Source organism: Primulina eburnea, chromosome 15 (assembly GCF_022965805.1).
Source record: "Primulina eburnea isolate SZY01 chromosome 15, ASM2296580v1, whole genome shotgun sequence".
Taxonomy (NCBI): domain Eukaryota; kingdom Viridiplantae; phylum Streptophyta; class Magnoliopsida; order Lamiales; family Gesneriaceae; genus Primulina; species Primulina eburnea.
The window spans coordinates 21,169,837-21,241,925 of record NC_133115.1 but is presented as its reverse complement, the minus strand read 5'-3'; positions in this window follow the sequence as shown (position 1 = coordinate 21,241,925).

The window sequence follows — 72,089 nt, the reverse complement described above, 5'->3', positions numbered from 1 at the left end:
CCAATGCTTTCTCGGCTTGAAATGCATAAGTAAGTGGCAGCAACGTAGTCCACCGGTCGCATCATCATCACATCACGGTGGATAATAGGTCAGAGACCATCCATAAAGTGTCTCATCTTCTCAACAACGTCCCTAGTAATGAGGGGTAAAAGTGACAATCCCTCTCAAACTTCCTCACAAATTCAGCCACAGTCGTGTCCCCCTGATGGAGACTCATAAACTCCCACTTCAAACGCACTCGAACATCAGCAGTGAAGTACTTTTCATAGAATTTCTTTGAAGTGAACTCATGTAGGTGTAGCCAAGTAAATCCCATGCTCTACACCTTCCCACCAAAGAAAATCATAATCTCTAAACATGTAATAGGTACACCTAACTCTGTCAGCATCTTCCATATTCAAATAACGGAAGTGAATCTCGAGAGATCGAATCCAACCTTCAGCAGCAGAAGGGTCGGTAGTGCCAGAAAACTTCCTCGGACCGAGCCTTCGAAACTTATCATAAATTTCATGATGTTGTCTAGGAGCATGCTGAAACTGCTGCTCAAAAAAGCGTGACATGCCCTCTAGTGCGCGAATAGTAGCATCCCCATTAGGAGGCAGGGGTGCATTCTCTTGACGATCTTCAGTATTTTCGGCTTGATTATCAGTATTATGTGCACGTCTAGGATGCATTATATATAAGAGTTTTCCAAATTCTAAACGTAACCAACATGCATTTAAATCAAAGGTCTCTAATCATGCAGCATATAGATTTCATTTATCATTATGCTTTAAACATGAAGACCATTAAAGATGCATCTTAAACATTTAAATCATGATCTCATGCAGGTACTAAGCATAGAATCATATAAAGCATTTAATATTACAAATTTGAGGCTTGATGACTAAGCTTTCCGAAACTGTATTGGCACAACCCTTTAATGGCAAAATCATATAAATCATGCTATCATCCAGGAAAATTGCTCTGATACCGACTGAAACGTCCACCACACGTTTTTCTTTAAAATATACTAGGAATTTTTTTTCCTCCCTCACCATCTCGGCCGAATTATACATACACATATATACAATAATTTTGACTCCAATATAAAATAAAACATACCAACTAAACTTGAAAATTCAAAAGAAAGTAATTTTAAACATAAATTTATCACTTATTTGACAACCCTAAACTTAGCAATATTTCAAAATCATCATAACTCTAACATCCTCTCCAAAACCATTCAAAATCATATAAAAGTCGTGAAAATCTTAAACGTAAATCATAATCGTAATGCTGAAAATCGAGCGCTGCTCCTCAGGTTATGTTCACCTTCTGTCCAGCTAGATCAACCATCAAAACCACCATCATTAACATAATGCTCACATGCATACATCACACCTAGTGAGTCTAATGACTCAACAAACCATAATCTTGATAACAAGTAATACATATACAATCGCATGGAACATTTTGAAAATACTTTTACTTAAAATAACTTTTCATGAACATGCATAAACATAAACATTTTTCCTTTCATCATTTCATATCATATATCTTTTCATCATAAACATTTTCATTTTCATCATAAGCATATACGTTTTTTTTTATTGAATTCAGATCGTTAATTGTGACTTTCGTTTCATCATAAAGTCGATGGATCCATCTACGTATAACCACAGTACTCGGCGGCAGGGACAATAGCGACACCTTCAGCCGTCAACTGAGCCTTGGCCTATCATCATCAAATGTAAATACGATCGTCGGGCTCTCTCTGGGACCTTCTCCCATAGACGATCTCCCTCTAGGGCCTTCTCCCGTAAATGGGCTCCTTCTGGGGTCTTTTTTTTTCCCCTCACGATATCCCCAATCATATCATCATAACATCATAATAGTCACAATTACCTCACCTACTCCAACGTTTCATATTTTCATCACTTGTAAAAATAATGCATATAAATATCATTTTTCTTTTTAAACCAAGCATGCAACATGTCTTTTAGCATTAAAATTTTATCATAAAATTCCTTAAAAATTCAAAATAATCATCTTATTATATATTACTGTAATGTACTGTACTTCTACTACTCAAAATTTGCGAAAAAAATTAAAATTTCTTAAATACCAATAACTCCCAACTTGTATTCATAAGTAACTGTCCAACCAAAATTATTTGCAAAATAAAATATCTTGTTTAAACATTGTAATCAAATCATGAAATCAGAGTATTTTTAAACATTTCATAAAAACTTAAAAACTTGGGTGGTCCTCGGGTTTAGCCTCTCGCTCAGTCCAAGCTTGCTCCTCAGTCCCCACCATCAGTCTCCTCATAAACATCCTCACTTGCATCGATCAAGTCTAGTGAGTCTAAAGACTCAATACATAAAAATTGGAAGTAAAAAGTAATACATAATAAAATCCCATACAACTTTAAAATAGAACATACATACTTAAAACCTGAACTTACGCACATACATACTTAGACGTGCCATCAACATAAACTTTTCTTAAACATGCTTGCATACTTAAACATACTTGAACATACATAACTTCATCATTTTCCGTAGAGGCATGTTTCAAAACAAGTGACCCATAACATAACTCGTCTGATAAGACTAAATCACAGTACTGGGCTGACAGGGAAAAATCCACTGACATATACATGAGATCTTCGTTCATAATTTAACGGGCTGATTGGTCCCCGTTCATAATTTAGCGGTTTCCAATCTCGATCTAAACCCGTTCATAATTTAACGAGCGGATTGTCCCCCGTTCATAATTTAACGCTTTCCAATCCTCAACATAATTTGGTCACAAGATATTTAGCATACCTCAAAAACTTAAAATATTTTTTTGCACGTCAAACATACTTACTTGGCGTTGAGGGATTCGTTGGAATTCGATTGGGGGCCGTTGCTGCACATACTAACATGAATTCAAATGCTTAAATTTCATAACTTAGACGTAAATATCATGCTTACTTACTAGCTCATTCGATTCCTTAGGACGTTCTAAAATTCCCATGACTCGACCTTGTAAATCATTGTACTAAACCATGACATCAGACCTCAAGCATACTATAAAATTTTTTCCCAAAATAACAAACACACGGACCCCGTGCCCAGGTACGGCTCCGGGTCCGTGTCCGTGCGGTTAAATGTGTCGTGAAGAAACGAGAAGGCACATACCCAGTGCCCTGATCCGTGTGGGGGTCTGTGTGGGTACGCAAACTTGATACCGAGAAGAAAACAAAGGCACAGACCCCATGCTCTGGTCCGTGTGGGGGTCCGTGTCAGCTCGCAAAATGGACACTCAAGAAGAAACGAAGACACGGACCCCGTTCCAGGGTCTGTGTCCGTGTACCATCGTTGGTCGCAAACTCACGAAAAATCTGTACATGCCTAACTTATCATCCTAGACTCGATTGTACGGACCATGAACCAACACCCCGAGACCCATCCTAGCATTCCATAAAATTGAATCGAACTCGTACAAACGCCCCGAAGCAATGAAGTTCACCCTACGACACATACGACACAAACAATACGATAATTGACAACAAATTGTTTCCTATGACTTCTAATTAATTCAAATGCCTATCGACATGAAGCGAAAGCTCAATAATACTCCCAACATCCTTACCAATTCACCTATACGCAACAACGATCACCCTTTGATTCCCAACGAAGCATGCAACATTAAAACTTCTAGAACGCATCAATATCGTAATTTTCTGAAAACGCAGTTTGAGTAGTGCCACGAAAAAAACATAACTCACTTAATTTTTATCCAAATACTTCGGATTTACTGTCAAGTCAAAGGTATCAAAAAGTTCTACAATTTTCGCGTTGAAAGTTTTCTCAGAATCACGACCGAAAAATCGCATTATTTGAAAAGACAACAAAAACGTGATTTTGGATCTAAAATTATTTCAAAACTGAACCAAACCATTTCCTTCTCAAACGACGAACGTCATACATAAATTTTTAATCATAAAAATAACACGACACGTAATATGACGAGATCGATGCATAAATAACACAATATACGTGCCTTTGTTATTAAAATACCGAACCAGCGATACCGAAGCGGAGAAAGATGTGAGGTTGATCCGGGACGAATATGGCGCTAAAATCCTCGAAGAAAACACACGAAAATTTGCTAGAAGATGAAGGGAATGGGGCGGCGGCTCTTCCTTCTAAGAACCCTAGGTTTTCTCTCCTCTCAAAATTTTAAAATCTGAAAATAGAGTGTGTGTGTGTGTGTGTGTGAAGAAACGTGTGTGTGTGTATCTCTATATGTGTGTGTGTTTAGTAAATTGGGGGATTAATAATTCGTCACCAATTAAAAATTTAATCAGACATTAACTTAACAATTCCCCTAATTGAAGTAAAATACACACTAATTTTATAAAATTTACTAATTAGCAAAATAAGATACACAATGCTAACTTTAAAATTCTAAAGTCACTAGATAAACAATTAAGGCTTTTTAAAAAAAAAATACTAAAGCTTAGTAAATCCTTTAAAATGCCCCATCTACAACTTAAAATAAATTACCACATTTAAAATTGCCAAACTTGTCACCGGTCTCTATTTCTCGATCCCGCCTCGAATAAACGCCTGAAACATGAAACTCAAAAACATTTTAACGTGCATCATATAAACGTAAATGATTTAAAATAATGCATTTAAATAAATCGTGCACCACTAAGATTCATTTTAAAATTAAATAGATGAGTTAATAATTAAATAAATGCATGGGTTATACGTGTACTGAATTTGGGCACTACAGTTCCTCCCCCATTTATAAAAATTTCGTCCTCAAAATTAAATTTTACCAAACAGCTCCAGGTAGCGAATCCTCATGTCCGCTTCTGACTCCCAAGTGGCCTCTTCTACGGATTGATTTAGCCATCGGACTTTGACTAACTTGGTTACTTTGTTCCGAAGTCTCCGCTCCTGTCTGTCTAGGATTTGGATAGGTTTTCCTCATATGATAGGTCTGGAGCCAACTGCAACGGCTCGTAGCTCAGAACATGCGAAGGATTAGCTAGATACTTCCTTAACATCGAGACGTGGAACACATTGTGTACACCGGCCAGATTCGGCGGCAATGCTACTCGATGAGCTAGTGTCCCAACTCTGTCAAGAATCTCAAATGGTCTAATGAATCTTGGACTGAGCTTGCCTCTTTTCCCAAATCGCATAACACCCTTCATAGGTGCTATCTTCACGAAAACCTGATCACCTACGGCAAACTCAAGGTCTCTTCTTCTCTTATCAGCATAACTCTTTTGACGACTCTGGGCGGTCTTCATTCTGTCTCGAATCTTGACCACCACATCTGCAGTCTACTGAACTATCTCTGGACCGAGTTCCGCTCTTTAACCGACTTCATCCCAATGAATCGGCGATCTGCACTTCCTTCCATACAATGCCTCGTAGGGAGCCATACCTATAGATGCTTGGAAACTGTTGTTGTATGTAAACTCCACTATAGGTATCTTAGATTCCCAAGTCCCTTGGAAATCGATGATACAGGCTCGTAATAAATCCTCTAAAATCTGAATCACTCGCTCAGATTCTCCATCTGTTTGCAGTTGAAAAGCTGTACTGAATAGCAACTTCGTCCCCATGGCTGCATGTAGCTCTTCCGAAAGGACGATGTAAACCTTGGGTCCCTGTCAGACACAATTGAAACTAGGATCCCATGCAATCAAACTATCTCCTTGATATAGAGCTCCGCATACCGCATCACGGAGAAAGTCGTCTTCACTGGCAAGAAGTGTGCCGAGTTAGTTAGTCGATCCACTATAACCCAAATAGAGTTAAATCCTCTGACTGACCTCGGTAACCCAACTACAATGTCCATGGCGATATTCTCCCATTTCCACTCTGGGATGGGGAGTGGCTTAAGTATTCAAGCTGGCCTCTGATGCTCTGCCTTCACCTGCTGACAAGTGAGGCATTCAGACACAAATCTGCGGATGTCTCGCTTCATATCTGGCCACCAATACAAAATCTGCAAGTCTTTGTACATTTTGGTCCCTCCTGGTTGAATGGAATACAAAGATGCATGTGCCTCTGTCAGAATATCCTCTCTGATCGAATCAACACTAGGCGCCCACATTCTACCTCTGTATCTCACCAAACCATCCGACACTGTGTAGAGTACACTGCCCTTGGCTTCATCCTTCAGCCTCCATTTCTGCAACTGCTCATCTGAAGGCTGGCCTGCACGAATACGGTCTAGCAAGGAAGATTGGACTGTCAGATTAGACAGTCTTGGAGCTCTGCCCTTGCGATAAACTTCTAAATTAAACCTCTGGATCTCAGACTAAAGAGGTCTCTGTACTGACAACTGTGCTATGACTGCAACTTTTCTACTCAAAGCTTCTGCGACAACATTAGCTTTCTTCGGATTGTATCTAATTTCACAGTCGTAGTCTTTCACCAACTCTAACCACCGTCTATGTCTCATGTTCAGTTCCTTCTGCATGAAGAAATACTTTAGACTCTCGTGATCGGTAAATATCTTACACTTCTCGCCATACAAGTAATCTTTCCAAATCTTCAACGCAAAGACAACATCGGATAGCTCAAGATCATGAGTCGGGTAGTTCTTCTCATGCACCTTCAACTGCCTGGAAGCATAAGCTATAACCCGACCCTGCTGCATCAATAATGCACCTAACCCGAGCTTAGATGAATCGGTGTATAACACAAAATCTCCTTGCCCTGATGGCATGGCTAGCACTGGCGCAGAAAAAAGAGCTCGTTTCAAAGTATCGAAACTCTTCTGACATTCATCACTCCAAACAAATTTAGCATTCTTCTTGGTAAGTGAAGTGAGTGGCACTGCTATCGACGAAAACCCCTGAATAAACTTACGATAGTAACCGACTAAACCCAGAAAACTGCGGATCTCTGATGCATTCTTCAGTTCAACCCAATCTCTAACTGCTGCCACCTTGGCTGGGTCCACTTAAATCTCATTGCTAGATATTATGTGACCCAAAACGCCACCTTCTCCAACCAAAACTCGCACTTACTGATCTTTGCAAATAACTTGCGACTCTGCAAGATCTGCAAAACTGTCTTCAAGTGCTGACTGTGCTCCTCATGACTCTTTGAGTAAATAAGAATATCGTCGATGAACACTATGACAAATTGGTCTAAGTAGGGCTGAAATAATTGGTTCATCAAGTCCATGAAAATTGCTGGAGCGTTCGTCAGCCCGAATGGCATCACCAAGAACTTGTAATGTCCATACCTGGTCCTGAAGGCTGTTTTGCGAACGTCTGCGTCTTTCACTTTCAGCTGGTGATACCCTGATCGAAGATCTATCTTAGAGAACACTGTGGATCCCTGCAACTAATCAAACAAGTCTTCGATTCTAGGAAGTGGTTATTTATTCTTGATCGTTACCTTGTTCAATTCTCAGTAATCGATACACAGTCTCATGCTTCCATCCATCTTTTTCACAAAGAGCACTGGTGCGCCCCACGATGAGAAACTGGGGCGGATGATTTCCTTGTCGAGAAGCCCCGGAATCTGTTGCTTTAATTCTAACATCTCAGCTGGAGCTAATCGGTACGGTGCCTGGCATAAGATCGATTGCAAACTCCACCACTCTCTCTGATGGAAGACCTGTGACGTCGTCAGGAAAGACGTCTGGGAAGTCTCTGACTACTGGCACCTCTGATAGTGATGGAGTGGGTATGTCAGGTGTTGAAATGATGCTGGCCAAGAAAGCCTGACACCCCTTGGAAATGAGTCTCCGCGCCTGCGTGCAAGAAATCATGCAAGGAAAACTCCTCCATCTAGCTGGCTTGAAGAGATACTGCTCCATACCCAAAAGTGTAATGCCCGAATTTTGATATAATATGACAGTAGTTGTGATGGTTCTTGGCTTTACGTTATGGTATGAATGATAATGATGTTATAGAATGGAATAGATAATGGATGGGTAGAATCAAAGGTGGAATTTGAGCTAAATAGGTAATGGAAGTGCAGAAACGGTATGAAAAATATGGCACAAGTTGTGGTTTTTAGAATAATGTTTTGTATATTGATCCAATTGATGTGAGGCCACTTTCATTAGAAAGATAAGACATAAGGCTATAACTTTCCAGTTTTGAGTTTTATTCAAATCATTAGGGAAGATGAGCCAAAAGCGCCCCGAAGTGTGTCGTGCGTATCGTCGTTCCTAAAATGACACATGTTGGGAGAATGTGCATAACTATTTACTCCAAAGTCCAAATGATCTGAAATTTTAAGAGATGAAAGCCAAGACATATGACTACAACTTTGTAGTTTAACACTTTTCCTAATTCCGAAGGGAAGAGGCGTTTCTGAAGCAATCTTTGAGGTAGCTGTGCGCAGAAGCGCGCCCGGGCGGGAATTTATGTTCGCCCGGGCGAGCCTTGTTCGAAATTTTTGGTGTTCTGGCCGAGAGTTCCGCGCCCGGGCGGAAAAAGAGGTTCGCTAGGGCAGCCAGCAAGTTGAAAAAGCGTGTTTTGGTGTTTGGGAAGGCATAAAATCGAATGTGATCACTTTTCTACTCATTTTTCTTCTCCTTCTCTTCTCTCTATAGGTTAGAAGCTAGGGTTCTCTCCTTCCTTTCCATTTTCTACATTATTCTTCAATCTATTGGAGATTTGTTCAAGAAAAATATGAAATAAGTATAGATTTGTGATCCTCTCTTCAAGATCTTCAAGATGTGGTAAGTATTTCTCATTTGTATTCAAGTTTGGATATGGATTGAAGTTAGAATTGATATTTGAGTTGATATTTGAGATATTGAGATGTTGGAGATGTGGTGATTGTGTTGGTTTGAAAAGAAATGGAATTGAAGCCAAGAAAAGAGTAAAAGAGTTAATTCTTTAGTACGTATGTCATGTGTTTGATATATCAACATAAACATGTCATATCATAGCCTAGCGTGTCAAAACATATCATCATATACTTAGACATTTACTTTAATTGAATTCAGTTCATTAGTTGTGACTTTCGTATCTGCTCTATCGTATCAGCTCAATTCGATGGATCCATTTAATATAACCACGGTACCAGGCGGCGGGGACATCAGCGACAGCATTAGCCGTCCACTGAGCCTTGTCTTCAGCTCATTGTATACATATATCGTCAATCACAACCCAATCTCATCCTTCAGAAACATCGTCATTCTCATCACTTATCAAAATCATGCATATACAAAAATTTTCCTTAAAATCAAGCATGCAATGTATTTTTAAAATTTTCCAAAAATTTCATATACGTGATACATAAAAATTTAAAAACATGATAAATTTGAGATCAGGGCGCTGCCAGGACTAAATACTAGACCCGGGTGCAAAATGACCATTTCGCCCCTGGAAACCCAAAATGGCCATTTTACCATTCGACCTAAAAATTTCGACCAGAAGCTTACCAAATCCTTCAAAACATATTTAAAAAAATTACTTAGACGTAAACTCGAGCCCCTTTCAAAACTTAATCGATTTGTTTTAAAACTTGGACCGGGGTCCCTGTTTTAACCCGAAACTTACCCAAATTTTTCCCAACTCGAATCATATCTTAAAACTACCCAACCAGCCCTTGAACCACACATTCCAGCCCATTTATGACCCTCAGATAGTACGGAATTGTTGCTGAAATTTTATTGCACAACCAAGCCATAACCCAAGTCGCGGCTTTGGATGGAACCAACAACCCTGCACCTAACCAGCCACAAACCAGCCCATCTTAGACCACTCTAGGACCCTCCTGGACCTAACCATCTCAAGCAATCAACCCCCATGGATGCCACAATAAGAGCACACTCGAGACTTGCCGAGAACACTCCACCCGCGACCACTCTCTCTTGCTCACGATCGATCGGCTTCATGGCTGCTTCCACTAGTGGTCGAACATTCTTCGGCCATGTCTCAGTCCCACTAGGGTCTGTCCATGGCTTGTATCAGCCCTTACACCGCCGGCTCAGCCCATTACTTGATCTACACCCAAACGAGCCAACCCTTCGACCATACACCCCTCAGCCCTCAACTTACATGACAAACCCTCGCCTCCTGTCTCATGACACCACCTTACCATCGTTTACATCCCCTTAGCATCAAAAATTTGGCAGCCCCTTGCACAAATTCATGAAAGCGTCAGAATACAACACAAGGATGCATAATCAAGTCAAAACTTGTATAAGAATGCGAAATCAAGGTAGATCCCAAGATTTTCGTGCACATACATAAACTTCAGCATAATATTGGTGTGAATGATGGCAAAAAGAAGATAAATATGTGCCTTAATGTGTATATGCTCATGCACTTGAAGATACGCGAGTCGGACAAGCACAGGAGGAGCGGGGAAGAAGCTTACTTGAAAGCTATGGAGGATTCGAGCCTTATTGCTGAAAAATGACATGAGGCTGCTGTTGGGAGGGGGAGGGGATGGCTGCTAGGTTAGTTTAGGTTTAGGGTTTGCTTAATGGTGTTTTAAAATCAAGATTATATGCATTAATGGGCCCTTAATTAAAATTAAAAGAGTTAAAAGGAGTTTGAGCCCATTAAGCATTAAAATAAACCCATCAAGTCCAATAACACTCCAGATAAATATTTTGTTTAGGTACATTTTTTAAAATATTGTCTGAGTCCTTAAAAAGTCTCCCGGATCAATAAAATTTGCGTACCAGCTAAAATTATAACATGACGGGTAAAAATAGCCAACGAAGGCTCATTTTCAGAAATCATACTTAAAAACACCTCATATGAAATAACTAAAAATAATTATTTGATAAAAATATTTTTCCTGAATATCCTCGGTCTCCGTTCCTCGTTCGAGCGCGAAATGCAATTTGAAATCCTAATGCATGAAACTTTAAATAAACCATGAATTTTAAAAAAAAATTCATGAAATAAACATGCATTTAATGAATTAAAACAATTTAATAAAATAAAAAAATTAATAACTTACTTGCATGTGGTTTATGTGGACCTTCAAATTTTCAGGAAGTTACAGTTTTCTATGTTCAATGGACCAGTTTAAGGAGTCTCTTCATTGTGTATACTTAGGTCAATCTCACTATCACTTTTGTAGATGAGATTTGTGCTCTCAAATCTTTTACTTAACTCATAAATGTTCACATGTTCTTGAGTTGAACATAAAATAAATTCATCAAAGAACATAAACGATTTCTTCAACGTTCACAGAGACTTATTGTTGAAGACTTTATAAGATCTACCAACCGATGAATAACCAATGATTATTCCATCATCAGCTTTATAATCAAAGGAATATAAGTGAGTTTTTCCATTGTTCTAAATGAAACATTTGCAGCAAAAATTTTTTGAAATAAGAGATATCTGGTTCCATGTTATTCTAGATCTCACAAGGAGTTTTGATATGCCTTTTGTTAATCAAAGATCTTTTTTGAGTATAACAAGCTATATTGGCTGCTTCTGCCCAAAGCATTTGAGAAACATCTGAATGACCAATCATTGTTCTAACTGCCTATTTTAAAGTCTGGTTCTTTATCTCAACAACACAGTTTTTTAAGGAGAACGAGCAGCAGAGAACTCATGTTTGATTCTCTCATCATCTAGATAGGATCCAAGGGTTTTGTTTGTAAACTCGGTACCCCTGTCAGTCATTTTTCTATCTATCACAATAGACTTTTCATTTTGCAGCCGTTTTAAAACTTTGATCAAATTTAAGCGGTTTGACTTTAATTTGTATAAGATTACCCAAGTCTATCAATAGTAATCATCCACTATCACTAATGTATCCCTCATTCCCCCTATGCTCTTTAGTATAGGGCCAAATAGGTCCATGTTATTGGAATGTTGTTTTCTCGTGCCCAATACAAAATAGAATTTAAAAAAAAAATTGACGTTCAATACATTCTTGGGTGTCGTATGATTTAAAACCATTTTACTTACCTTTGCTATTTTACAAAGGATCTACCTATCCTGGTGTTTAGGTGGTAATAGTTTTTCTTGTAAATCTCTATGAACTTTTTTCAACAGAAACTTTGTTCTTCCCCTAGGTTTTACTTGAAAACTAGGACAAATTTGCGCCGAGATTGTCGTCAAAATTTTCAAAAAATTGTGGCGGTGTGGTGGTGGCTCGGCTGTGGTGCATGATAGTGCTGTGGAGTCACGGTCATGCCTTGTCAAGAGGAAGGGGGACAAAATTTCTTGTGAAGGGAGATAAAATCTTGACTTGATTTTCTTGTTATGTTTATTATGTGTTGTCAACTATTTGATAATATATTTAATAAAACATAATATTTCTTTCCCAAAAAGATTCTAATCCTAAAATCACAGGAGTAGATATATTTTTGATGAGAATAAAAGTTGTATTTAAACAAACTCCAGAATTACATATTGCCACATCAGACAATTTGTAATTAACTATAAGAGGTTGCTTATTAGCAGCAGTGATAAATTGAGTAGTCTTTTTATAATATTTAGACGGAACAATTCCTTCACTGATACAATTTACATCAGCTCCTGTATCTAATAATGCTTCAATAGTAATTTTAAATTTTTTGTTAATAATTAATGTTACTTTTGAGTACCATTTTTGAGAAATAATCTGATCAATTTTATTGATCCATACCATTTGATTTATTTCTTTATCATTATCATTTTTTGGTAAAATATCTTCTTCTTCTTCTTCCTCAGAAGTAGAATCTTTGTCCTAAGTATTATTATTAATACTAAGAGTATTTACTCTTTCTTTTAAATATTTTATCTCAGATTTTATCTGATCTATTTCTCCTTTTAATTCAGAAATAGTAGGCTCTCTTTCTTTTTGTTTAGCCTTTTCTAATATTTTATTATAAGAATATAATTCATGTTCTTGTACAGTATTTTGTACAAGTTTAGTCGGCTTGTGATTTGCCATATTTAAATAATGTTCTATAGCTTTTCTTTTTTCTATAGGGTCCTTTATTTGATCTATGAGATCTAAAATGAAAGTTTCTTCATTTGATATGACATTGATTTCTAATCCCATAAAATTTATGAGACATGTATCACAATCACAATCTGGATTGCAAAATTTTATTTTCTGATATTTCAGAATCATTATCTGTACTACTGTTAGAATATTCAGATAATTCATTATCAATAATATTGATATAAAAATCTTTTTCCTTTAGATTTTCTTCTGTATTAAGAAGAATATTTATCAATGATTCTTTTAAATCATTGTTTATATTGAGATTATTAATCTTTTTCTTGACATAACACTTATTAGCTTTATGTCCAATTTTTCCACACTTCCAGCATACTGGAACTTTAGTAGAGTCATTTTTTATAGGTTTTTTAAACTTTTTCTTAGAATATCTTTTAGATTTTTCTTTATCTTTTATATAATGGGTTTTCCTTTTAAAAGGAAATCTTTTCTTTTTCTTATCCCTTTTAGGATATTGTATTGGTTGAAAGCCTATTTGCTCACAAAAATCACCAATAATATTTCTATTTTCTTCTTTTTGCATATCAAGTTGTCTTTTTAACTTGATATCATTGCAAAGATTAATACCTTCTGCAGTTATTTCTGCAGATAAATCTCCGTAAGTAAGAATGTTCCAATCTATGGAATTTGTTGGAGATTTAGATTTTAATCTATTTTTTACTCTTTCAGCAAAAAGAACTGGAAGTCCAGAAATAAATTTTTCTTTCCAGAAATTTGCATTGCAATCATTTCTAGTTAAAACCTTGGTCATAAAAACATCTTTATACCATCTGAATTCAGATAGTGTTGGGCATCTCAAATTCATTAATTGTTCTTGAGATCTATCTAATTGGAGTTCATTAGCTCCAATAAAATTAGATAAAATTGTATAAATAAGTGTATTTACAGCATCTGACTCTTCTCTTCCATTAAGATCTACTATAGAAGAGTTTAGAATTTTATTCTTTGCTTCTTTAGAAAGATAAAAATCCCACCAACCTTGAAGTTGGCCTGTGAAACCAGTAATAATGGCTTGAGCAATTTGCCTATCATTATTACCTTTTATCTTTGCCGCAGAAGAATATATTAACATTTGTTTAATAATAGTTTTAATCTGATATTCAGATTTTCCATCTATATTCCATTCAGTAATGGCTTCCCCATTAAACTGAACGTAATCTTTTTTCTCTTCGATTTGAAGATCAACAGGTGTAGCCTTTTTATAAAAAGGTTTTACAATTGATACTTTATGCATTTTATTAATCTGCATTTCATCTTCTGACGAACTAGAAATATTATCTAGTTGTTCAGATTTGGTAATTACCGAAATAGAACCTTTTTCTTTAATATTAATTTTTTGTAATCGATCTATTAAACCTTCCATAAAATCATCATCTTTTTTAGAACTTAAAAGAAAATTTTCTTTTTTAAGATTAGGAGGAGGTTTTATCATCAAAGTTTTTGAACTTTCACCACTAGAATTTCCTTGTTTGGATTTTGATAAAATCTCTTCTATTCTAGTAGTCTGATTTCTTAAAGAATGTAGAGTAAGATTGGTAAAATTATTCTGTTGAATAATATGGTCAAAATTACCATGCCCTATTTCTGATTTTATAGGGGCAGCATATATTTCTTTATTACCCTTTTTAATTTGTAAAGTAGTAAAAGGAGGATGAATCTCAAAAGATTCTTCTCCAGTTTCATGAACATATAATTTATATGTTGATTCAAGAGTATTTATAAAAGACTCATCTTTAAAATTTGGAAATATCTTATTCCATGCTGGAAAATATAAATTTTCCATCCATTTGAAAAAATCTAAATTTAATTTAGTTTCTTCAATCCATTCTAAGTATCTTGAAACATATAATGTTTGTTGTTTTGAATTTAAACAACTTAAAAACCATTTTTTCTTATTAAGATTTTTAATCTTATCTAAACTCTTTTGGATAGAGTTATTATTAATAACCATAACATTATATCCCATATCAGAAAAAGTAGGAGAATTTGATTTTTTATTATTAACAGAATAACTTCGTTGAAATCTAGACGTACTAGATTCAGGAATATCTACTTTATATTCTGGATGAGATACATTATCATTAGTCTTTTGAAGACCAGATATACTAATTTTTTCAAAATCAGAAGTAGAATTTCTACTTTCTTCAGGAAGTTTAATTCGTAAATGTCTTTGAGATGAGAATTTTATTTCGACATCTCCATCAACATATTGAATTATACTTTCTAGTTTTCTAGATTCTTCTTTTAAAGAAGGGGCTATACTTTCCATTTTCCAGATTTCTGGCAGAGTAACTTGACTCCAATTGATTGTTTTCGGAATCATAATATTACTTTTAGTAATATCAGTTATGAAAAGAGTAGTTTCTCCTCTTTTTGAACTAATTTGATTAGTATTGATTCTAAAATTGGATATCGTTGAATTCATGACTTTGTAACAAATTCTATATAATAGAACAACATTTTCTGTTCCATCTATCATATCAAAACCTTCAGTTTTTATATTTAAGGTGAGGGCTTTCATGATATTTGGATCAGAAAGAGAAATTGGAAAATTAGGGAAACAACTAAAATGTATTGGTCCTTCGCATAATGAGGACTCTACAATTCCTAATAAGGAATCTTCAAATTTATTATGCCTTTGGTCTCTTACCAATATTAAAGCTGAAGTATTTAGGCCTAATCTGGTAAGAGGTTTTAAACCTACTTGTATCATTCCCAAATGCATAAATTTGTAATTTTGCTTGTGAATATTAACAAGGTTTTGAGATAATAAACTAAATGAGTCGTATCCTCCTTTTAGAGGAATTGCTTCTTCAATTGTTTTAATAATATAGTCAGATTTAAAATTAAATCCTTTAGATCTGTAGATCTTCATATTAGAAGATGCTGGTATTTTCCAGTTTTGAATATTTTTCTCGAAATTTTCAGAAATAATTAATTCTTTGTTCTTAGTATTACTATTTGAAGATTTATTCTTCGTAAAAGATCGTATTAATTTATCCATTCAAGAATATGGTAGATACTGTCAAGGCTTTACCCTGCCTTACCTTTTGGCTTTACAGGCCTTATGGAACCCGACTTAAGGATTTCTCCCGGGTATAACTACCTTCTTCCTTACAGAATAAAAGAATAAGATCGTAATAGAAGAATAACTTTTATTAATTTCTGAAGAATTTCTTCAATTACAATGGCTCTGATACCACTATTAACACTGTTACAAATACACGAGATTTAATCTCAATTTAACTAAAGATTAAATTTAATCTTTATTCTTCAAATCTTCAATTTTAAGCAGCAAGCTGTGAGCTCTGCTTCTCAAATGCCTTTAAGGTAATCTTGGACCTTTCCAAATGTGGATGAACAAACCACTGTTTATAAACAGGATTTATCTCTGGATCTTTTAATCGATCTTCAAGATTTTTAATTTGATTATTAATTAATTTAATCTTCTTTTTTAAGATTTTCAAATAATTTGCAGACGGCATAATATAATCAAATGGAGGATCATAAATATAATCATATGACATAAACTTACATGAAATGATGAAACTTGAAACTGAGAACTCAAGAACTGGAGAAAACTTCGAAACTCTTATTATGAGAAAGTAGTAGAGAATTTTGGTGTGTGGTTCACAAAGGGCAACCACTCCTTAAATAGCAAAACAATACATACTAGCTACAGTGTTTATACCAATAAAAACATGACACGAGGAAAGTAAAACACTCACTCAATAATACATACTTTATTACAAAGACTATGAGTCTCGTGATGACCTGCCTTTTCTTCCACTGACATTAGTGACTTCCAGCTCATGCATTCAATAATGCAAATATGTCGTCACCCTCATATGGGTCCTGAGCATCTTGTAGATCATCTTGATCGGTCATCTGTGTATCATCCTCCATTTTTTCCTTTCCTTTTGAGGAGGTTGATTCTTGAGTGGGTAAATTTGATTTTTCACCAAAAACTTCTGTGAACATAGAAGTAATGGTATCCTTGTCCAGATGTTGAAAAAGTTCTTTTAATAGTGTTGTTTGTGTTGGGGTATCATGATTTAAATTCTTCATGGTTTCTCTGGCAACTCCCAGAGCTATTACCCCTTGACGGTCATATACTTTGCCTTCTGCAAAGAAATCTTCTTTACCCCACCATTTGATGAGAACTTTTCTGATTAAGAAAGTAGAGGTATATTTGAGATCAAATTTCTCTTTAGCCATATCCTGTAGTCCATATTCCCATCGAATAATCCAAGGAACATTATAATTAATGGCGAATTGTAATATGGCTGTTAAACCATCAAACTGCGTGTTTGCATTTAGAAACTTATTCCATATGTTTTTAACATTTCTCGGAAGAATGGAAGGCATTACCCCCCATGAGAAGAAAAAAGTTTTAAACCAACTTGGTATAAATTGATGAATATCATCTAATTGGAATTTTATCCACCATGAATGTTTTCTTTGAGAATTTTCATATAAAACAATGATGTCCCAGGCCATGATATAATCATGGTAATTAAACATATTAGGCATTTCCTGAAAGGTGTTTAATTGTCGTGCTTGACCAAGGGGTAAACCCCAATTAGCAGCTGGGATAATCTTTTTTATTATCATTTTAGAAAAAGCGTAATCGCGATTGCGATCCATATGTTGGATTTCAACTGAGCCAGTTTCGACTAGAATTGTTTCAAAATAATCACGAGTTTTTCTCCCCAATATGGGTTGTAAATCTTTGATTAAATAGCTTTGAGCTATATGAATTGGGGATAGACCTTTTAGATCTTTGTCAACAGGACAGCAATTAAGACATCCTGAAATTAGATAAGGATATTTTAATTCCTCTTTTGATCCCTTTAAGGCAAATATAGCATTATTATAATAATGAATGTCATATGCAGTTGGATCATCTGCAAATTCTTTTATTGGATCAAACTTTTCTTCCTCTGTGTTAGCCATATTTGGCTGAGGAACAGTAGCACCTCTTTTGAAAGGTGGCTTATTCATGGGCTTCTTCCCGGTAGCTGGTCTTTTTAAGACTCTCTTCCAAGGCTGATCCCTGCAAGAATTCTCTAGTTAGAAAATCTGGTAAAGAATTAGATTTTCCAGAAATATGTTCAATATCAAAATCAAAACAAGCTAAAATTGCTTACCATCTAGCAAATATTTGTTTAGATGCTATTACTTTAACATCTTTTAAAAGAATATCTTTGGCAGATTTGCAATCAACTCTTAATAAAAATTTCTTATTTAAAAGATCACTTTCAAATTTTGTAATACATTTAACAATTGAAAGGATTTCTTTCTTTATTGTAGAGTAATTCTTTTGAGTATTATTCCAAGTACCAGAAGTATATCTCACAAGAATTTCTTTAGATGTATTATCTAATTGTTGTTTAAGTATTCCTCCATATCCAATATCAGAGGCGTCTGTTTCAACTATTTTAAATGCTTCTGGATTAGCAATAGATAAACAAGGGAGTTCTTTAACTCTTTCTTTTATTTTTTGTATGGCAAGAGTATGACTATTAGTCCATGGTTGAGGATTTTTCTTTAACCTTTGAAATAATAATTTACAATCTTGAGCGAGATCTTTATAAAAATCTCCTATATAATTAAGACTTCCAAGAAATCTTTGTAATTGATTTACATCAGTGATTTTATCAGGAAATTTATCAGCAAAAACAATTGCTCTTTCAATAGGAATTATTATTCCATTTTCAATATAATGTCCTAAGAATTTTATTTTGGTTTGAAAAAGTTTTACTTTTTTCTGATTTACTGCCAAACCAGCTTTTTTAGTAATTTGAATAAATATATTTAAATGTTTAAAATGCTGATCAATATTATCAGAATATATAAGGACATCATCTATATAGACAATAATATAATCTGTATAAGAATTATAAATTTCATTCATTATATTTTGGAATTCCATTGGAGCATTTTTTAATCCAAATGGCATTACATTCCATTCGTAATGGCCAAATGGTACAGTAAAAGCTGTTTTATATTTATCTTCTTCTTTTAGAAGAATTTGATAAAATCCTGATTTTAAATCAAAAGAAGAGAATACTTTACCTTTAAATAATCTATTAAGTAAGTCTCTTTTATTTGGTAATGGATGCTTTATCCATTTTAATGCTTTATTAAGCGGTTTATAATTGATAACAAGTCTTGGAGCTCCTCTTTCAATTTCAGCTGCATTTTCAACATAGAAAGCTGGACAACTCCAAGGACTATTACTTGGTCTGATTAACTCCTTTTTAAGAAGACTATCAATTTCTTCTTTGCAGTAATTTAAAAGTCTAGGCCCCATGGCTATAGGCCTTGCTTTTGTAGGAATTTTATCCTCAGAAAAATCATCTGTATAAGGAAGACTGACTTGATGTTTTTTCCTATTCCAAAAAGCATTAGGAACATCAGCGCATATCTCTTTAGATATGATTTCTGAAATAATTTTTATTTTTTCCTGAATTTTATCAGATTTTAATTTATCTTTAATATTTTTAAAAAGAATTTCATCTTTTAATGAAGTAATAAAATTTTCTTTATTGCTAACTATTTTTTGTAAAATATTTATAGATTTTGAAACTGGTATTGTTGTGAATGGGAAAAATAAATCATTACCTTTAATGTTGGTATATAAACCTTTTTCATTAATTTTATTAATAGGAAACAACATTTGAAAAAATGGAGTTCCTAAAATCACAGGAGTAGATATATTTTTGATGAGAATAAAAGTTGTATTTAAACAAACTCCAGAATTACATATTGCCATATCAGACAATTTGTAATTAACTATAAGAGGTTGCTTATTAGCAGCAGTGATAAATTGAGTAGTCTTTTTATAATATTTAGACGAAACAATTCCTTCACTGATGCAATTTACATCAGCTCCTGTATCTAATAATGCTTCAATAGTAATTTTAAATTTTTTGTTAATAATTAATGTTACTTTTGAGTACCATTTTTGAGAAATAATCTGATCAATTTTATTGATCCATACCATTTGATTTATTTCTTTATCATTATCATTTTTTGGTAAAATATCTTCTTCTTCTTCTTCCTCAGAAGTAGAATCTTTGTCCCAAGTATTATTATTAATACTAAGAGTATTTACTCTTTCTTTTAAATATTTTATCTCAGATTTTATCTGATCTATTTCTCCTTTTAATTCAGAAATAGTAGGCTCTCTTTCTTTTTGTTTAGCCTTTTCTAATATTTTATTATAAGAATATAATTCATGTTCTTGTACAGTATTTTGTACAAGTTTAGTCGGCTTGTGATTTGCCATATTTAAATAATGTTCTATAGCTTTTCTTTTTTCTATAGGGTCCTTTATTTGATCTATGAGATCTAAAATGAAAGTTTCTTCATTTGATATGACATTGATTTCTAATCCCATAAAATTTATGAGACATGTATCACAATCACAATCTGGATTGCAAATTTTATTTTCTGATATTTCAGAATCATTATCTGTACTACTGTTAGAATATTCAGATAATTCATTATCAATAATATTGATATAAAAATCTTTTTCCTTTAGATTTTCTTCTGTATTAAGAAGAATATTTATCAATGATTCTTTTAAATCATTGTTTATATTGAGATTATTAATCTTTTTCTTGACATAACACTTATTAGCTTTATGTCCAATTTTTCCACACTTCCAGCATACTGGAACTTTAGTAGAGTCATTTTTTATAGGTTTTTTAAACTTTTTCTTAGAATATCTTTTAGATTTTTCTTTATCTTTTATATAATGGGTTTTCCTTTTAAAAGGAAATCTTTTCTTTTTCTTATCCCTTTTAGGATATTGTATTGGTTGAAAGCCTATTTGCTCACAAAAATCACCAATAATATTTCTATTTTCTTCTTTTTGCATATCAAGTTGTCTTTTTAACTTGATATCATTGCAAAGATTAATACCTTCTGCAGTTATTTCTGCAGATAAATCTCCGTAAGTAAGAATGTTCCAATCTATGGAATTTGTTGGAGATTTAGATTTTAATCTATTTTTTACTCTTTCAGCAAAAAGAACTGGAAGTCCAGAAATAAATTTTTCTTTCCAGAAATTTGCATTGCAATCATTTCTAGTTAAAACCTTGGTCATAAAAACATCTTTATACCATCTGAATTCAGATAGTGTTGGGCATCTCAAATTCATTAATTGTTCTTGAGATCTATCTAATTGGAGTTCATTAGCTCCAATAAAATTAGATAAAATTATATAAATAAGTGTATTTACAGCATCTGACTCTTCTCTTCCATTAAGATCTACTATAGAAGAGTTTAGAATTTTATTCTTTGCTTCTTTAGAAAGATAAAAATCCCACCAACCTTGAAGTTGGCCTGTGAAACCAGTAATAATGGCTTGAGCAATTTGCCTATCATTATTACCTTTTATCTTTGCCGCAGAAGAATATATTAACATTTGTTTAATAATAGTTTTAATCTGATATTCAGATTTTCCATCTATATTCCATTCAGTAATGGCTTCCCCATTAAACTGAACGTAATCTTTTTTCTCTTCGATTTGAAGATCAACAGGTGTAGCCTTTTTATAAAAAGGTTTTACAATTGATACTTTATGCATTTTATTAATCTGCATTTCATCTTCTGACGAACTAGAAATATTATCTAGTTGTTCAGATTTGGTAATTACCGAAATAGAACCTTTTTCTTTAATATTAATTTTTTGTAATCGATCTATTAAACCTTCCATAAAATCATCATCTTTTTTAGAACTTAAAAGAAAATTTTCTTTTTTAAGATTAGGAGGAGGTTTTATCATCAAAGTTTTTGAACTTTCACCACTAGAATTTCCTTGTTTGGATTTTGATAAAATCTCTTCTATTCTAGTAGTCTGATTTCTTAAAGAATGTAGAGTAAGATTGGAAAAATTATTCTGTTGAATAATATGGTCAAAATTACCATGCCCTATTTCTGATTTTATAGGGGCAGCATATATTTCTTTATTACCCTTTTTAATTTGTAAAGTAGTAAAAGGAGGATGAATCTCAAAAGATTCTTCTCCAGTTTCATGAACATATAATTTATATGTTGATTCAAGAGTATTTATAAAAGACTCATCTTTAAAATTTGGAAATATCTTATTCCATGCTGGAAAATATAAATTTTCCATCCATTTGAAAAAATCTAAATTTAATTTAGTTTCTTCAATCCATTCTAAGTATCTTGAAACATATAATGTTTGTTGTTTTGAATTTAAACAACTTAAAAACCATTTTTTCTTATTAAGATTTTTAATCTTATCTAAACTCTTTTATTAATAACCATAACATTATATCCCATATCAGAAAAAGTAGGAGAATTTGATTTTTTATTATTAACAGAATAACTTCGTTGAAATCTAGACGTACTAGATTCAGGAATATCTACTTTATATTCTGGATGAGATACATTATCATTAGTCTTTTGAAGACCAGATATACTAATTTTTTCAAAATCAGAAGTAGAATTTCTACTTTCTTCAGGAAGTTTAATTCGTAAATGTCTTTGAGATGAGAATTTTATTTCGACATCTCCATCAACATATTGAATTATACTTTCTAGTTTTCTAGATTCTTCTTTTAAAGAAGGGGCTATACTTTCCATTTTCCAGATTTCTGGCAGAGTAACTTGACTCCAATTGATTGTTTTCGGAATCATAATATTACTTTTAGTAATATCAGTTATGAAAAGAGTAGTTTCTCCTCTTTTTGAACTAATTTGATTAGTATTGATTCTAAAATTGGATATCGTTGAATTCATGACTTTGTAACAAATTCTATATAATAGAACAACATTTTCTGTTCCATCTATCATATCAAAACCTTCAGTTTTTATATTTAAGGTGAGGGCTTTCATGATATTTGGATCAGAAAGAGAAATTGGAAAATTAGGGAAACAACTAAAATGTATTGGTCCTTCGCATAATGAGGACTCTACAATTCCTAATAAGGAATCTTCAAATTTATTATGCCTTTGGTCTCTTACCAATATTAAAGCTGAAGTATTTAGGCCTAATCTGGTAAGAGGTTTTAAACCTACTTGTATCATTCCCAAATGCATAAATTTGTAATTTTGCTTGTGAATATTAACAAGGTTTTGAGATAATAAACTAAATGAGTCGTATCCTCCTTTTAGAGGAATTGCTTCTTCAATTGTTTTAATAATATAGTCAGATTTAAAATTAAATCCTTTAGATCTGTAGATCTTCATATTAGAAGATGCTGGTATTTTCCAGTTTTGAATATTTTTCTCGAAATTTTCAGAAATAATTAATTCTTTGTTCTTAGTATTACTATTTGAAGATTTATTCTTCGTAAAAGATCGTATTAATTTATCCATTCAAGAATATGGTAGATACTGTCAAGGCTTTACCCTGCCTTACCTTTTGGCTTTACAGGCCTTATGGAACCCGACTTAAGGATTTCTCCCGGGTATAACTACCTTCTTCCTTACAGAATAAAAGAATAAGATCGTAATAGAAGAATAACTTTTATTAATTTCTGAAGAATTTCTTCAATTACAATGGCTCTGATACCACTATTAACACTGTTACAAATACACGAGATTTAATCTCAATTTAACTAAAGATTAAATTTAATCTTTATTCTTCAAATCTTCAATTTTAAGCAGCAAGCTGTGAGCTCTGCTTCTCAAATGCCTTTAAGGTAATCTTGGACCTTTCCAAATGTGGATGAACAAACCACTGTTTATAAACAGGATTTATCTCTGGATCTTTTAATCGATCTTCAAGATTTTTAATTTGATTATTAATTAATTTAATCTTCTTTTTTAAGATTTTCAAATAATTTGCAGACGGCATAATATAATCAAATGGAGGATCATAAATATAATCATATGACATAAACTTACATGAAATGATGAAACTTGAAACTGAGAACTCAAGAACTGGAGAAAACTTCGAAACTCTTATTATGAGAAAGTAGTAGAGAATTTTGGTGTGTGGTTCACAAAGGGCAACCACTCCTTAAATAGCAAAACAATACATACTAGCTACAGTGTTTATACCAATAAAAACATGACACGAGGAAAGTAAAACACTCACTCAATAATACATACTTTATTACAAAGACTATGAGTCTCGTGATGACCTGCCTTTTCTTCCACTGACATTAGTGACTTCCAGCTCATGCATTCAATAATGCAAATATGTCGTCACCCTCATATGGGTCCTGAGCATCTTGTAGATCATCTTGATCGGTCATCTGTGTATCATCCTCCATTTTTTCCTTTCCTTTTGAGGAGGTTGATTCTTGAGTGGGTAAATTTGATTTTTCACCAAAAACTTCTGTGAACATAGAAGTAATGGTATCCTTGTCCAGATGTTGAAAAAGTTCTTTTAATAGTGTTGTTTGTGTTGGGGTATCATGATTTAAATTCTTCATGGTTTCTCTGGCAACTCCCAGAGCTATTACCCCTTGACGGTCATATACTTTGCCTTCTGCAAAGAAATCTTCTTTACCCCACCATTTGATGAGAACTTTTCTGATTAAGAAAGTAGAGGTATATTTGAGATCAAATTTCTCTTTAGCCATATCCTGTAGTCCATATTCCCATCGAATAATCCAAGGAACATTATAATTAATGGCGAATTGTAATATGGCTGTTAAACCATCAAACTGCGTGTTTGCATTTAGAAACTTATTCCATATGTTTTAAATTAAATAAACATTAATTAATTAATTGTTAATGAATTAATTCTAGACTCCGCTAGAATATTTCATTAAAATCTTAAATTTAATAAACATTAATTATTTAATTTTTAATTAATTAATTAATTTTAGACAGCTCTAGAACATTTCTTGAGAATTTTATACTTAGTAGTCATAACTACTAATTTATTAAATAATTATTAAATTTTAAATTTAGTAAATAAATATATGTGAACTCGTTATAATCCCGATTAATTATCAGACAGTGCCGATGTATCGAGGGTATAAACCTCGCTTATAATGAAAATTTTGAAGGCTGAAATTTTCCACTAATTTATTTTTGGCAGCTGCCAGTTTTGTGATTTATTTCACTAAAATAGACAGTTCCACTCCTTTCACATAATTAACAGTTAAGCTAAATTCCGCAATTTCCAATAATGAAATATATTTATAAACTTATTTATAAACAATATGTTTGATCTCCATCAAATTACAGTCGCCAAATTCAACTCCTGGAATTCAACTATCTCAATGGAGTCACATAATCCAATACTTATGTGACCTCAATGATTTAAAGATACAGCTAACCGTGAGTTCACAATTTCATGTGATAACATTTGTTTTCAGGCATACCCTAATTAGTCGTATCCTTTTATAAACCTCTTGAACAAGAAATTTAGAACTGAAATATGATTGCAATCATCCGATTATAGTAAGAGCGTCTAGTAACATTGTCTCATGATCCCCTATGTATCATTGAGAGTTTTTGCAAAAACGAATAAGTTATGATTATCGTACAATACAATCCATTCAACTCATGTATCCCGATCGAATCTATAATCATTATATCAAGAATTGAAAATAAATTCGAAAACAATGCGATGTATCTTTCGGTAATAATAGTGAATTCATATGTGAAATTTGGAAAACACTTTTGTCTAAAGCATAGGTCTTGCTTTGGCCAAAGACTTCTTGCACTATTAACTCATCAAATCACACAAAATATTTTCACCCGGAGGCGAGAGGAGAATCCATGTCTATAATACATTGGTTCATATGTATTTCAAAACTACATCCAACGTCGTCACTTGATTACCTTAAATGGAGTCGGTAAATACAACAAAGTGTGTCCTACTTTGCAGAACCTCCATGTTGTCCCAACTCAAGGACTGATAGTGTACAACTATATCCACAGAATATTACATCCCATAAATGATTATCAGTTCAAAAGTTTGAGGGAGGTTTGTTTAATGCCTCATCAAATGATCACTCATCTGCATGAATGGACATGCTCATGCCCTTACCAATGAAACATGACATTAACATCACATATGTTAGTCTCAAACTCGAGCGACATTTATCTTTGTTTTAAGAGTTGAATCTAATATAAACATATGTAGAATATAAAATACATTTTCTAATGAAATTCATGATTTTCTAGATTTGTAGACCATATTGTACCTATAGTATATTCAAGGACTTTATGTATCCAGCTTGTATGGGTATTAAAATAAAGTAAATATCATAATTAGATAAAATCATAAAATGTTATTAAAATAAAGATTATTTTTACATAAGATTCAATAAAGTACAAACCACAAATTGGCTCCCATGAAATCTACTCTAACAATCTCTCTCTTTCCCTATAGTCAACTACCCATAGATCTCAAACCTATTACTTCACGATGTTTCTCAAACAATGGTCTTGGTAGAGGCTTGGTTAGTGGATCAACAATGTTATATGCAGAGGCGACTCTCTCTACTTATATATTTTCTCTTCCTACAATCTCCTGGATTATGTGGAACTTTCTAAGTATATATTTTGATCGCTGGTGAGACCTCAGTTCTTTTACTTGCACAAAAACACCGATGTTATCTTAGTATACCAGGACTGAATCAACTCCTTGAGAAATGATGCCCAACTCTTGAAAGAAATTCCTCATCAAAACGACTTCCTTTGCCAGAGCTGATGCTGCTATGTAATCACCTCAGTGGTTTTGAATCAGCTATGGTGTCTTTTTTGGAGCTATTCAAAGAGAAAACACCACCATTGAACTTTAATACAAATTGAAAAGTTGATTTTGAATCATCCACATCTGATTGGAAGTTAAAATCATTGTAGGCTTCCAATTTTATTTCTCCATCCTCGTGAACCATGAACAAATTCTTAGTCCTTCTCAATTACTTAACAATATCCTTCATAGATTTCAAATGCAATGAACTAAGATTCGATCAATATTCATTTGCAACACTTGGTGCATAAGCATATTAGGTCGATTAGATATCATGATACTACAAATAACACACGAATATGGAATGCGAGTCATGGTTTCTGTCTCCTCATCAGTCTTGGAGTACTTAGACTTGGATAGATTCACACCATTACATGTTGGTAGATATCCTCTCTACGACTCCTTCATGGAGAATCTCCTCGGTATGATATCAATATAAGTGGATTTTGTAAGTCCTAGCATCCATTTTTTTTTATCTATCCTTATAATTTGTATTCCTAATATATATGATGTTTCACTCATATACTTCAAAGAGAATTTGCTAGCTAACCATACTTTAGTTTATTGCAATACTCTTACATCATTTCGAATGAATAGTGTGTCATCAACTTAAATTACTATAAATGTCACTGCACTCCTAGTCACCTTCTTGTATACACAAGGTTCCTCAGGATTTTTAACAAAATCAAAATCTTTGATGATGTTAGGTTCCAACTCCTGATACCTATTTGAGTTCATAAATGGATCTCTAGTGTTTGCATATATTCTGAAAATTTCCACAGATTCATTTTTGGCAGATGCCAGTTTTGTGAAATATTTCACTAAAAGGGACAGTTTCACTCCCTTCACTTAATTAACAGTTAATCTAAATTCAGCAATTTCCAATAATGGAATCTACTTGTAAACTTATTTATAAACAATATTTTTGATCTCCATCAAACTACGGTCACCAAATTCAACTCCTTGAATTCGACTATATCAACGGAATAGCATAATCCAATACTTATGCGACCTCAACAATTTAGAGATACAGCTAGCCGTGAGTTCACAATTTCATGTGATAACATTTGTTTTCAGGCATACCCTAATTAGTCGTATCCTTTTATCAACCCCTTGATCAAGAAATTTAGAACTGAAATATGATTGCAATCATCCGATTATGGTAAAAGCGTCTAGTAACATTGCCTCATGATCCCCTAGGTATCATTGATATTGTTTTCAAGAACCAATAAATTATTATTAGCATACAATATAGTTCATTCAACTCATATATCCTAATCAAATCTATAATCATTGGTATATCAAGAATTGAAAATGAATTCGAAAACAATGCGATGTATCTTTCGGTAATAATAGTGACTTCATATGTGAAATTTAGAAAACACATTTGTCTAAAGCATAGGACTTGCTTTGGCCAGAGACTTCTAACACTATTAACTCATCAAATCACATAATATATTTTCACCCAGAGGTGAGAGGAGAATCCCTGTCTACAATACATTGGTTCCTCCTTATTTCGAAACTACACCCAACATCATCACTTCATTACCTTAAATGGAGTCTGTAAATACAACAAAGTGTGTACTAGTTTGTTGAACCTCCATGTTGTCCCAACTCAAGGACTAATACTATACAACTATATCCGCACAATATTACATCCGATAAATGATAACCAGTTCGAAAATCTGAGGGAGGTTTGTTTAGTGTCTCATCAAATTATCACTCATATGCATGAATGGACATGCTCATTCCCTTACCAATGAAACATGACATTAACATCACATATGTTAGTCTCAAACTCGAGCGACATTTATCTTTGTTTTAAGAGTTTAATCGTCTATGAACATATGTAGAATATAGAATACACTTTCTAATGAATTTCATCATTTTCTAGATTTGTAGACCTTATTGTACTTATAGTATATTCAAGGATTTTATCTATACAGCTTGTATGGGTATAAAAAATAGAATAAATGTCATAATTAGATAAAACCATAAAATATTATTAAAATAAAGATTATTTTTACATAAGATTCAATAAAGCCCAAACCACAAATTGGCTCGCATGAAATCTACTCTAACAATCTCTCACTTGCCCTATAGTCAACTACCCATAGGTCTCAAACCTATTACTTCACGATGTTTCTAAAACAATGGTCTTGGTAGGGGCTTCGTTAGTGGATCAATAATGTTATGTGCAGAGGCGACTCTCTCTACTTATAGATTTTCTCCTCCCACAATCTCCTGGATTATGTGGAACTTCCTAAGTATATATTTGGAACGCTGATGAGACCTCAGTTCTTTTGCTTGCACAAATACACCGGTGTTATCTCAGTATACCAGGACAGAATCAATTCCTTGAGAAATGATGCCTAACTCTTGAACGAAATTCGTCATCAAAACAATCTCCTTTGCTGCAGCTGATGCTGCTATGTAATCACCTCAGTGGTTTTGAATCCACTATGGTGTCTTTCTTGGAATTATTCAAAGAAAAAACACCACCATTGAATTTTAATACAAATTGAAAAGTTGGTTTTGAATCATCCATATTTTATTGGAAGTTAAAATCATTGTAGGCTTTCAATTTTTTTTCTCCATCCTCGTAGTCCATGAACAAATTCTTATTCCTTCTCAATTACATAACAATATCCTTCATGGATTTCAAATGCAATGAACTGATATTCGACTAATATTCACTTGTAACACTTGGTGCATAAGCATATTAGGTCGAGTAGATATCATGATACTACCAATAACAGATGCATATGGAACGCGAGTCATGGTTCATGTCCTCATCAGTCTTGGAGCACAAAGAATTGAATAGATTTCGCACCACTACATGTTGGTAGATATCCTCTCTACGACTCCTTCATAGATAATCTCCTCAGTATGATATTGATATAAGTGGATTTTGTGAGTCCTAGCAACCATTTCTTTATTTATCCTTATAAGTTTGCATTCCTAATACATATGATGTTTCACTCATATCCTTCATAGAGAATTTGCTAGTTAACCATACTTTAGTTTATTGCAATACTCCTGCATCATTTCGAATGAATAGTGTGTCATCAACTTAAATTACTATAAATGTCACTGCACTCCCAGTAACCTTCTAGTATACACAAGGTTCCTCAGGATTTTTAAAAAAATCAAAATCTTTGATGATGTTATCAAATCTGAAGTTCCAACTACTCGATATCTGTTTGAGTTCATAAATGGATGCATAGTTTTTCCTCACTACCCAATGATATAAATAATTTAGGTTGAGATATATAAATCTCTTCCTTAACGTCACCATTCATATCTCCTCGAGTTCTATCATCCAAACTTTTCTATATAATAGAAATTTCTTCTCCAAGAAGGTTGAATTTCTTGAAACAAACATTTTTCTTTAATTTGGATCATGGAAATAATATCCAGTTTAATTCTTTGAATATCTCATAAAGTAACAAAATTTGGTTGTACTATTAAGTTTGTCCCCAACTGCCTGCTTCCTCATACTATTAAGGAAGAATATTTAAAAAGTTTTCTCATCCATATCTCATATGAAGTTTTATTCATTTCTTTTGTATGGACTTTATTCAACAACATTGCTGCATTCTCATTACCACAATCTCAAGCATAAATCCTCAAAAATATGGTGGCAATTCAGTGAGTCGCATCATATATCGAACCATTTCCAATTACTACGTTTTGGCACATCATTCAACTGGGTGTGGGATGTGGGTTCCACTTCGATAGAATCTCATTCTTCTCAAGGTAGTATTGAAATTCGGTACTTAAATATTATCCACCATCATATCGAAGCACTTCAATACTCTTTATTTTTTTGTTTCCATACTCAATTTTGAATTCTTTGAATATTTCAAATTCTTCATACTTATATTTCATCATATACAAATAATTATACCTCAAGAAGTCATCAATAAAGCTAATGAAGTAAGAATTCTCATGTCTTTTGCAAACACCAAGTGGATAACACATCTTTATGAATCAAATCCAATAAATTATGTTCATGTTCCAATGTAAGGTCCAAAAATAATAAAACATAATCCGACTGCATGCAAATCTAGGAAAATGGAAAATGACTAAGTAAATGATTTTAATTGCATGAATTAATTTTGATATGCATGATTACATGTTAAAATAGGATTTTACTACGAGAATGCATAAAACTGTTTTTTTAAAGGTTATTTGAAATGTGATCGAGGAACGAAGACCGATGGCTGAAAAATGGAAAATATTTTTTTAAAATAATTATTTTCAATTATTTAAAATAAGATTAATATTAAATGGTATTCTTAAGATTAAAGGGTTTCGAGGTGATTTTATACGCCGGGATGTAAATTTCAATAGTATTCGTTTTTCGAGTAATATATGAATTTTTCGAGAACTAGCTAATATTTTCACGAACTTTTCTATACAAAATATTTAAAATACGCACTGATGGGCCTAATTAACAATGTTGTTGGGCCTATGCTTGTTTCCTTGATAATTAAACAAATAAATAAGCACAAACCCTCCCCATCAAAATTCATTATACACGCCCCTCTCCCCTCTCAACACACGAAGTCTCCTAGCAGCCTCAAACACACGCACACACGAGAATTTCATCAAGGGAAGCTTCGGTTCTTGCAAGAATAATTCAGCCTAGGTTCTACGTCACCGTTCTTCGAATCGCCTCAACATTTTCGTGCGTAATATACACAAAGGCACGCCATAAATCTTATTTTATCATCTATCACATCCTATTACGTGTTTGATTAACGTTTGCATGAAAAACATGATCTCCTTTGAATTATTTTCGTTTTTATGTCATACTATGTTAATAACTCATGATTTTATGTCCTAAAACTTGATATATTATTGCATGTAGGGGCTGCCATCATAGGGACACCAAAAAGGGAATATTTTGATGGGGTTTAAGCATTCCTTGATCACGGTTTAGAAGCTGCACACGACAGGAACCAAGCTTGATCGAATAAGAGAATGTTGATGCATTAGGGTCTCGGTTAAGAGGGTAACCAGCACATGGCTCAACCAGCGCTTGTCCAGGGCTCGGGCCATGTGTGGTTGAGTGTGAGGTAGAGTCCTAGCCACGCTAGTACTCGAGCACAGCGGCTAGGAAGGAGTCCATGCGAGTTAGGACTCTTCCCGTGCCAAGCGATAGTAGTTGTTGTGCGTAAGGGTTTGTGTCTAGGCCAGGGTGGTCAGGTCTGGTATTGGCTAGGTCTCAGAGAGGTCCAGGGTTGGTCCAGAGGTTGAGGGCTCGGGTGGTGGCTCGGGCGAAGGGTCCTTGCTGAACTAGGAGTCCTAGGCGCAAATTTTAGGGAACTCGCGTAGCTTCTTATTACGTGCAGGAGGATTGCAGTGGGTTAGGGGCTGGTTCAAGGGGTTATGGCTCGTCATTAGGGTCCACAATAGGGTTTGGAAGTACTTGGATCGAGTTGGCTCGAGCCAGGCATGGCTCGAGGAAATCACAAGATGGCTCGAGGGTGTCTTGCACAGTTCAATTTTTAGGTTTGGATAGCTAAAAGTTCAAACCATGGTCCACGGGGTCGAATCATGGTTCAAGAGGGTATTTTAGGTATTAAAAGTCTAAGTTTAAAATACGAAAAGAAAATATTAAAGTTTGAATTAAATCGGAATTATAACGCAATACGAATTAATAATTACGAATTAAATCGGAAGCCTAGAATCTAAGCTAAATAAAAATAGCAAAAAATTTATTTAAGCTTTATTAATTATTTAGGATGGTCTAGAGTCAATGAAATTAAGAAAAATTTAAAATCGGGAAATTTTACGTCTAGGGGTAAAACAGTCATTTTACACTAAAAAGAGTAGACGTCATGGCAGTGCCCCGAACGCTATAATTTTAGTGCCCAAATTCAGTACACGTATAACCCATGCATTTATTTAGTTATTAACGCATCTATTTAATTTTAAATGAGTCTTAGTGGTGCACGATTTATTTAAATGAATTATTTTAAATCATTTACGTTTATATGATACACGTTAAAATGTTTTTCGAGTTTCCTGTTTCAGACATTTATTCGAGGCGGGATATAGGAATAGAGACCGGTGACGAGTTTGGCAAATTTAAATGTGGTAATTTATTTTAAGTTGTAGATGGGGCATTTTAAAGGATTTACTAAGCTTTAGTATTTTTTTTTTAAAAAGCCTTAATTGTTTATCTAGTGACTTTAGAATTTTAAAGTTAGCATTGTGTATCTTATTTTGCTAATTAGTAAATTTTGAAAAATTAGTGTGTATTTTACTTCAATTAGGGGAATTGTTAAGTTAGTGTCTGATTAAATTTTTAATTGTTGACTAATTATTTAATTAAGCAATATTTTAATCCCACAATTTAGCTAAACACACACACACACCGAGATACACACTCACACATGTTTCTTCACACACACACACACACACACATTCTATTTTCAGATTTCAAAATTTTGAGAGGAGAGAAAACCTAGGGTTCTTAGAAAGAGGAGCAGCCGCCCCATTCCCTTCATCTTCTAGCAAATTTATCGTGTGTTTTCTTAGAGGATTGTAGCGCCATATTCGTCCCGGATCAACCTCGCATATTTCTTCGCTTCGGTATCGCCGGTTCGGTAATTTTAATATCAAAGGCACGTATATTCTGTTATTTCTGCATCGATCTCATCATATTACGCATCATGTTATTTTTATACATAAAAATTTATGTATGACGTTCTTCGTTTGAGCAGGAAATGGTTTGGTTCAATTTTGAAATAATTTTAGATCCAAAATCATGTTTTTGTTGTCTTTTCAAATAATGCGATTTTTCGGTCGTGATTCTGAGAAAACTTTCAACGCGAAAATTGTAGAACTTTTTGATACCTTTGACTTGACAGTAAATCCGAAGTATTTGGATAAAATTAAGTGAGTTATGTTTTTTTCGTGGCACTACTCAAACTGCGTTTTCAGAAAATTACGATATTGATGCGTTCTAGAAGTTTTAATGTTGCATGCTTCGTTGGGAATCGAAGGGTGATCGTTGTTGCGTATAGGTGAATTGGTAAGGATGTTAGGAGTATTATTGAGCTTTCGCTTTATGTCGATAGGCATTTGAATTAATTAGAAGTCGTAATAAACAATTTGTTGTCAATTGACGTATTGTTTGTGTCGTATGTGTCGTAGGGTGAACGTTGTTTCTTCGGGGCCTTTGTACGAGTTCGGTTCAATGTTATGGAATGCTAGGATGGGTCTCGAGGTGTCCGTTCATGGTCCGTACAATCGATTCTAGGATGATAAGGAAGGCATGTACAGATTTTTCGTGAGTTCGCATCCAACGAGGGTAAACAGGACCCTGGCACGTGGTCCGTGTCTTCGTTTCTTCTTGAGTGTCCTTTTTCTAAGCTGACATGGACCCCCACACGGACCAGATCACGGGGTCCGTGCCTCTGTTTTCTTCTCGGTATCAAGTTTGGGAACCCACACAGGACCCCCTAAGGGACCAGGGCACGGGTTCGTGCCTTCCCGTTTCTTCATGACAAATTTAACCGCACGCACACGACATGGAGCCGGACCTGGGCACGGGGACCGTGTGTTTGTTATTTTGGGAAAAATTTATAGTATGCTTGAGGTCTGATGTCATAGTTTAGTACAATGATTTACAAGGTCGAGTCATGGTTATTTTAGAACGTCCTAAGGAATCGAATGAGGTCGTAAGTAAGCATGATATTTACGTCTAAGTTATGCAAGTTAAGCATTTGAATTTATGTTAGTATGTGCAGCAACGGCCCCCAATCGAAGTCCAACAAATCCCTCAACGCCAAGTAAGTATGTTTGACTGGCAAGAAAATATTTTAAGTTTTTGAGGTATGCTAAATGTCTTGTGACCAAATTATATTTAGGATTAGAAAGCGTTAAATTATGAACGGGGACCAATCCGCCTGTTAAATTATGAACGGGGACCAATCAGTCCGTTAAATTATGAACGTGGATCTCATGTATGTGGCAGTGGATTTTTCCCTGTCAGCCCAGTACTGTGGTTTAGTCTGATCAGGCGAGTTATGTTATGGGTCATTTGCTTTGAAACATGCCTCTACGCAAAATGATGAAGTTATGTATGTTCAAGTATGTTTAAGTATGCAAGCATGTTTAAGAAAAGTTTATGTTGATGGCATCTAAGTATGTATGAACGTAAGTTCAGGTTGTAAGTATGTATGTTCTATTTTAAAGTTGTATGGTATTTTATTGTGTAGTACTTGTTACTTCCTAGTTTTTATGTATTGAGTCTTTAGACTCACTAGACTTGATCGATGCAGGTGAGCATGTTTATGAGGAGACTGATGGTGGGGACCAAGGAGCATGGCTTGGACTGAGCGGGAGGCTAAACCCGAGGACCACCCAAGTTTTTAAGCTTTTATGAAATGTTTAAAAATACTCTGATTTCATGATTTGATTACAATGTTTAAACAAGATATTTTCTTTTGCAAATACTTTTGGTTGGACAGTTACTTATAAATGCAAGTTGGGAGTTATTGGTCTTTAAGAAATTTTAATTTTTCCGCAAATTTTGAGTAGTAAAAGTACGGTACGTTATAGTTGGTATAAGAGCGGTGTTCTTGTAAAGGATTATGCCTATTGCCAGTCGCAAGAATCTCACGAAGTCACACCTCAAGTCTGTAAGTTTTAAGGTTTCAAATTTATGATATGTAGTAAGAATGAAATTCTGATTTCAGCATGTGCATATTTTTAAATTCAAGTACGTGCATCTTATGTTGTCTATATCATGTTCATGCTTGTGGGGTTTACGTGTTTGGTAAATTATTGGAACAATATGCCTCCTAGACGTGTGATCGACTGTGAAGCAAGGGATGAGGATAGAGAGGCTCGAGAGGAGAGGAGAGACGCTCCTCCTCCTCCACCACCGGACATGCAAGCTCAGATGCTTGCTGGGATGACTCAGTTCTTCGTACAGTTTGCGGGGAACCAAGCCGCAGTAGATTCACGGGCGAGACCCCAACCTGAGGCGGTGTATGAAAGATTCAAGAGGATGAATCTTAAGGACTTTTCGGGTACCACTGACCCGATGATAGTTGAGGGATGGATTAAGTCCATCGAGGTAATCTTCGACTTTATGGAACTGACCGATGCATATAGGGTCAGGTGTGCCACGTTTCTCCTGTCAGGGGTACGCCAGACTATGGTGAGAGAGTGCGTCAGTGGCACTCAACTTGCAAGTGTTACCTTGGAATGGTTTCAAGGAGGTTTTCTACTCTAAGTACTTTACTGAAGAAGTACGTTCCCGTCTGACCAAGGAGTTCATATCACTGCAGTAGGGAGACAGTAGCGTGGCAGACTTTGTCAGGAAGTTTGAGAGTGGGTCTCACTTTGTACCCCGATAGCTAATGATGCTCAGAGTAAGCTGAGGCATTTCATGGATAGATTGCGGCCGATCTTGCGCCGTGATGTCCTGAGTTGCTGGTCCTACTACTTATGCAGTCGCCGTATCTAGAACATTGGCGGCAGAGCAGGATCAGAAGGATATCGAATTGGACAGGCAGGGCAAAAGGCCCTATCAGGCACCACCGCAACATCATCAGCAGCTGCCTCAGAGACCTCAGTTTAAGAAACCATATCAGGGACCGCCTGAGAAGAAGCCTTATCAGGGACCGCCAAGAGGCAAGGGTCCGATTCAGCAGCAGGGGGCGCCTCAGAAGCCAGTTATTTTCCCAGTGTGTCGAAAGTGCAACCGCAAGCATCCGGGACAAGTGATTATATGGGTCAGGCAAGTGTTATAAATGCAGAGCTACTGACCACATGCTGAAGTAATGCCCACAGTAGAAGCAGCCAACTCAGGGTAGAGTGTTCGCCATGCATGCACAAGAGGCGAACCCAGACACGACTTTACTGACCGGTTAACTTTTTTACCTAAGCTCATTATTATTTTGCCTTGCATGTTGGAATTTTATTTGATATTTTTGGAGTGTTAGTAATATTTTTGAGTGATTTAGGATATTAATTTCTATTAGGCTTGAGGTTAATGTTAATAATTTGGGATATAAGTTTGTGTTGTGCTAAGGTATCTCAGGAAATATTTTCATTAAGAGAATAGCCACCCAGGCCTTGATAGATTCAGGATCCATCCATTCATTTATTTTGGAAATGTTCGCTAGCCATTTGAATATCAAGATCATTGGACTCGACGTGAATTATTCAGTGACAGTCCCATCAGGGGAAGAATTATCAGCTACTAGTGTGGTCAAAGACATTGATCTGGAATTGCACGGCCACCTAGTGTATGCTGATTTGATCGTCTTGCCGATGCCAGAGTTTGATATTATTTTAGGAATGGACTGGCTGACAAAGAATAGAGTCTTGATTGACTTCCAGAAAAGATCAGTGCTAGTAAGACTTTTTGTGGGGCCCCGGGTCCGACCTCTAATACCAATAATTATAAAAGTAACAAACCAAATGATTTAATAAAATACATAATTTGTTATTCACAAATTCACATAAACATTGTCACAATAATTTAAATGTTTGAAATATAAGTTTTCAACATGTCAAAATAAACTTGTGAACCAAATTTTCCCAACATCATCAAATGCTCCTAAGATCCGAGAATCCCACTCTAACTCGTATCTCCTCGCCTGGAGCTTGACTTTGGCATCCCAAGCCTCGCCTCACCTACCGTCAAGCACATGAAAACAAGAGGTACCGGACATGCCGGTGAGTATAAACCCAGTATGATACAATCAATAACATATGAGAATTAAAATTTCACATAGTTCATATAAACTCATCAAGATGCAATATAATGCAATGCATGATCAGAAGTTGTGGGCTATCAATAAATCTCAAGATCAAGTGAATCATCTGGTCATTGGGTACCCAAGGGAAGAGAATCCCCCAACAACATCCACCGACCCATCCGCTCGAGGTGGTGTGTTGTGTTCTACAATCCCAAAACTATGGTGCACCTATAGAGAGTGTTCAGGCCATAGCAGCGACCTCCGCATACACTATGCCAACTCAACTATAGCCCCATACGTCCAACAAATCAGTAAATCAAGGCGACCTCCGCCATATCAAATCTGAATCGACAAATGGCTCAATATGCAACGTCATGATACAAATCAATATCATCATTTCAATATCATAATCAACTCATCTCAATACAAAAATCATCATCAAATCATCAATAATTCATCGAGCCATAGAGTTTTCAATTTAAAATAAAAAATGATACTTTTACCTCGTATGTTATCAACCGTAACATACCTTTCGAATATTACCAACAAAAGATCAAAATATATTGTTGAGAAGTCTTGAACCCTCGCAGTCTACTTGATTCGCTATCAACAAACTTAGAGTAATAATCTTGAGCCAACCCAAGTCAATACTTCAATCAAATCTTCAATACATAAATCAAGAACTCGGATTACTTATCAACACATATCACTTTTTGTACAACATTCATAATTCATTCAATACATCTTCAAATCAAGATCCGTAATTTCTTAACCATAATATACCATAAAAACATTCATTGAACCATTATATCAAACACATGACATACGTACTAAAGAATTAACTCTTGTACTCTTTTCTTGGCTTCAATTCCATTTCTTTTCAAACCAACACAATCACCACATCTCCAACATCTCAATATCTCAAATATCAACTCAAATATCAATTCTAACTTCAATCCATATCCAAACTTGAATACAAATGAGAAATACTTACCACATCTTTGAAGATCTTGAAGAGAGGATCACAAATCTATACTTATTTCATATTTTTCTTGAACAAATCTCCAATAGATTGAAGAATAATGTAGAAAATGGAAAGGAAGGAGAGAACCCTAGCTTCTAACCTACAGAGAGAAGAGAAGGAGAAGAAAAATGAGTAGAAAAGTGATCACATTCGATTTTATGCCTTCCCAAACACCAAAACACGCTTTTTCAACTTGCTGGCCGCCCTAGCGAACCTTTTTTTCCGCCCGAGCGCGGAACTCTCGGCCAGAACACCAAAAATTTCGAACAAGGCTCGCCCGGGCGAACATAAATTCCCGCCCGGACGCGCTTCTGCGCACAGCTACCTCAAAGATTACTTCAGAAGCGCCTCTTCCCTTCGGAATTAGGAAAAGTGGTAAACTACAAAGTTGTAGCCCTATGTCTTGGCTTTCATCTCTCAAAATTTCAGATCATTTTAACTTCTGAGTAAAAAGTTATGCCCATTATCCCAACATGTGTTATTTTAGAACGACGATACACACGACACACTTCGGGGCACTTTTGGCTCATCTTCCCTAATGATTTGAACAAAACTCAAAACTGGAAAGTTATAGCCTTATGTCTTATCTTTATAATGAAAGTGGCCTCACATCAATTGGATCAATATACAAAACATTATTCTAAAAACCACAACTTGTGCCATATTTTTCATACCGTTTCTGCACTTCCATTACCTATTTAGCTCAAATTCCACCTTTGATTCTACCCATCCATTATCTATTCCATTCTATAACATCATTATCATTCATACCATAACGTAAAGCCAAGAACCATCACAACTATTGTCATATTATATCAAAATTCAGGCATTACAATTCCTCCCCTCTAAAAATAGTTTTCGTCCTCGAAATCAATCATCTCTTTCAAGTCTAACATATAATAATCAATACTGAAATTAAAATCGAGAATAGAAGCGTACTTCATTTGAATAACTCTGGATATTTTTGTCTCATTTTATCTTCTAATTCCCAAGTTGCCTCCTCGACACCATGTCTGTTCCACTGTACTTTAATCAACGGTATCAATTTATTTCTGAGTTGTTTATCTTTTCTGTCTAGAATCTGAATCGGTCTCTCAATGTAGCTCAAAGTCTGATCTAACTCAACCTCATCGGGTGGAAGTACATGAGAAGGATCTGGATGTTATTTCCTCAACATGGACACATGAAAAACATCATGAACACCTGATAATGCAGGAGGAAGAGCTAATCTATAAGCCAAATCACCAACACGTTCCAAAATCTCATACGGACCCACAAATCTCGGTGATAATTTTCCTTTCTTTCCAAATCTAACTGTACCACGGAAAGGAGATATTTTCAGAAAAACTCTGTCACCTTTCTCAAAAATCAACGGCCTTCTCCTGATGTTTGCATACTTAGCCTGCCTATCTTGAGCAGCTCTCATACGACTCTGAATCAATTTCACCTTCTCTGTCATATCTCTTATCATATCAGGTCCTACAATTGGTGCTTCAGATAAATCGTCCCAATACAGAGGAGATCGACACTTCCTGCCATATAGTGCTTCAAATGGTGACATTCCAATACTCACTTGATAACTATTGTTATAAGAAAACTCGACGAGTGGTAACGAATCCGGCCAACCAATACCAAAATCCATCACTACAGCTCTCAGCATATCCTCTAATGTCTGAATAGTACGTTCTAACTGTCCGTCTGTCTGAGGATGATAGGCTGTACTCAAATGCAAACGAGTATCAAGGGCCTCTTGTAAACTCTGCCAAAAATGAGAAGAAAATCTTGGATCACGATCTGATACAATTGACTTAGGCACACCATGCAATCTCAAAACTTCTCTGATGTATAATCTGGCCATCTGATCATGCCTATATGTCATCTGATAAGGAATGAAACATGAAGACTTAGTTAATCTGTCAACTATAACCCAAATTGCATCGCAACCCCTCGAAGACCTCGGCAATTTCGTGACAAAGTTCATGGTGATATGATCCCACTTCCATTCTGGAACTTTAAGAATATGCAAAAGACCTCCTTGTCGCTTTCTTTCTGCTTTTACTGGTTGACAATTCAAACAACGAGATACAAATTCTGCTATGTAAGATTTCATTCTTTTCCACCAAAATTGTTTCTTCAAATCATTGTACATCTTTTTACTTCCAGGGTGTACACTAAACTTACTGCAATGAGCATCACGCAAAATCTGCATCCTCAACTCTGAAATATCAGGAACTACAATACGATCATTCATAAACAAAATACCCTCATTATTGACCTGAAATTCTGATTGATGTCCTGATTTGACAAGTTCAACTGATTTCATAATGCTTTGATCTAACTTTTAGGCCTCTCTAATTTTGACAAACAACTCGGGTTCTGTCTGAATCATAAATACTCTTACAGGTTGAGTATCTACCACAAAATCCAAACCAGAAAGACAACATTCTTCTACTAAATTAGATACACTGCTAGTGATCAAGGACATATTACATACTTTTCTGCTCAAAGCATCGGCTGCTGCATTAGACTTTCTTGGATAATATTTTATTTCGCAATCATAGTCTTTCAACAAGTCTAACCAACGTCTCTGTCTCATGTTCAGCTCCGCTTGTGAAAAGAGGTATTTCAAACTCTTATGATCAGTGAATATCTCAAATGTCTCACCATACAAGTAGTGACGCCAAATCTTTAGGGCAAAAAACCACTGCTGCTAATTCCAAGTCATGCACTGGATATCTAGACTCATGTGGCTTCAACTGTCGTGAAGCATAGGCAACAACATGGCCATGCTGCATTAAAACACAACCCAATCCCTGATGTGAAGCATCAGTGTGCACTGTAAATCCTCCTACACCTGATGGAATAGTCAGAACTGGAGCAGTAGTTAATCTCTTCTTAAGTTCAACAAAACTAGCCTCACAAGCTTGCGACCAAATAAATGGTGCATTCTTTTGTGTCAGCTGGGAAATTGGCCTCGCAATCTGTGAGAATCCTTCAATAAATCTGCGATAATAGCCTGCCAAACCCATAAAACTACGTACCTCAGGAACTGATGTCGGTCTAGACCAATTGATGACTGCCTCAACTTTACTCGGATCGACTGATATACCTGCACTTGAAATCACATGTCCAAGGAAAACCACTCTATCCAACCAAAACTCGCATTTCGATAATTTAGCATACAACTTTTCAGTTCTCAAAATCTGTAGTACAACTCTCAAGTGTTCGACATGCTCAATTTCAGATTTTGAATAAATAAGAATATCATCAATGAAGATCACAACAAACTATCTATATACCAGTTGAAACACACGGTTCATCAAATCCATAAATGCCGCAGGTGCATTGGTCAACCCAAAAGGCATAACCAAAAATTCAAAATGCCCATACCTGGTACTAAAAGCAGTCTTAGGCACATCTGCCTCTCTAACTCTTAACTGATGATATCCTGATCTTAAATCAATCTTAGAATATACTGAAGAACCCTGCAACTGGTCAAAGAGATCATCAATCCTTGGCAAAGGATACTTATTCTTTACTGTGGCTTTATTCAACTGTCTATAATCGACACAAAGCCTCATAGACCCATCTTTCTTCTTCATGAATAAAACCGGAGCACCCCAAGGTGAAACACTTGGTCTTATATATCCTTTAGCCAATAAATCCTCAAGTTGTTCCTTTAGTTCCTTCAGTTCAATTGGCGCCATCCTATAAGGAGCTCTAGAAATAGGTTGTGTGCCTGGCATCAACTCAATGTTGAAATCAATCTCTCGGACAGGAGGAAATCCTGGAATCTCATCTAGAAATACATCTGAAAATTCACTAACAATTGGAATATCTGGCAATTTAGGTACTGACCTTGAAATATCAATTGCATAAACCAAGAAACATTCTGCTCCTTTCTGCAACAGACGAGTCATAGACAAAACAGATATCAAAGGAATCTTAGCTCGAGAACCCTTACCATAAAATGTCCAGTGATCTGTCATATCAGGCTTAAACTTAACAACCTTCTGAAAACAATCTACAGTAGCCTTGTATCTTGTCAACATGTCAATACCAAGTATGCAGTCAAAATCAGACATCTCCAATATAATACAATCAAGCTCAATGACATTATTCTCATAGCGAAATTCACAACCACTTATCATTTCAGCTGACCTCATCACTTTGCCTAGTGGAGTAGAAATAGATAAGGTAGATGATAATGGTATAGAATGCAACGAATGCAATGTGACAAAGTGCTCAGATATGAAAGTATGTGATGCACCAGTATCCATCAAAACATAAGCAGGATAACCTGAGAGAAAACAATTACCTTGCAATGACATGATCTGGAGCATTATGTGCCTCATCCTCAGTGAGTGCAAAAACTTGAGCCTGTTGTCTAGGTGGATGTCCTGCCCTGTAGCCACCACTCTGTTTGTTCTGATCTGACCGGTTTGATTGTTGATAAGAATGAACTGTAGGGTTCTGACGATTCTGGTGAGGTGCTTGTCTCGATGATCCCCCACTCCGAGACATATCACTGCCACGGTTAGGACACACTCGAGCATAGTGTCCCACCTGGTTACACAAGTGGCAAGTTCCCGAGATTCCTCTACACTGATCGGTATAATGTCTACCACCGCACTGACCACAAGTCGGGCCTGAATAACCAGTACTCTGAACTGAACCAGACTGTCTCGATCCACTAGAACTCGAAAAATTACTTCCATGCCTCTTAAATTGTTTGCCTCTAGCCTTGAACTGCTCTCTTATGTTGCCACTGTTACCACCAGTATTACCCTGTCTGAACTGCTGTCGAAACGGTGGCTGTTGGGGTCTTTGTGAATATTGAGAACCTCTCTGCCTAATGATTCCAGTTTCAGCTCCCTTGGCTCGATCAAGAGCCTCAGCAAAAGTGTTAGGCCTTCCAGTATTAACCAGGGTAAATATATCAGGATTAAGACCATTTATGAAATGATCGGCCTTAGCTTCTTCATTAGATGCTACATGAGGAGCAAATCTCAATAAATTCGAGAACTTAGCAACATAGTCCTCAATATTCAAGTTTCCCTGCTTTAAATTTGCAAACTCGGCTCCCCTATCTTTCCTGTAAGAAGTAGGAAAGAAACGCTGATAAAATTCAGATTTAAAAATATCCCAGGTAACAATCGTACCTCGACCCTCTAAAGCTTTCTTTGTCATGATCCACCAACTCTTAGCAACATCTAATAACTGATGAACAACTAACTTGATTCTACGATCATCTGGATACTCAAGAGATTCAAATAATCGATCCATATTCTCCAACCAGTTCTCACACTCTAATGCATTCTCGGTACCCTTCAACATCGGTGGGTGCAAAGACTTAAATCTGGCTAATAGTATCTTCATCGGAGTCGGAGTTATATCCATCTGAGTATGAGTAGCACTGCCCTGATCTTGTGCCACTGGTATGTCCTGTCTAGGTCTACCACGACCTCTACCTCAAGTAGCCATGTCTGATATAAAATAGATCAAACACATATAAAATCACAATATCATAATCATCTCAATCTTGTATCAATCATCTCTGGCTCTTGAGACTCAACAATCTCAAAATCTCGAATAAAACTCAACAATATAATATCTCAATTTATATCATGTATTTCACATCGTAGCACAATGAAAATGCTAACAAATATATCACATGATCAAACAATTCAAACTGACTCGATCTACCCTGTTCCCAAATATCTTACGCTCTGATACCACCTAATGTGGGGCCCCGGGTCCGACCTCTAATACCAATAATTATAAAAGCTAAGACCCGAGAATCCCACTCTAACTCGTATCTCCTCGCCTGGAGCTTGACTCTGGCATCCCAAGCCTCGCCTCACCTACCGTCAAGCACATGAAAACAAGAGGTACCGGACATGTCGGTGAGTATAAACCCAGTATGATACAATCAATAACATATGAGAATTAAAATTTCACATAGTTCATATAAACTCATCAAGATGCAATATAATGCAATGCATGATCAGAAGTTGTGGGCTATCAATAAATCTCAAGATCAAGTGAATCATCTGGTCATTGGGTACCCAAGGGAAGAGAATCCCCCAACAACATCCACCGACCCATCCGCTCGAGGTGGTGTGTTGTGTTCTACAATCCCAAGACTATGGTGCACCTATAGAGAGTGTTCAGGCCATAGCAGCGACCTCCGCATACACTATGCCAACTCAACTATAGCCCCATACGTCCAACAAATCATAAATCAAGGCGACCTCCGCCATATCAAATCTGAATCGACAAGTGGCTCAATATGCAATGTCATGATACAAATCAATATCATCATTTCAATATCATAATCAACTCATCTCAATACAAAAATCATCATCAAATCATCAATAATTCATCGAGCCATAGAGTTTTCAATTTAAAATAAAAAAATGATACTTTTACCTCGTATGTTATCAACCGTAACATACCTTTCGAATATTACCAACAAAAGATCAAAATATATTGTTGAGAAGTCTTGAACCCTCGCAGTCTACTTGATTCGCTATCAACCAACTTAGAGTAATAATCTTGAGCCAACCCAAGTCAATACTTCAATCAAATCTTCAATACATAAATCAAGAACTCGGATTACTTATCAACACATATCACTTTTTGTACAACATTCATAATTCATTCAATACATCTTCAAATCAAGATCCGTAATTTCTTAACCATAATATACCATAAAAACATTCATTGAACCATGTATGACATTTTGTGTTTTTGTTATTTACTACACACATTAGTGGGTGCTCGGTTATCTTGTATAAAAACATGATTTTCAAAAATTCCCTTCCGCTTCCGGGCACCATAACTGATCCTCTTTCATTGGGAGGGTAGGGTTAGTTATAATATTTAGTTTTAATGGGCCCTTAATTAAAAATAATGAGGTTGAGTAGGATTTTAGGCCCATTATGCAATAAATTAGTCCCATTAAGCCCAAACATATTCTTGAAAAATATTTCTTTTAGGTACGTTTTTGAAAATATTTCCCGAACTCTCAAAAAGTTCTCCGACTTGCTAAACTTTGCGTACCGGTTAAAATATGATTCGATGAGTAAAAATATCCTACAAAAGCCCATTTTTCAGAAGCAATAGTAGAAGAACTTGCAGCTGATATTGACCAAGATGTTGCCATAGGTCAGCTTGATGTTGTGGAATTCTCTCAGAGGAAAAGGGGAAAGAAAAAGTACCTACTGAAGCATTTTCCCCTGAATTGCCACTAGGAGCTGAAATTATGCTGGACACCATAATTACATAATTGAACAATCTTGGTTCACTTATTAGCCAGATCAAAACTACTCAGCTGTTGCATTTTTTATGTTTGGACACCTTAAAAGAACATACAATGAAGGACTTGAAGAAGCTGACAAAGGATGGAGTTGATCTTTTCGACTCAGTTGAAAAGATTAAAAGGGAATCAATTACACTTTCTACTCTACACTCCTCCCATGAACAACTCAACAACCGGATTTATTTTTTCCATACAAGTCTATTTAAGAATATTGAAATGAATGCAGAATCATCTGGCCGAGGTATCTGCTCAAGTTAGTTCAGCATTCCTCCTCTTCACAATAGTGGCGGGTGTTGACAAAAAAGGAGAAGAACAGAAGACAGAGGCAGCAGGAGCAACCACCAAGAAGAGAACTGAACCAGACAACCTGACTGCTAAAGGACCAGCTGAGAAAAAGGCAAAGAATAAATTAAGTGTCATAAGTAAGTTGATTGGTCTGAAAAAGGCTTATTTTATCCTCTGTTTTTCTTAGAAATGTTTGTACAAATCTGTACTTACCTCTTTCCAAATTTATTAAATTTTTATTGCTGAATATGTACGAATCTATACATTATTTTATCTATAATCAGTTTTATTCTCTATCATTAGTTCAAGAAATATAAATTTTGTCAAACTCCAAAAAAGAGGAAATTTTTGGAATATTATAAGTTTCAGAGTTTGACAAACTAATCAAAAATAGAATTGAAGAATATAACTGATCGAAGAGTCGTGTGGTAAGGTCTAGAAAATTCGAACTACGTAACCCGACTGCATGCAATCTAGGGTTTTGCTAAAATATGTGTTTAATTATTTTAAAGCTTTACATGCATGATTATTGCATGGATATGTTTTTTATTTCATGGTTTATTAAGGTTACATGCATTAGGGCTTTTAGTAGTATTTCGCACTCGAACGAGGAATGAAGAGCGGTGACAGTTAAGGAAAATTTGTTTTATTAAATAATTATTTTAATTATTTAATATATGGTGCAATTAAAGGTTTTTTCCGAAAATGGGCATTGGTTGGGTATTTTTACTCGTCGGGTCATATTTTTAACCAGTACGCAAATTTTAGCAAGTCGGAGGACCTTTTGAGAGTTCGGACAATATTTTCAAAAACGTACCTAAACGAAATATTTTTCGTGAGTTTTTTTGGGCTTAATGGGATTATTTATTGCATAATGGGCCCAAAATTCTACTTAACTTCATTATTTTTAATTAAGGGCCCATTATACTCTAATTATTATATTTAATCTACAAACCAAAAAACCCTAAACCTACCCTAACACATCTCGGCCGCCTCCTCCCCATTCAGCAGCAGCCTCCCTCGAATATCCAGCATCCATCCTCAGTTTCTCGAGCTTCTGTCAAAGGACTCCTTCCCCGTGTCTCTGGTGCACATTTTACGGGATTATCTCTAAGTTTTCGAGCGTAATAACGCAATGGAATGCCTATATCTCGTTTTTGTCATCATTCACATTAATATATGTTGGTTTGTATGTTTTTGCATGAGAAGCATTCGATCTATCATTTGGTGTAAGTTTCATACGATTTTTACAGGAAATATGCATTTTTCTTTGCATGAAACTAATGTCCTTGTTTTGTTGTGTAAGGGGCTGATACATCACGGTCCTAGAGGGCTGTACATGTCGAGGGATAAGGCTTCAAGGGGCTGGAGTTGGTTAGGAGTCGATCTTTGGTGAAGGCCGATCAGATTTCTTGGATGATTGGCTCAGTTGGGACTAGATCGAGAGTTAGGTGTGACCCATGCTACAGGGGCTGTTCCAAGCCTTGGACTAGACCCTGGTGGGTCTGAGTCTTGGCCTAGGATAGATCGAACACCGCTGGTCGTGGGCGAAGGGCCGATCGTGGGAGTTAATTGGAAGGGTGCTCGGCTTTGGGTGTTTCGAGTGTTTCATGGTAAATCGAGGGGTGCACGTGGATGGGGCTGAGGGCAGTGGTTAGGTTGATATAGGAGGGTCTAGAGGTGGGCTAGGAGTGGTTGGTTCGAGGCTGGTCCGGTCTAATTTGGGCTAGGATTGAGTTCTTGAGGGTTAGGTGCAATTAGGGTTTTCGGTGCACATGTACAGAAAAATCCAGCAAGGTTTCAGCGGCATAAGAGGGTCTTAATTGGTCTGATTTTTTTTTTAGGGGATAGTAGGGTTTGAATAAGTGGTGGTTGAAATTTGGGAAAGTTTGGTTAAGTTTCGGGTTGATTCGGATTAAAACCGGGACCTATACATAACCTCGAGCCAGTTCCATAACTTTTATGATTTGTTTTAAAACTTGAACCGGGACCCCGGTTCAAATTTTAAAAAAAATCATAAAAGTTATGGAACTTGCTCGAGGTTATGTATAGGAAATGATCATAAATATGTTTTGAGGTGTTTTGAGGAGTTTGGTTGGCTTCAGGTCGGAATTTTGAGGTCCAAGGGTAAAATTGTCAATTAGGGTTTCCAGGGGACAAAATGGTCATTTTTCACGCGAGTCGAGTTCGCAGTCCTGGCAGCTCCCTTATCACAAATTGACATGTTTTAAATGCATATGTAATCACGACATTAATTTTTATGGAAATACGAAAAATAAGTTGCAAGCTTGATTTGAAGGAAATTTACGTACATGCATGATTTTTATAAGTGATGAATATGATGCTATGTTTTAAAATAAGGGAGTTGATTGTGACTAATACGAACACGAACACGTAAGGCCAAGGCTTAGTGGATGGGTAAAATGTAATGCCCAAGATTTTATATCGTGTTATATTACGATTATTGAATTTGAATTGATGTGATTATAATCGGGTTATCACGGGACCAGATTGGCTAAAGCATATGAAGGGTGCAATTTTTAGACAGAACTATTGGCGCCCGAGCGGTAGAAAATAACCGCCCGAGCGCCAATGTTCAACAAGAACATGTTCGGGCAGAAGATGTGGCGCCCGGGCGGTAGGCTGTGACCGCTCGAGCGCCAAGGTGCACTTGAAAGTGCTTGAACAGAGAATGCCACGCCCGAGCGGTAGTTTTGCACCGCCCGAGCGCCGACCCAAGTTCAAGAAAAATTAGCCACGTATCTCTACATGCAAACTTGATATATATATATATATATAATATATATATATATATATATATATATATATATATATATATATATATATATATATATATATATATATGTATCTTTCAGAATTCCTTAAAAGGAAGAAAGAAAAAGGAACGAGAAAGGCTGGTAAAATCCTTACGCCTTTATATTTTTATCCGTCCGTCCAAATTTAAATCTGAATAAGGCACCGTGTTCCTAGCAACGACAGCTACAACATGACGTAAGTTTTGTTACGTTTTGTTAAGATTTGAAATTATGCTATGTCCAGAATCAGATACGATTCATATATGGTGTTCTTGATATAGTAGACATCATAGAATCGAAGTCAGATTAAGAAACAGATTGATTATGGAATTGTTATGAATTTCAGAGTTAAATTGACTGAGATGTGATGTCAGATTTGTACTGTGGTTGATTATAAGTTAATGGAATTGATATAGACTGATATGGTATTACCAGTATCGCAAGATTGTATTGTTGTATCGTCAGAATTTGATAAGACAGAGATGTCTTAATTTAAATAGAATATTGATACAGAATATTGATATTGTTTGCTAGATTGAACATTGACAGACGTTGAGTCGAGACTTCGATTGTATCAAAGCGACAGAACGAAAGGTATAAATAAATGTTGATTCGGGATTGCACAACTCGAGTCAGGTTTGACTTGAGTTTCCCAAAATCACATACTTTACTTTATTGCATTGATATTTGCAGATTATCAGATTGATATGTTTAGATCATTGAATTATAGAAGAGCCACAATTCGAGTCTAGGGCAGATCAGCCTAGCTAGGGCAGAACCGCCAGGTCTTTGACAGAACAGCTAAGACCCTAGACTTACGGTGTATCGATGAGCTTAGATGTAGACCGACGTCTATTGTAGACATTCGATACAGCATACCAAAGTCTAAATTAGATCGGGATCCCTAGACTAGAAATGAGTCCTTGATTTAGGTACAGATTTGTATTGATTCATGTGGTCAGATTGGATACATGTTTTGATGTTTATTTATGCTTTTATATATGGTTTATATAATTGCATTGATACATTGTTTATACTGGGATTTTATTCTCACCGGAGTTATCCGGCTGTTGTAGTGTTTGTATGTGTGCATGGCAACAGGTAGAACAGGTTCAGGGTCACAGAGGTGAAGAAAGATCGAGATTAGAGTGGAGACTACGGACTTGGACTAGAGATAGGGTTTAAACACTTGATAGCTAGTTATTGAACCTGATATGTGAATGATTGTATGTTGTATCAGATTTATACTTTTATACTGATATGTATAAGAGTTTGATTCCATTACGTTCCGCATTTAAAAAAAAATAAAATTAGACCTTGTTTATTGTAATTAATTAAATTAGTCCCAATTACGATTAAGAAGATGATTAGCGTCCGGATCCCCACAAATACTGTCTCTGATGTCGCTTGTAACGTCCAGAAATTTGAAGGTTAACGTAAACCACATGCATGCAATTTATTAAGTTTCTTTGGTATTTTATTAAATTTTTTTAAAGCATTAAATGAATGTTTATTTCATTAATTTGTGTTTTAGTTCATGATTTATTTAAAGATCATGCATAATTATTGCATAATAGAATTTATTTCATGAAATTTTAAAGGTTCGAGCATTAAAGATTTTTAAGTTGCATTTAGCGCTCGAACTAGGAACGGAGACCGGAGAATTATCAGGAATTTTATTACATGATTAATTTTTATTAATTAATTTAAGATGTTTTAAAGGTATTTTTCAAGAATTGGGATTTATTGGGTATTTTACCAGCAGGATTTTAATTTTTAACGGTACGTAAATTTATCGAATCAGGGGACTTTTTGAGGGTTCGGCTAATATTTTCAAAAACTTTCCAACAAGAAATTTTTTCGGGAGCGTGTTTGGACTTAATAAGCTTATTTTTAAGCTTAGTGAGCTTAAAACGCTTTTTTGAACTATTAAATGACAATTTAGGGCTCATTAGCTATTAATTAACTATTTAAATAATACCCTAAACTAAACATACACCTACCCTACCCCACAGCAGCCGACACTCCTCTCCAACCACTCCATTCTCTCAGTTTTTCAGCATCTCTCGGCTGCATTTCCTCTTGGTTTTCTCAACAGCAACCTCAAGAAAATCTCGGCCAAGCTCACTTCTTGAAGGAAAAATAGTCTCTGGCACTAGTTCTTCAATCCCCTCGCGTCTATAACATCAAAGGCATGCTTTTTATCATCTTTTCTCGCATCATACATGTTTATATGCTATTGTTTTGGTTTAACGTACGAAAAGGTTCGATCTAAGCTTTCCATGAAGTATTTTCGGTTCCCATGTGTTTTCTTGAATCTTCTAATTGTTGTTCAAGTTTTTTTTTTTCTGAAATTTCTGTGAAAGGGGTGATGGTTGCTTAGGCTAGGAGGTTGAATCATGTCACGGTTTAATGAACTTGGTGATAGAACCGAGTGTGAGTGTAGGTAGCTGTTGGAAACTAAATTTCAGTGATTTGACAAACTAAGCTTCGAAACGTATTTGAATAACTGATCAAAAGCAATGAGCTTAACTGATTCAAATAATTACAACTGATATTTGTCTCTAGCTGAAGATTAATGCGTACCAGCTGAATATTATACACGTCATCAGTTAAAGCAGAAATATAACTGACTGATCAGTTCCCTCAGTTGGGAACTGATCAGTTGAAACAAATCAGTTATGAGTTTTCCAGCAAAATATCTTTCAGTTGATCCCTCAGTTGTATACATCATCAGTTGAGAACGACAACCGAAAAATAGTACAACAGAATACAACTAGTAGTGGAACGCCGCATTCAGAGATTGCAGTGTACGATTGTCAGAGAATATCGACGTGGCTATCGACGGATATAAAGATTCAAATGATATTTAATATTACCGTTGAGAGGGAAGCCTATAAATAGGTGAAGAGAGCAACTGAGAAGATAACATGCGAACTACTATTCTATTCAAGCTTGTTGTTACTCTGCTAAAATCACAACTCGCATTCATATATAAAAGCTCACTCTTATCAGATTTATCAGTAGCAATCAAGGCTATCTTTACGAGCTTATTAGCACCTTGAAATCTTTATTAGATTGATACTCAGGTTGTGTTGTATTCAGTCGCACTGTAAAAGCTTTTGTGAACTAAGACTTTCAGTTTGGCAGTGTTAAGTCCAAACTGAAGTGGGTCAGTACAACGTGTGTATTTGATCAAAGTATTTTAGTGATAATCCTATCTTCGTGATAGAAGGGGTGACGTAGGAGTTATTCTATTCTCCGAACATCTAGAAACATATCATGTGTTTTTCATTTCAGTTGTTTTATCTTTTAGTCAGTTTACTTCCGCAATTGTTTTCCAATTAAACTGATTTTTATCGACTGACGAGATATCGAGTGTCATTTTGTAACTAAACTGAACCCATTATTCGAAAAGAATACATAATCAGTGAGTGTTTTCCAACCCCCCCCCCCCCACCCCTTCTAAACACTTATCACCTTTGTAACCAATCCTTTCAAGTGGTATCAGAGCGGTTGTATCTTGTCTAAGAATATTTCTATTCAAACTATTGATCATGTCTTCCTTCAACAAGATCCCAATGTTTTCCAGAGAGGGCTTCGATGATTGGAAAATCACGATGCAGACTCACTTAGCTGCACAAGACGATGATATGTGGTGCATCATCACTGACGAACCAATGAAGATTCTGAAAGCCAATACAGCAGTTGCAATCCCAGATGGGGCACCTCATAGAATTGAAAAGCCCAGAGATGAGTGGACTGCTGAGGATAAATGAAAAGCAAATCTGGAGAATGTAACAAAGGACATACTGTACAAAACACTGGAAAAAGTAACGTTCAGTAAATCAAGATGTGTAAGACAACCAAAGAGATTTGGGAAAAGCTAATCCAGCTTTGTAAAGGGAATGAACAAATCAAAGAGAATAAACTTTCTGTTGTTGTTCAGAAGTTTTACAATATCAAAATGAGAGCTGGTGAAACGATGCATGAATATGATGAAAGAACCAGCTGTATCATCAATGAACTAAATGCACTTGAAAAAGTGTATAACAACAAATAAGTTTCATTAAAAGTGATCAGAGGTCTTCTCAAGGAGTGGAACGTAAAGACCATGGCAATGAGGGAATCAAAGAATCTAAACAAAGTTGAGCTTCATGACCTATTTGCTGATCTGAAGGCCTATGAGTTTGAGCTGCAAACTCGAGAAGGAGAACCATCTACTCCAGCAGCCACAACTGCCTTAGCTGCTGTGAGAACAGAACCAACTGGTTCAGTCGAAAGGTTACTGATCAACTAAACAATGATGCCATGTCATTGTTCATAAAAAAATTCGGAAGATTTATGAGGAAAAACCAACGGAATTTCCAAAAGCATTATCAGCGAAACAATTCTAAAGAGGAATCAAACGCTTGCTACAAAAACAAAAGGCCTATGAGTAATCAACCTTCGCATAACGGTCAGATTTCCAAGAGGCCTAACCAGTCTGGTGGACCATCTAAAGGGCCTTCTCCTAACTCAAGTTACCAAGATATTAAGCCTGGCCCGAATCACTAGCTGAACCTTTTCGAATAGCCACACCTACGTGTAAGACCATCGAAACTCATGAAATTCACAGAGATCGTAAGATCAGTATAGCAAACCAGAATTTCAGTGTCGACTTGATACAGTTAGTTATGGTCGACTTCGACATCATTTTAAGGATGGATTGGTTAGCCAAAAACAATGCAATACTGGACTGTAAAGGGAAACGAGTTAAGCTCCAAACCCTAAATCAGAAAGAGATCGTGTATCAGGGTAAATCCAAGGAACGGAAATCGCTCCTTTCCGCTTCCCAAGCATGGAAGGCCATGAATTCCGGAGAAGATATCTACCTAGAAATGGTTAGCGAAGTGCAAGGAGAAGTCGAACTGAAGATAGAAGACATCCCAGTAGTATGTGAGTTCCCGGATGTTTTCCAGAAGAACTCCCAGGGACAGTCCCGGACCGCGAAGTCGAGTTCGAAATTAATCTGGTTCCTGGTGCAGCACCAATTTCTAAAGCACCTTACAGGATGGCGCCAACTGAAATCAAGGAGTTAAAGGAGCAACTCCAAGAATTGCTGGACAAAAAGCAAGTCCGACCAATTGTGTTTCCATGGGGAGCCCCAGTACTCTTTGTAAGGAAAAAGGATGTGAGTATGAGATTGTGCATCGACTATAGAGAACTCAACAAGATCACTTTTAAGAACAAGTACCCCCTCCTGAGGATTGACGACCTATTTGATCAGCTTAAGGGAGCCGCAGTATTTTCTAAACTAGATCTGAAGACTGGATACCACCAACTGAAGGTCAGGGCGGAAGATATCCCCAAAACAGCTTTTCGGACAAGATATGGGCACTATGAGTTCACAGTAATGCCTTTTGGACTGACCAATGCGCCTGCAGCCTTCATGGACCTAATGAATATAGTGTTCAAACCATTCCTGGATCAGTTCATAGTGGTATTTATTGACAACATCCTCGTCTATTCTTCCAACGACACGAAGAACATCTCCGCATTGCACTTCAGACTTTGAGAGAGAAGGAACTCTATGCTAAGTTTAAGAAATGTGAATTCTGGCTGAACAGTGTATCCTTCTTAGGACATGTGATCTCTGAAGCAGGAGTGTCAGTGGACCCCAAGAAAGTCGAGGCGATTACAGAATGGCCAAAACCTAAAAACGCCACAGACATCAGGAGCTTTCTTGGACTGGCAGGTTATTACAGAAAGTTCGTTGAAGGTTTTTCTTCAATTGCCATACCACTGACTAAACTCACTCAGAAGAATTCCAAGTTCGTCTGGACGATGTTTGCGAGAAAAGTTTTCAGACATTAAAAGAAAAGCTCGCATCCACGCCAGTACTAATCTTACCAACTGAAGATAAGGAATTCACCATCTACAGTGACGCTTCTAAGGAAGGTCTGGGATGCGTACTCATGCAAGAGGGAAGAGTGATCGCCTACGCATCAAGGCAGTTGAAACCGCATGAGCAGAATTACCCTACGCATGATCTGGAGTTAGCAGCAGTTGTCTTTGCTTTGAAAATTTGGAGGCACTATCTCTATGGTGCCAAGTGTGATATTTTCACAGATCACCAGAGCCTCAAGTACTTATTCACCCAAAAAGAACTGAACATGAGGCAAAGGCGGTGGATCGAACTACTAAAGGACTATGACTTGACCATAAGCTATCATTTGTGTAAAGCAAACAAAGTGGCTGATGCACTAAGTCGGAAGGGCCCAGGCAATGTCTGCGGGAGATCGTCAAGTTAAACAAAGATAGAGACCCGATACTGACCAAATTTAAAGAGCAAGTCAGAGAAGGAAAGTCTCAAGATCTACAGATTGATGACAAAGGAGTCCTGTGGATGAAAAGACTGACTATGTGTACCAGACAATGATAACCTTCGCCAAGAAATACTGTCAGAAGCACACAAGTCCAAATTTTCAGTCCATCCAGGGAGTACAAAAATGTACAGGGACCTTAACGGCAATTTTTGGTGGAATGGAATGAAAAGAGACGTGGCAGAATTTGTCTCAAAATGCCAGGTGTGTCAACAGGTCAAAGCAGAGCACCAGCGACCTGGAGGATTATTTCAACCTTTGGAGATACCCGAGTGGAAATGGGAGCACATCTCTATTGACTTTGTGGTAGGGTTGCCAAAGTCGAGGCAAGGTCAAGACGGAATATGGATAATTGTAGATAGACTTACAAAATCTGCACACTTCCTACTCGTCCGTATGAACTACAATCTGGACAAGTTAGCTACATTGTATATGGACAACATTGTACGACTTCATGGAGTACCAGTGAGCATCCTGTCTGACAGAAGCCCAAGGTTCGTCTCACGTTTTTGGAAGAGCTTACAAGGGGCCATGGGAACAAAAGTTACTCTTAGTACGGCCTATCACCCTCAAACTGATGGCCAAACCGAGAGAACAATTCAAACCTTGGAAGATATGCTGCGAGCGTGCACCCTTCAATTCAGTAGCAATTGGAGCAATCAACTACCATTGATCGAGTTTGCTTATAATAACAGCTATCACAGCAGTATTGGGATGGCTCCATATGAAGCTCTGTATGGAAGAAAATGTCGCTCACCCTTATATTGGGATGAAGTCGGAGAAAAAGCAATAGTAGGACCCGAGCTCATGCAGATAACAATAGATAAGGTTACCGTAGTTCGAGAGAAACTCAAGGCAGCTCAGGATCGACAAAAGAGTTGGGCAGATATGAAGAGAAGACCAATGGAATTAAACGTTGGCGAGAAGGCCTACGTAAAATTATCGCCTATGAAAGGAGTTGTCCGATTCAGTAAAGCTGGGAAGCTAAACCCTCGTCATGTGGGACCCTTTGAGATTTTGGAGAAAGTGGGCACGCTAGCATACAGATTGGCACTGCCACCAAGCATGTCTAGAATTCACAACGTATTCCACGTGTCCCAACAACGGAAATACATCTCGGACCCAAGCCACGTGTTGGAAGCAGAACCGCTCATGATCGAAAGCAACTTGGGAGAAGAGATGAAGTACGAAGAAGTTCCCATCAGGATCTTGGACACCAAGGACCAAGTACTAAGGCGGCGAATCAATCCCTATATAAAATTACAATGGTCTAATCACACAGAAATAGAAGCCACGTGGGAGCTATAAGAAAGGATGAGGGACCAATACCCGTACCTCTTCCCAAACCAAGCCAACCCAAGTTTCGAGGATGAAACTTCTTATAAGGAGGGAGGGATGTAAAACCCGGGATTTTGTACAATCGTGATCATATCAGATTAACAATTTGATTATACTAGGATGATGTAATCTTGGATGTTGATATTATTATTCAGAATATAAGATTTCTTTTGAGGTTATCTAAGCCGTGTAGATAATTTTATCGTGTGCAGAATTTTTAAGCTCGAAATTTATATGGTATTATTTACCGTGCAACTTTAAATTTTGGGAGGAATAAATCTATCTCCATCCAAGAATTAATCTAGGAATTTCGAATATTAGCAGAAGGATCTAAGATTTAAGTTGAGATTAAGATACCAGGATAAAAGATCAAGCATGAGATAATAAAATCACTAGAATTCGAATTAATCGGTGCACATATATACTATGCAAATTTCGAAATCTTAGGGGATGAAAGATTTGGAATTCGGTTGTCACCCAAATCACGGATGGATAGATCACTATTCGAGATAAAAGATTTGAGCCAGATTTCAACGCGATATCACTCGATCCAGATAGCAGCCAACCCCTATAAATAGGAGGGCCTAGCATCTCGAAAATTGCACCTAAAATTTCATTCCATATTTCGAAATTTTACCCTAGTCTCCTTAGGATTTTCGAGAGCCGCGAAGCGCTGCCGCCGTCCAGCTGCCGGAACAGGAATTTCTAAAATTCTAGTGCAGTAAATCCCCCCTCTTTCACGTTTTTCTACAAGATCTAAGGTAAGTTGGCTGTTTTAAATTTCGGTTTTATGCAGTATGAAGGTTTCGGTTTTTGGTTTTAAAAATTCGGTCGAGCTCCGTCTCCTGTCTATACGTTTTTACGAAAATGGTTACGTGTATGTGTTGACACTGTGAGGATTCCCTGATAATGGGTGGAATTCCAACATACGGCCCTCAACGGTGGGATAGAACCGTTTTATGGCCTCGCCCCCTTAGAGGATTAAAACTTAGGGACTGACGTCAGTAAACCGGTAAAGGTGAAAAATCGCAGTGTTATTATGTTATGGATACGATGTTACGATTATGAAAAGCATGTTGTATTTATATGTATGTTTCGAAAATGGTATAAATTTGTTGTGTTGTGTTCAATATCCCCCATTTACTGAGTATTTTCCAAAATACTCATCCCCCTTACTCTCCCCTCCCAGATAAGTCCGAAGAACAGGTTGAAGATGAAGAGTCCGAACAGTTCTGGGGATGGTGATTCGCGAGATCAGTAATAGTGCATTTCGAATTTATGTTTTTTATTACTTGTAAGACGCTTCCGCATTTATTTCCGTTGTTTAGTGTTTGGGATTGTAAAGACAATGATTATTTCATTGAAATTATGAATTATAAACTGGTTTCGGTTTAGACTGTGCTACAAAGGCTGGTTGTTTCGATTGTGTGATTGTTAAACAACGCCGGTGTCAAACCCGAGTATCGGGGCGTGACATTTGGTCATTCATTGCTGATTGTACCAAACCCAAGAAGGACAGTCAAGGCTCGACTGAAAGAAAGAAGAAGTTATATGAGCACAAGAGGAGACCCAAGGATGATAAGAAATCTTTCAGGAAGAAGCATGAGGTATCATAGCTGAAGAGAGTAAAGAAAAATGGGCAGAAACTGACAGCGAAGAGTCAGAGCCAGAAACCTCATGCAGTTCCAGTGATGGTGAAGAGGAAGTGAAGTGTCTAATAGCTGGTGATACAGAAGTGGAGTCAAGCAGTCAACAGGTATTTGACTTTAGCTCAACTGATTTCACTAGAGAAGAACTCATTTCAACTCTTCATGACATGGTTAGTGGGTACCATAAGCTTGCCTTATCATTTGAAAAGGCTAGAGCAAAGAAAAATGATCCCATAGACAATAAAACTAAAACTGATGTATCAGTTGATGTGTTGAGTCTAAAAGAGAAAATTTTTGAGCTCAATGCTGAAAAAAGCAGGAATCAATCATTGATTCAGAAGCTGATGCTTGAAAATTCATAGGAAACTGAGCTTATTCAGGCTTGGAACAAATCATTTGTTGCATTAACTGATATACAGAACTCACAGAAATCAGTTACTGATAAAACTGGTTTAGGGTTCAGTAACCAAGATGAAATGTCTTCTAATGATACTCGACCGAAACTGAATATGGATAAAGGAAAATACATTAACTTTGTCAAATCAGTTGCGGCACAAGAACAAACTGAGTAAAGTAAACTGGTTGAAAAGCCTACTGAAAGTACGAACAAGGCTACAATATGGTATTTGTTATAGCCCAAAAGTTTTAACTAACTCACGCAGTCAGTCTTCAAAAAGATTCAGTAGGAATTATTCAAATGGCTACTCCAATTACTATAACAACAAGCCGGTTCAGAAAAGATATCGGCTGAACAATCAGTTGAACAGAGCCAAATCACATGTTGTCTCATCTGCACACTACACACCAAGCACACACAAATCGAGAGAGACCATTTGGAATACAGCAACTGGACAGTCAGTTAGACTGATACAAATCTGGATTCCTAAAGAACTAATCAATTTTGGACCCAAATAGAAAAGGGTACCAATATTATATCTTGTGTGTGATTGCAGGTAACAGGTACAAGCAAGGAATCTATCTGGTACTAGGATAGTGGATGCTCACGAAATATGATAGGAGATGCAAATTGGCTATCTCAACTGATCAAGTTCACTGGTCCAAACATCAGTTTCGGAGATAATTCCAAAGGTAAAACTGTGGGTAAGGATAAGCTTATCGATGGTAACTTTATCATTAATGATGTTTTATTAGTTGAGAATCTCAAGTATAATCTGATTAGCATTAGTTAGTTATACGATAATGGATTTTCAGTTTAGTTTGACAAAAATTCTTGTTCAGTCAAAGATGCAACTGATCAGGTCATACTAGCTGGCAAACGGTGTGGAAACACTTACAAAGTCAGTTGGAATGATCAACCTTATGCACCAGTGTGTTTTATTGCTTCAAAATATTCTAAAAACTGGTTGTGGCATAAGAGATTAAACCACCTGAACTTTAAATCTATTGCTTATCTGAGTAATCACGATCTTGTCACTGGTTTGCCCAAAATGAATTTTACCAAAGATAAAATTTGCTCAGCATGTCAGTTTGGTAAACAAGTTAAATCTTCTTTTAAAAACAATTGCAGGTAAATCTTCTTCCCGATGCTTAGAGTTGTTACATATGGATCTATTTGGTCCAATACCAGTCATAAGCCTAGAGGGAATGAAATACACCTTGGTGGTTGTAGATGATTTTTCAAGATTTATTTGGGTTATTTTTCTAAAATCAAAGGACCAAACTTTTGCTCAACTGATCAAGATTTTCAAAAGAATATTAAATGAGAAATCAGTTGGAATTGATAGAATTAGATCCGATCGAGGAACTGAATTCATCAATCAAATTCTTTCAAATATTTTAGAAAATGCTGGAATTAAGCATGAGCTTTCAGGAGCTAGAACTCCTCAGCAAAATGGTGTAGCTGAGAGGAGAAATCGAACGCTTAAAGAAGCTGCTAGAACAATGCTTGCTGATTTTGGTATTTCTCAAAGGTTTTGGGCAGAGGCAGTAAACACTGCGTGTTATACTCAGAACAGATCGATGATTAATAAAAATCATTTGAAAACACCTTATGAGATCTGGCATGGACGAAAAAGTGTGGTTTCTTACTTCAAAATATTCGACTGCAGATGTTTTATTCTTGTCGATGGCGAAAATCATTTAAAAGCCTTTGATGCTAAATCTGCAGAGGGAATATTTCTGGGATATCTTAACAAGAGCACACTAAATGTTGAAGAGTCTATACATATTGTTTTTGATGAAACTGTTCTAACTGATAAGCCAACTGATCCAGTTGAGCTAGTTGATTGATTTACATATATCAGTTTAGAGGATGATCATGAAAAAGAAAATCATATCAATCGAAACATCCTTCAAACAACTGAACCTGAAATTGTAGATCAATCAGTTGAACAGGAAGTAGTTCCTGAAAATCGTTTGGAAGAGCAAAGAAATGATATTCAGTTATTAACTGAAATAGCTCTAACTGAAACTGAAAACATTCAGTTGCCTATTGAAAAATTTGCTGATATAGAAGCAACTAACGCATGAAATCAGATGGAAGAAATCACATCCTCCAGAATTAGTGATAGGTAATCCATCTGACACGGTAAGAACAAGAATCAAATGCTCAATTTATTTATTCATTCAGCTTTTGTATCGCAGTTGGAATCGAAGAAAACTGATGAAGCTCTTGCTGATCCAAACTCGACAAATGTAATGCAAGAAGAGCTGAATCATTTTACCCATAACAATGTCTGGAACCTAGTTCCAAGACAAATTTCAAAAACTATTATAGGTACAAAATAGGTGTACATGAATAAACTGAACGAAGATGGTTGAGTTGTGTGCAACAAGGCAAGACTGGTAGCACAAGGATATAGGCAAGAAGAAGGAATTGATTACGATGAAACATATGAACCAGTTGCAAGACTGGAAGCTATCAGAATTTTTCTTGCCTACGCATCATTCAAAAATTTCAAAGTCTAACAGATGGATGTAAAGAGTGCATTCCTAAATGGCCAGTTGCAAGAGGAAGTCTACGTTGAACAACCTCCACGTTTTGTCAATCATCACTTTCCTGATCATGTCTACCATTTGAACAAAGCCTTATATGGTCTTAAACAAGCTCCAAGAGCTTGGTATGAAACTCTTTCAAAATATCTAATTGATCACGATTTTTCTGTTGGATTAGTTGATAAGACATTGTTCATATTTTCAAAGAATGATCACATTTTACTAGTTCAAATTTATGTTGATGAAATCATATTTGGGTCAACTAACCCCAAATTATGCGAGAAATTTGCTAAGTTGATGCAGGAAAATTTTGAAATGAGCATGATGGGTGAACTGACATTCTTTCTTGGACTACAAGTGAAGCAACTGGAGGCAGGCACTTTTATTAGTCAAACTAAATACACGAATGAGTTGCTGAAGAAATTTGGCATGGAATCGTGTTCAGCTGCAAGTACTCCCATGAGCTCATCAGTAAAACTGGACACTGATCATGGGGGAATATCAGCTGAGGTGACACTTTACAGAGGGTTAATAGGTTTATTATTGTACCTAACTGCTAGTCGTCCTGATATTGTATTTGTTGTCTGTATGTGTGCCAGATTTCAATCAAATCCTATGCAATCACATTTTTCAGCTGCCAAGCATATTTTAAAATATTTTAAGTGCACACAAAATGTTGGGTTATGGTATTCTAAAGGCTCATCTTTCAATTTAGTTGGATATTCAGATGCAGATTATGCAGGATGTAAGCTTGATCGTAAAAGTACAAGTGGATCATGTCAGTTTCTAGGAGACAGACTGATCTCTTGGTTCAGCAAGAAGCAAACATCCATAGCAACTTCCACAACTGAAGCAGAATATCTTGCTGCTGGAAGCTGCTATGCTCAACTGCTCTAGGTTCAGCAACAACTGAGAGATTAGGGAGTTGACGCTAAAGAATCGCCCATATTCTGTGAAAATACAAGCACGATTGCTATTACCTACAATCCAGTTCTTCACTCCAGGACCAAGCACATAGATGTCAGGCATCACTTCATCAGAGATCATGCCTTGAAGAAGGACATACGACTGGAATACGTCTCAACTGAACAGCAAGCAGCTGATATCTTTACCAAACCATTTCCCGAGACTAATTTTTCTCATTTTCGCAATATACTTGGATGAATTGATTTAACCTAATCAGTTTTGTTGTTGTTATATCAGTTGTTAATCAATTTATGTCATTTGTCAGTTCTATTGACATTTACTGTTCATTCAGTTAGTCTTTCATCCATTTGATTTTCAACTGATGTCAGTTAATCATTTGTTAGTTAGTTTTTATCAGTTATTTTGTTCAGTTCGTGATTTACTTGTCAACTGATGAAATTGAGTAATGCAGGAAAATAAAAGGCAAAGATAAACTGAAATATCATTTTATTCACTTGAAGAAATTGGTGCGAATTACATCGTACAATTCTTCCTGAACAAAAGACCTCCACTTGGTCATCCGACGGTTAAATCACCAGTGGAAGTCTTCAGTAAACTATCGAAATCAGCTATTCGCTCCAGGATCCTCCATTCCTTGTAGAGCATCAGCTCGTAGACATTATCACCTTCGAAGATTTCCACTGTACTAGCAACGTGCAAACGTTCCCGATATTTCTCCAGTTGTTCCACCAGTATAGGAGTGGTAGTCATCTCATTCTCCCAGAGAAACTGGAGTTTTTGTAGCTCTTCCCAGAAGCGAAGGACTTTATGGAAGACTTCATCTTCCATCTCAGCCTTTCGCTGCTCCACAGCTGAGCGAATGAAGTCGTTTGCCATGTCTGGAGTCTTTGAGCTACTAGCAACTGCCATTTATTTTATCTACTGAATATTACTTTCTGATATGTTTAAGACTAACTGAGATACTCTTATTTATAGCATAGGGACGAGGAAGATGAAAAGACAAAGTCATTACAACAGATGATTAACCTTCTAAGCATAAGATTTTATTTAATTCGTCTTGCTTAAACTTCTCGTAATCTTTATATGCATTTATTAGGGGGGAATATTGGTTTGAAATTTTAACTGAAAAGACAATAGTTAGTAAATTTTCAACTGAAACGACACAATTTCACAACTGATCCTTCAGCTGGTTATTTTACTAATCTTCTCATATAAGTTAACAAATAACCATTTTTTTATTCTTAACACGATTTTACCACACGTACACACGTCTTTTATTCAGAATTTCCTGGACTGTCACGTATCCAATAATTCGAACAGTCACGTACATTAGTACTTTACCCACTCCATTTCAGTTCTTATTCCTTACACTCACTAAAAATTCTCAGAGCAAAAGCAAATTCAAGCTTTCGTTTTCGCAGGAAATCATTCACTTCAAATGGCCAATCAAATTCCCGCACACATGTTGAATGCAGTGGCTATCAACTTTGGATCAGTCCTATCAGTTGGAGAAGCCGATGTCAAAAACGTGTTTCTGAATCTCGAATCAGCTGGACTGAAGACGTTTTTGGGGCAATCTTCACAGGAGATATATCAAAAACTGGACATTTCTCCTGATAAGTTTGTGAAGATCAAGAAGGAAATTAGGACTCAGCAGTCTGCTCCCAAGTCAGTTAAACAGGCCAAGACTCTGGCACAACTGAAGACTACCAAGAGGAAACTGATCGTCAGTGGATCAGATTCTGAGAAAACACCCTTTCAGCTGATTACTAAGAAGCAAAGGACTCTGAAGACAAATCCAGTGGTTAAGTTGACATATGTCCCTGCTGAGAGACTGAAGCCATCAGATGCTCAACAGCCTATTCAGGCTATTCCTTTGAAAGCTATTCCAGCTGATGAGAAGAAGGAGTCAGCAAAGCCTCGGCTCCTTTGATTCAAATCAAACGACCTTCAGTTCTTGCTCCTGCTCGACAAAAGGGAATCGTAATTCAGGAAAGATTGGACGCTACTCACTCTGAACTGAACATTCCACATATTCTTACTGATGAGAAAGTAAAAGGCAAGATGATTGAATAGCCAAGGCCATCCAATGCTATTCAGACTCATATTGACCTTATAAGGGAACAGTTCAATGCGTTTGCTGAATCAAAATTGAAGGTTTATGATGCGTGGACAAGATTCAGAACGCACACTTTTTCTAAACAGCTGAAAAAGAATTCAAAGCTGAATAAATTCATCAAGCTGGAGGCAACTATTTTCAGAATGGTCAAGGCGGCTACAATAATTCAGGCTTTGGGGCGAAAGAACTATTTCTTTGATCAAATAAGAGCCAAGAAGTTGGGCCTACTGATTGAGAAATTTAAAACCAACTATATTCCCATAAGCCCAACTGCCTACAATGATCGGGTTGTGCTCACGCAGCTGGAAAATGATCTTATGGCTCTGCAATCACAGATAAAATTTTGGGAGATGGATCAAGAATTAATCAATCATGAAGGCACTTCAGGAGATGAAGAAGATGATTCGCCTTCTCAGCACAGAGAGCCATCCCCTGTAAAAGCTGTTGCTACAACTGAAGAGCCAGTTCAGGATGTGCCTCAATCTACTGTTGCTGATCATCAAATATATTCAGAAGCTGACTTGACACTCGCAAATATTGATGAAATCATTCAGTCAGTGGTAGAAAAATTTCAAGCAAATGTGTCTTCCACAGAATCAGTTGATCTCCCAACTAATCAAGCAGCTACAGATGTTCTTATCCCTGTCTCTGCTGAACAAGAGGTTCAATGATGTGCCCATTCAATCAAATGTTGAGCCAACTGAAGAAAATGTTGTCACTAAGGAAGCTCAGTTGCATGTTGAAGAACCGCAGAACGATTCAGTTGACCAACAGTCAGAACCATCAGTCACTGACCCTCCAACTGAAACTTCAGCAGATCTGCAACTGAATCAGCAGGGCAGTCCAACTACTGATCCTATTCAATCTTCTTCCTCTCTAGTTCAACAAGAAGTCAATGTGGAAGACGCCAGAGATGTCACATGAGGTAACAGAGGTTTCTGACCGAACAATGGTGATATTTGATCGATCTACCAAAGAACATGAACCAGGGCCGTCTGGATTAGTATCTACTCATGCATCATCAGACATGGATTTGGTCCTTGAAGAAATTCAGGATATACAACTCAACATGTCCAAAATAATGCAAGAAATAAAGGAGATTCAAAGCACACAGCTTTCTCATTCTCTGAAGTTGAACTCCTCCAGTGAATTCAATTCAGGCAATCTGAAATCCATTCAAACAGCTGTGACTCCATCATCTTTGCAATTGACGAGCTCAAAAAGAATAGAGGCATAGCTGAAAGTCTTTCTGTTACTCAAGACTCAATCAGCAAGAGAGTTGAATCCATGGAGCTATCTGTTTCTAAGAAAATCGATTTGCTGCAGTCTACCGTATTGACAGCTGTCAAAGACATTGCATCTGATATTAGGATTCTATCACTCAAGGTCGATGTGCTTAACAAAAATGGGTAAGCAGCCAGGTTAATGAAAGAATAAGAGAGGATACAGTTGAAGAGACATTCTTTTGTCATTTATTAGTTGAGGATTATTTGTTTTCTTTGTACGAATTTGTACATTAGAAATTATTTTATCTACAATGATTCAAAGAATTCTTTTACTACAATGATCAGCTTATTATATTCTGAGTTTTGTCAATCACCAAAAAGGGAGAAATTGTTGGAAACTAAATTTAAGTGATTTGACAAACTAAGCTTCGAAACGTATTTGAATAACTGATCAAAGGCAACGAGATTAACTGTTTCAAATAATTACAACTGATAGTTGTCTCTAGCTGAAGATTAATGCATACCAACTGAATATTATACACATCATCAGTTGAAGTAGAAATCTAACTGACTGATCAGTTGGGAACTGATCAGTTGAAACAAATCAGTTATGAGTTTTCCAGCAAAGTATCTTTCAGTTGATCCCTCAGCTGTACACATCATCAGTTGAGAACGACAACCGACAAATAGTACAACAGACTACAACTAGTAGTGGAACGCCACATTTTAGAGATTGCAGTGTACGATTGTCCGAGAATATCGACGTGGCTATCAACGGATATAAAGATTCAAATGATATTTAATATTACCGTTGAGAGGGAAGCCTATAAATAGGTGAAGAGAGCAACTGAGAAGATAACACGCGAACTACTATTCCATTCAAGCTTGTTGTTACTCTACTAAAATCACAACTCGCATTCAGATATAAAAGCTCACTCTTTTCAGATTTATCAGTAGAAATCAAGGCTACCTTTACGAGCTTATTAGCAACTTGAAATATTTGTTAGATTTATACTCAAGTTGTGTTGTATTCAGTCGCACTGTAAAAGCTTTTGTGAATTAAGAGTTTCAATTTGGCAGTGTTAAGTCCAAATTGAAGTTGGTCGGTACAACGTGTGTCTTTGATCAAAGTCTTTTAGTGATAATCCTATCTTCGTGATAGAAGGGGTGACGTAGGAGTTATTCTATTCTCCGAACATCCAGAAAGATATCGTGTGTTTTTCATTTCAGTTACTTTCAGTTATTCTATCTTTCAGTCAGTTTACTTCCGCAACTGTTTTCAAGTTAAACTGCTTGTTATCGACTGACGAGATACCGAGTGTCAGTTTGTAACAAAACTGAACCCATTATTTGAAAAGAATACATAATCAGTAAGTGTTTATTCAAACCCCCCCCTTCTAAACACTTATCACCTTTGTAACCGATCCTTTCAGTAGCTATCGGGTTTGGAGTGTGACGCTTCGGCTGTAGCATGTTGTGGGTAGATCGGTTGTTTGGGAAGCCCGGCTGTGGAAGGGGCTTCCTAAGCTCGGGACCAGGTCCTAAGGGGTATGAACCATGGCTTGGGGTGGTTCGAGCATGGCTAAGACTAAGGTAGAAGCCGCTTGGTTGAGGGTGAGCGAGAGGGTCTCTGCCGAGCCTCGGGCGTGCTAGCGATCGTGTGTGTGGCTATGGGGTGCATGGAGCCGCGGTTGTGAGCCTCGTGACTCCAGAGAAATCTGAGTGTGGTCTAGTTGAGCTTGGTTAGTAGCTGGTTCCTTCGGTTAAAGGCTAGGATCGAAGCTATTGGGAGAGACGCACCAAGGGTTGTTTGAGGGAGGGGTTTGCTGAAATTTGTACAGCCATGATGGTGGTTAGCCGAGGCGCTTGGGGGTTATATCTCAAATTTTATAGGCTGTAAATGAGGTTATTAAGTGTGGTAAAAATTTGGGGAAGTTTTTGTTAAGTTTCGGTTCGATTTGGGTTAAAACCGGGATCCAGTCCAAGTTTTAAAACAATTCGATTAATTTATTAAATGGACTCTAGTTTACGTCTAGGAATGATTATAAATATGTTTTGGAACATTTTTAAGAGTTTGGAAAGTTTCGGATCAAAATAATGAGTTTTGGATTTATCTCGGATTTAATCGACGTACGAAACGTTAATTAAAGAATTAATTGAAACTGCCTAGATTTAAGCTTAATAAAATTATGAAAAATTATATTTAAGCTCAAATAATTATTAGAAGTCTAAGTTTTTAAATTTGGATTTTTATGCTAAGCTTTGGTTTAATTCGGGATTAAAACGCATTAATATGTTATATTTAAAGATTAATTTAAAATTCATCGATTTAAGACAAATAAAAATATGGGAAAAATCTTGTAGGCTTGAATAATTATTTCGGACATGTTAGAGTCAATGTAATTAAGAAAATGTCAAAAACATGAAATTTTAATTCTAGGGGCAAAACGTTAATTTTTGGGTTTCTAGTGGAAAAATGATCATTTTGCACCTGGGGTGAGATTTTGGCCTTGGCATCGCCCTAAGCACAAATTCATGATATTTTAAATGTTTATGCATTATGATTCATGATTTTTAAGATTTTATGAAAATATACATTGTATGCTTAAATTTAAAGAAAATTGCATTTGTGCAAGATTTTTATAAGTGATGTAAATGATGATATTTTGAATGATGGGAATTATTTGTGGTTATCGATTTATATGTAAATGTTTAAGATGTATATGTAAATGCTGATGATGAGGCCTAGGCACAATGGATGGGAAATCTTGTCACTGATGTCCGACAGTTGCCAGGTACCGCGGTTCTATGTATGATGGATCCATCATAAATATTGATGATGTACGATACTCATCTCTATTGAACTGAATTCGGTAAATGATGAATGATAAATGATGAATGATGAACGATGATAAATGATGAACTGTTTTGACACGTCACGATTGCATATGACATGTTTACCTTAATCTTTTAAAGTTCATGAAGGATATGTTGAGTATGATATTTTTCACTGATGTGTGTTATGTATATGTACTTGTTACTTCTGATACAGGTGTGTTGAGTCTTTAGACTCACTAGGCTTTTGTGATACAGGTGAGCTTGACATTGAGAGGACTGGAGGTGCCGAACTTTGAGTAGGCAGACCTGGTGTGTAGCGCCCTTAGCCGAGCAACTACTAAACAGACTAATAAATATGCAACATTAAACTTAATAACAACAATTAAACAGCGGAAACCAAATACTTAATCATCTTACAACCCAAACAAAAACAAAACAATAACAGCAGTCTTAAACATTAATACATCCATAACGGAACATTATTCTGAATGAGAAAACGATAAACCACATAAAAACCTCCACTTGATCACCACCGAAAACCCAACTACTCTAGCCACTGCCCTGGTCGTCCGAATAGCCCAACCTAAGACCTGCCCCGTGGAATGGGGTGCCCAAGATGAAAACAAGGACATGAGCGACAATTGCCCAATACGAGAATGTACGAGTATACAAACTGATATGATGCATGCAAAATGCAATATGCTCAGATATCAAGGATCAAGTCAAGAATCTCATGCTCAGTCTAGAGGCGCCTGAATGTGTAGTCTCTGTTCTGCCCTAGGCAAGGTTTGGCTCCCGCACTCATCATCAAGACGTGGACCTACAATGTCCAGGTCATCAGAGCCCGCAGGTCCCATCGGACATTGTAACTCTCGATGTCCCATCATCCACAATATAGAATAGGGCTGAGCGGCCCCAACAAACTAGGTATATCTCAAATGATATCAGGCTAAAGATGATATGTCATGCATAATATGCCAAAGCAGTAAAACATGTATCATGCAACAGATAAATATACAGCATATAAGAGTGTATAATGCGCTTGGATATCTCAGTCAGTACATCACGTACCTCACTAAAACAATCTGACAGAAAGCTCTGAACCTAGACAATATCAACATAATGAAATCACTATCAAACCAGATCAAACATGCTACAGGTTCTCCCTAATAATCCTTAAATCACTATCTAAGGATTTAGGATTATACCTGCGTCTGTCGTCAGCCCGCTGATGATGTCTCGATCTCAGTTCATCGAATCCTCCTAGAGTCGACACTAGCTCTGAAACTTCCCGACACCAAAGTGTCCCTAGAAAACATGACTAGAAACTAAGGTATAACTAGAACTCTCTCTGAAGAATGCGGTGTAGGAAACAAAAGAATTCAGCTTCCATTTATAGCTGCATCAGAACTATTTCAGAAAATTCTAATCAATCTTATCTGCCACATGTCAGAATCTCATTTGTCTAGTTATATTCTCGAGATAATAAAATCTGAAGTAGATCGGTTATCTCTTTTTAAATTTGGTGAATCCCAACAGCTTGATACCAAATTATCAATTCTTAATAATACTTAATTAACAACTTATTAATTATCTCTTAATTAATACTTCATTCAAAACAAATATTCGGGTCATTACATGGTGGGTCGACATGACCCGAGCACCACATGTTTTCCGCACATAATGATTTTATGAGCTTTGAGTAGACACGGGCAGTTTACACGTTTTTATGATATTCTGTTGATTTTCAGGATTTTACTCGTTTTTTTTAGTTATGCATGATTGTGAGCCGAGTTGGAAATATTTTAAATTGCTATATTTTTACTGTCAAATATGTACGCTTTTTTTAAATGACATATTTTTCAGTAGGGTTATATACATGCAAAATATTTAAATGTTATTTCGAAAATGGGAGCTTTAAAAAAAATTCCCGCACTTTTAAAATGAGTAGACGTTACAGTTAGGATCGAAGCAATGGTCCTGTATAGGGTTGTGTCACCGCCAGGTTCTGCCGCTCATTCTTCAAGCCTCAAGTCTGTAAGTTTAAATATTTTTAATGCTATCACCTGCATTGTGACGTCCCGAAAATTTGAGGTCTACATGAACCACATGTGTGCAATTCATTAAATTCTTATGTATTTTTATTAAATGGTTTTAATGCATGTTTATTTCATTAATTTGTGTTTTAATTCATTATTTATTTATTTGCATCATTTTAAATTAACTATGCTTATGCGATGCACGTTAAATTGCTTTCTTGAGTTTCATGATTCAGACGAATATTCGATGCGGGATCGCGAGTAAAAGACCGGTGACGATTTTGGCAATTTTAACGTGGTATTTTATTTTTAAGTTGAGGTTGGGGTATTTTAACTAACTTATTAAGTTGTTAGTATTTTAAATCCAAATTTATCTATCTAGTGATTTAAAAGTTTGAACTTTTAAAGTTAGCATTTTGTGTGTGTTATTTTAATTAAGGGATTTAATTAAGGGTGTGTAGTGAATTACTATTTTATTGACTTGTTAAGGGAGTTAGCATTTTAAATAGCTTGATTAATTATTTAATTAAGCAAATTGTTCCCCTAATTACTCACTCACACACGTTACACACACTCACACACACTTACACGTTTTTACACACACCAAAACACACACATTCAGATTTTATATTTTTAAAAGAGAAAATCCTAGGGTTCTAAGAACCAAGAGCAGCCGCCCCACTCTCTGAAAAGTTCCAGCAACTTTCATGAATTTATTACAAGATTTTAGCACCACGTTCGTCCCGGATCGACCCTCACGCCATCTCCGCTTCGGTATCGTCGTTACGGTATTTTAAATATCAAAAGGCACGTATATTCTGTTCTTTCTGCATCGATCTTGTCATAGTATGCATTGGGTTATTTTTATGCGTAAAAATTCATGTGTGACGTTCGTCGTTTGAGCGGAAAATGGTTTGAATGCGTTTGAAATATTTTTTTAGATCTGAAAATCTCGTAACTTACTGTTCTGTTGAAAACTGCGATTTTTCCGTCGGGATTTTGAGAAAACTTTCAACTAGAAAATTGTAGAACTTTTCGATGCCTTCGATTTGATATAAAATTCGAGATTTTTGGATGAAAATTGAGTGAGTTATGACGTTTTTCGTGGGACTGCTCAAGCTGCGACTTTTATGTAAAATGTGTTCTTTAAGTTATTTGTTGCAGGCTTCGTTGGACATCGCCGGGCTTGTGCTACTGCATTTATATATGTTACGAGATGTATTTAGGTGTTATTTGGTGGTTCGTTCGGGTCGGGTTTGGCTTGGGATGTAATAGAAGTCGTAGGAAGCGAAACGATGCCTAATTACGAGTTATTGTTGTGTTGAATTAATTGTTGATGCTTAGGGACGTTTGGGGCGTTTTTACGGGTTTGAATCAATGTAATAACATCCTAGGATGAGTCTAGAGGTGTTGGTTCTTGGTCCTTAGGCTTGGATTGAATGGGTGAAAGATTAAGTTAGCGAATTTTCGTGAATTTGCAAAGACAGAGGGTACCCGGACCCCGGCACGGAGTCCGTGTCCTTTTTCCTTCAAAAATACGAATTTCCAGAGTCTACCCGGACCCGTACACAGACCCCTACACGGGTCCGTGCCTACACGGGGTCCGTGTACACCCTTTTAAAAAAAAAATTTAAAAATATTTTTTTTAGGATTTTCTTCGGGGTTCTATATCATGGTTTAGCACCATGGTTAAAATTTATTTATGTAAAAATATAGGATTTGTTTTGTGGTTTTACATCATGGTTTAGTACGATGATTAAACGAGGTCAAGCCAGGAGCGAACTAGAATGTCA